At 43.5% G+C, this 69,033-nt stretch overlaps 1 non-coding gene across 1 annotated transcript; it reads left to right on the top strand.

Moving 5' to 3' along the window:
• Positions 1–17,748: 17,748 nt before the first annotated feature.
• Positions 17,749–17,886, top strand: LOC114816886. Its single transcript, XR_003764690.1, has one exon. It is a non-coding gene; the product is annotated as a small nucleolar RNA SNORA7 (small nucleolar RNA).
• Positions 17,887–69,033: the final 51,147 nt, after the last annotated feature.

Raw genomic sequence — 69,033 nt, 5'->3', positions numbered from 1 at the left:
GGGGGAGACGGACAGACAAGAACAATGGCACTAAACAACTTCCCAAGGCTAGTTGTGCTCTACTGCTCTCCGAGATGTTAGAGGCCATTTCAGAAGCCTAGAGCTGCCTGTTGGTTTGATGAACTTCACTTCTCTCTGCCTCAGTTGCCTCATCTGTAAAATGGGGATTAAAACTGTGAGCTCCATGTGGGACAGGGACTTTAACCAACCCTATTAGCTTGAATCTCCCCCAGTGCTTAGTACAGTGCCTGGTACATAAGAAGTGATGATGATGATGGTATTTGTTAAGTGCTTACTATGTGTCAAGCACTGTTCTAACTGCTGGGGTAGATACAAGGTCATAAGGTTGTCCCTTGTGGGACTCTCAGTCTTAATCCCCATTTTACAGATGAGGTAATTGAGGCCCAGAGAAGTTAAGTGACTTGCCCAAAGTCACATAGCTGACAAGCGGCAGAGCCGGGATTAGCACCTATGACCTCTGACTCCCAAGCCCGTGCTTAACAAATGCTATAATTGTTGTTGTTATTCTTCTTCAGATAAATTCTCTAACACCTGTCAAATCATTTCTACCTGTCTTTGAAATCGTCTGGTGTGGGTTAGCCAAGCTTAAAAATTCCCAGATATCATCTATCTGAAACTTTTCTGGACTGTAAATAGCTATTGTCAATGAGAAACACTGGGAATTGTCACTCTGACCCTGACCACATCCATCTCATGGTCACCGGGCTTTCTGCTGAGGCTGTGTGAATGCGCAGTGTCTGGACTGAGGGAATCCCCCCCCACACCTAAACCAATACCCATCTGCACTCGGGGCAAGTCTAGTAATAAGGTCCGGAAAGGCACATTTCCGTGTAATTTCCTCTGTCAAGGGTACTTAGACTTTCACCCCGTGCACACAAGAACTTATATCTTACTTGGTTTGCCATCGATACTAAATCTTGCCTCCCGTCATGTCATTCCAGGCAACGGCAGGAGTGAGGTGACCCACAGGACATCTAAACAGTTGCCCAGACTGTAATCTTGTGAGGGCAGGGAACATGTCTACCAACTCTATTGTATTGCACTCTCACAAGAGCTTAATACAGTGCTCTACACACAGTGAATGCTCAATAAGTACCACTGATTAAGGGCAAGATGTCATTTTTGTTCTTTCCTATTCTCCAGCCCCACGAAGATGTCTTGAAGTATGTAATAAGGTCATGGGAGCTTCTGCTTTGGAAATTTGCCAGGTGGCTTGACATCTCAGAAATTTCCCTGACTTGCAGGGTGAAGAAAGTCGGAATCTCATCGACAGTATTTATTGAACTTCCACATTGTAAAATATGTGACTAGATATTGGAGAGTTGGTAAAGTGCAATTTCTACTCCTTAAATAATAATAATAATTTTGGTATTTGTTAAGCACTTACTATGTGCAGAGCACTGTTCTAAGAGCTGGGGGAGATACAGGGTAATCAGGTCATCCCACGTGAGGCTCACAGTTAATCCCTATTTTACAGTTGAGGTAACTGAGGCACAGAGAAGTGAAGTGACTTGCCCACAGTCACACAGCTGACAAGTGGCAGAGCCAGGAGTCTAACTCATGACCTCTGACTCCGAAGCTCAAGCTCTTTCCACTGAGCCATGCTGCTTCCCCATGGCTAAATCAATCAATGGTATTTGTTCCATTAGTATTTATTGAGCAGTTACTGTGTGTGGAGCTCTATAGTAAACACTTGAGAGAGTACAATACAACAGAGTTGGTAGACACGATCCCTGCCCACATGTAACTTACAACTTAGAGTGGGAGACACGCGGAAATAAAATACACATAGGAGAAATGGCAGGGTATAAGGAGATGTATGTAAGTGCTGTGGGGCAGGAGGAAGGGTGAATATCAAGTGCTTAGAAGTGCTTTTCATAGGTGATTTTAATCTTGACTATATCACAGTTTAATCCTACTTTAATCTTATTAATTTAAGCTTTTAAATATGTTTTACACTATCATTTGTTAGGTCGAGTCGATCATATGGTAGAGGTGATATTTTTGGTAAACAGGCGAAATCCTAGTTTGCGGAGTTCCTTTTTCTCCCTTAATCTTTCCTTAAATGCACTCTTGTGTTGGGTTAACAGTTTATATAATAATGGTTCTTGTTTGTGTATATATAGTTAATTATTAGTGGATTTTCTGTTCTAACAAGCTGGTGCATGGAGAATTAATTCTGGTTACTTATTCTAGCATGATTTCTTGTATAATCTCTAAGTACAATCGGTATAAAACTGTGATTTGAACCACAAATTTCTGAACATTTCTGAACACAAGAGAGGGCAAATACTTGGGAAAAGTCTCTTGGAGGAGATGTGATTTTAGAATGGCTTTGAAGGTGCGGAGAGTTGATTTGTTGGATATGAAGCGGGATTTCCAGGCCAGAGGGAGGATGTGGGCAAGGGGTCAGCCATAACTAGAGATCTAGTGTGAGTGGGATGGATGAGAAAAGTGAAGGGTCTGGGCCGGATTGTAGGAGATCAGTGAGGTAATAGGATGGGGAGAGATTAATTGAGTGCCTAAAAACTGTTGGTTAAGAGTTGGATGGAGAGGTAAATGGCTAACCATTGGAATTCTAATCCCAGCTCTGCCATTTGTCAGCTGGGTGACTTTGGGTAAATCACTTAACTTCTCTGTGCCTCAGTTACCTCATCTGTAAAATGGGGATTAAGACTGTGAGCCCCACATGGGAAAACTTGATTAGCTTGTATCTACCGCTATGCTTAGAACAGTGTTTGGCACATAGTAAGTGCTTAAATACCATCATTACTATTAGATTTATGAGTGGGGAGAACTGGACTGAAAGTTTTTTTAGGAAAATGATGCAAGCAGCAGAACTAAGTATGGACTAGAGGAGGAAACTGTGAGCTCATTATGGGCAGGGATTGTCTCTCTTTATTGCTCTATTGTACTTTCCCTAGCACTTAGTACAGTGCTCTGCACACAGTAAGTGTTCATTAAATATGATTGAATGAATAAATGAGAGAGGAAAGAGATAGAGAGGTCAGAGAGGAGGCCAATGCAGTAATCAATGTGGGATAGATATGACAAGTACTTGGATTAGGCCCTCTCAGGCTAATGAGGCACCCAGAACAGAGACAAATAAAGAGCTGGGTAAACAGCATCCAAGTAACAGAGCAAAGAGCTATGAAACACAAGTCATGGGCAAGGGACAGTAAAGTCATGTGATAAGATAGGACCAAGAACACCTGCAGGAGAAATAATAATTGTGGTATTCGTTAAGCACTTACTATGGGTCAAGCACTGTACTAAGCACTGTGGTAGATACAAGCTAATTGGGTTGGACACGGTCCCTGTCCCACATAGGGCTCACAGTCTCAGTTCCCTCATCTGTAAAATGGGGACTGAGGCAAAGAGAAGTTGAGTGACTTGTCCAAGGTCACACAGCAGACAAATGGGGGAGCTGGGATTAGAACCCAGACCTTCAGACTTCCAGGCCCATGCTCTATCCACTAGGCCATGCTGCAGATTGGGAAGTGAGGTGTGAAGGGTACAGGGTCAGGATTAGTTATGATGGGAACAGTAATTGGGAGTTCCTGGGGGTTTAGAAGAAAGGGAATAACATGATTAGATCAATCCTTGAGGAGGGTGAATCTTTCTCCTGGATGCAAAATGGATTATTTATTTAGGACCTACTGTGCATAGAGCAGTATACCAAGTTAAGAACTTTGGGTGGTGCAATACAGTTAAAAGGAATGATCCCTGCCCTTGAGGAGTTTACAGTCTAGCTGTTGAAAGAGATACTAAAGTAATTTACATAGACAAGGAATGAAATTGGATATATGCTTTAATATTAGATCATGTACAAACATGTTGCAGGAGGCTATGAGAATATAGATGCACAACACAGAAAAACATAATAACACAACACAACAACAGAAATGCTAAAGAGGTATTTGGGGTACGAAAACCATGGGAGAAAAAGAAATGAATTCCTCCTGGAAAGAAGAAATGTGATTTCAGAAGGACTTTGAAGATGGGGGGAGCTACGGTCTAGCAAATTTGTACAGAAAGGGAGTTGCAAGTAGGAGGAGGAAGGGCTTATGCAAGGAGATGAAGGCCAGGGAGGAGAACCAGGCAGTGAATAGGTTCACTTGAAAGAAATGAAGAATCTGAGGAAGGGTGTAGAGGGAGAGAGCATGGTTGAGGACCTTGAAACTATTGATCAGAAGTTTCTGCCGGAAGCAAGACCAACCCTTGAAGATTTAAGAGGAGAGGGAGGAGGTTGCCGAATGACATTTTAGGAAAATGATCTGGGCAGCAAGGTAAAGCACGGACTGGAAAGGGGAGAAATCGGAGGCAGGGAGGCTAATGGAGCAAGAGACCAGGTGACAGAGGTCAATCAAGAACACAACTAACATTAATCCAGGTGGGGCATGGCCACGGCCTGGACTCTAGTAGGGAATGGAGAGAAAAGGGCAATCCCAAGATACATTTCTAAGGAACAATCAAGCAGACTTGGGGTGCCTCTAAATGGTAAATTCATTATGGGTAGGGAAGTATATGCTAATCTGTTGTATTGTACTCTCCCAAGAGCTTAGTACAGTGCTCTGAAAATACTAAGTGTTCAATAAATACTGACTGTTTTGGGCAGGGAATATGTTTACAAATTCCTGTACTCTCCCAACTGTAAAAGTTCTGTGTGCACAGTAAGCACTCAGTAAATACTGTTGACTGATTGCAGGTGGTGATACCGAGCAAAGCAAAGAATCAAATGTGTCTAAGGCAGAGTCAAGAAGGCTAGGAGTAGCAATTGGTGGCGATGTGGAGGCCAGAAGTAGAGGCTTGGTGCTGAAAGCTCAGTGTTCGGGGGGGGTTTTTTTGTGGGATTTGTTAAAAGTTTACTATGTGCCAGACACTGTACTAAGCACTGGGGTAGATACAAGTTAATCAGGTTGGACACAGTCCAAGTCCCACACGGAGCTCACAGTCTTAATCCCCATTTCACAGATGAGATAACTGAGGTACAGAGAAGTGAAGTGACTTGCTCAAGGTCACACAGCAGACAAGTGGCTTAGACCCCTGGTCCTCTGACTCCCAGGTCCATGCTTTATCCACTAAACCATGTTGCTTCTCATGTACTATCCAAGCTTTTTTTTTTCCCACCTCCCTGATCATTTCCCTTCTTAGACTGTAAGATCCGTGTGGAGCAGGGAATGTGCCTACCAATTCTGTTATATCTACCAACACTGTTGTATTGTACTCTCCCAAGCAGTTAGTACAGAGTTCTGCACACAGCGCTCAAATACAATTGATTTACTGATTGTAATTTATCATAAATCCTTCAGAACATTAATCCTCCCATCAGTAACAGCTTGGTCTTCGAAGTGAAGCAATGTTTTTAAAAAAAAAAATCAAGCCCAATTTAGGAAGCCTGTCTTTCTCCACTGAAATGTTTATGTTTTGCCCTGTCCGATTTAAAGTTTGCCCTCAGGGAAGTGGCCATGTCTACTTGGATTTTTGGAGCTGCAGAAGGGAGATTAAAGCTGCTTCCCAGGGCTCTGACTGGTTTACACTGAAGGACTCCCTTGCCTTGGAGTGCTCTGGCTGGTTCAGAAAAGGGGATGGCCAATGCCTCTGAAAGCACTGACTTGTTGGAAGGAGGTTCCCAAGACCTGATTAGACCCTAAAGCAATTTCTTTTCACTGCACCAGAGCTGTGCTGTGATGAAAGTGGAAGGGGTTGGAGGAGAAAGTGAAGGAAAAAGCATTATTTCCCTTCCCTACCCTACTTCAGCCTGGCACCCATTCCTTAGGAGAGGGCTGGGTAATGAAAAATCCTGCCAGATATGCTAGAGGCAGTCAGTGGCTGCAGAAGATGTCCTATGGAGCCATAGTGGAAAGTCTCTATTGGCACCAGGGACCTCCTCTGCCCAAATGTCTCTCTTAGTTTCTGCCCGTGTCACACTTCTGCAGAGATGCGGATGTTTTGGCTCAAACAATAGAACCACACTAAGGGCTAGCCTCCACAAAGCCGGTTAATGGGGATGGGATTGCACATTAAGGCAATGTGTGACTTTCATACTGAGGAGGCTGACTAAACCCCACCCAGTGTCTGTGGTCTGGGGATTCTCAGAGGACACTCTCAGTGTGGGGGGTGGCAATAGGCAATAGGCCAGAAGTATCATTCCCAAGGTTCATTACACGCCCCAGTCTGTGTGAAGATATTTGCTCCCATCTTCTGGGCTTCTCTCCAGCAAGGAGCCCCCCGTCATTCCCACGCTGACTCCCCAGAACCACTCTCCCACTCCAATAAGGGTTGATAGACTTCAGAGCAGGTGACCTCCACCATGATGCACCATAACCTAGTGGATAAAGCACTGGCCTGGGAGCCAGCGGACCCGAGTTCTAATCCCAGCTCTGCCACTTGCCTGCTGCATGACTTTGAACAAGTCACTTCACTGTACCTCAGTTTCCTCCACTGCAAATGGGGATTCAATACCTATTCTAATTCCTACTTAGATTGTGAGCCTCATGTGGTACCTGATGATCTTGTATCTACCCCAATGCTTAGTACAGTACTCAGCACACATTAAGCACCTAACAAAAACCACAGTAATTAATGTACACATTCACTAATCTCCCTTTTAGCAATCACTAATTAAGGCTAATAATAATAATGGTGTTAAGTACTTACTCTGTGCCAAGCACTGTTCTAAGCACTGGGGTAGGTACAAAGCAATTAGGTTGGACACAGTCCCTGTCCCAAATGGGGCTCACAGTCTCAATCCCCATTTTACCTATGAGGGAGAGAGAAGTTAAGTGACTTGCCCAAGATCACACAGCAGGCAAGTGGCAGAGCTGGGATTAGAACCCACAACCTCTGACTCCCAAGCCTGTGTTCTTGCCACTAAGCTATGCTGCTTCTCAGGCCATGCTGAGTTGAGGTTGTTATAGCTGGTGCGGCTCTGACAAGATTGGCCCCCTCACATCCAACAGCTTGAGGGAAGGAGAAGAGATGACAGGTGATGGGGTGATCCCCTGCCCCCCACTTCTCTCCCTGCGAGTCTTAGGCCTCTCTCTTCTCCATGACTTATAGAAACTGAGCCATGATCACCAGGCCAACAGCTCCTAGGCTTCTCAGTCAACAAATAGTATTTACTGAATGCTTACTGTGTGCAGAGCACTATACTGAGCCCTTGGGAAAGTAAAACACAACTGCAGACACATTTCCTGCCCACAATGAGCTTACAGCCTAGAAGATGACCTGGTTGCTGTCCCCAGCAAGAGATTAGAGCTGCAGAAAGGGGAGGGAGCAACTCTAGGGGGAAAGTGTGGTCCATTAGCCTGACCTTTAGGGTGGCCTTTTTCTGGAACTAGCCCCCCTGGAGGCTGCATTGTGGCTATTCGGGGCCCACCCTTAACCCACAATCCTAGGACTTCAACACTATAAACCTCTGCCAATCCAGTCCTAATCACTTGCATTGGCTGAGTGCTTACTGTGTGCAAGGCACTGTACTAAGCACTGGGAAAGTAAAATATAACAGACATTCCCTACTCACAATGAGCTTACAGCCTAGAGGATGAGCTTACCCCCAGCCCCACCAACAAATAAATCCTAATATGTGCCTCCCTCTGTAAGGTCACTGTAAGGCGGGGAATGTATCTGTTATATTGTACTCTCCCAAGTGCTGAGTATTCTTTCATTCAATCGTATTTATTGAGCACTTACTGGATGCAGACCACTGTACTAAGCACTTGGAAGAGTAAAATGCAACAAGAAACAAATTCCCTGCCCAGGAGTTTATAGTTTAGAGTGGGGGAGACAGACATTAATATAAACAAATTCTAGAAATGTACCTAAGTGCTATGGAGCCTGGAGGAGAAAAGAAGAAAGGGACCAAGTCAGAGCAAGTCACTGCTCTGCACAGAGTAAGCCCTCAATAAATAGGATTGATAGAAAGAATCTCAGTTATTGATTTGCACACAAAAATTACTGGGCACCACTTCTCCTGGTGTAACTCTGGCACACGATTAGAAAGAGGGTCAGGCCCATTTAGAGCAACAGTCAATGTTGTTTAATGATCATTAGGAAAATCATGTCTTTCTCCAAAAAAAAAATATAGGATTCTTCATGTAAGCAAATATAGAAGCTATTCAAATCTCTAGAAACACATTTTAATTTGCTTCCGTCAAGTTAGAGTAACAATAGAAGTGACGCAGTCAACTTTTGCATTCTGAATCCCTGAATACTCCATCTGATATCCTGGCAACTTGGTTCTTGAGAATAAAAATGATTACTGGACTAAAGGTGTAATAGATCAGACGATATCTGGTTGAGAAGATTTGTGCTTCTATGGAATCAGCCATATGAATCAGTGGCTTTTGAGTGCTTACTGTTCACAGAGCACTGTATAAGCAGTTGGGAGAATAAAATACAACAGAGTTGGTAGAAACATCCCTTGCCCAGAACAAGCTTACAGTTGATAGGGGCATATGAATATTGGCTCTAAGTCTTGGCAGAAACCTCTCAAGCAATGAGAGTATGGAACTTCAGGGAAGATATCTTGGGCCTCAGATCCAAAGTCTAGTTAGACTAACTGGACCCCAATGCACCTGTAAGCTCAGCTCTGGGCTGGGGCAAATTGGTTAAATTTAACTCCAGGAAACCCATGCCAGAGTCAGAAACCCTTGCACTGGCTTTATTTACATTTTATCCCAGGAAGCAGATAACAAACCAGTAGTTCTTGGAAACATGCAGAAGAGGAGCATCTTCCCAGATGAAGCAGGGTTTAAAGAATAAGCTAAAGCTCTAGTCTCTCGGGGTTTAAAAAAAAAATCGAGCAATTGAAGCATCGTCCAGGCATGTGGGGTGAAGAGGAAGGAAGTGGACTTTTTTGGCAGGGCAGGGGAAGGAAGTGGAACGGACTGAGCAAGGAGATTTTATTCTGTTGCTGAATTAAGAAATGTGCTTGGTAGTGAAAGTTCTGGTCGATTTAAGTTGGGCATTAAAGAATCATTTCCTGACAGAGAGGGTTGTGAGACATTAATGGGCCATTGAAAGGAATTTCATTTTCTGGAAGTTTTTAAATGCAAGAGACAGAGTCACACCTGCCAAGGAGAACTCCCAGAGGGAAAGAGCAGAAGCGTGTGGTTGGGGTATGCAAGTCATGCAGAGCATGACCACGCCAGAACTAAAATTAACACTGGACATCAAGTATTGTTTTATCATAACGTGCAGCCCCTGCGCCAAAGCACTAGTGCGATTTAATCTTATGACATGCAAGTTCAGCATGTCTTTTTGATGCTTCCAATACTATTTTGCGACCCATCAAAATCACACTTTACAAACACAGCTCAAGTTGTGCTGGGTGGCTTAGTGGAAATAGCACAGGCTTGGGGTCAGAGGACGTGTGTTCTAATCTCAGATCCACCACTTGTCTGCTGTGTGACCTTGGGTAAGTCACTTAACTTGTCCCAGCTCTGCCACTTGTCAGCTGTGTGACTGTGGGCAAGTCACTTAACTTCTCTGTGCCTCAGTTCCCTCATCTGTAAAATGGGGATTAAGACTGTGAGCCCCACGTGGGACAACCTGATTCCCCTGTGTCTACCCCAGCGCTTAGAACAGTGCTCTGCACATAGTAAGCGCTTAACAAATACCAACATTATTATTATTATTATTAACTTCTCTGTGCCTCAGTTACATCATCTGTAAAATGGGGATTAAGACTGTGAGCCCCACGTGGGATGACTTGTAACTAACCCAGCGCTTAGAACAGTGCTTGGCACTTAGTAAGAGGCTAAATACCAATATCATTATTATTATCATTATTATTATTATTATTATCATTAATAGCATGCACAGAAATTGGGTCAGTGTACTGGGGAGTCAGGGCAGGGTCCTGGGTGGAAGTTCACACTCTTGATGTCATCAAATCCTCTCTCATTCAGCTGTGATATTCAAAGCTTTCCTAATATCTCAAGTTCTCCAGTGTTAACTGTTTATTGTTATAATGTAGTCTTACAAGCACTTAGTACTGTGCTTTGCACACAGTAAACATTCAAATGACTGAAAGTCTTTTGATTGATTGACAACACACCAGTTACACTGGTCAAGCACCCACCCAAAGCCCTTATGTATTTTATGCCTACCATCAGTACTCATGTACATGTGTATTTTTATTTTTATATTCAGTTTGTTGCATCCTAATCTATGTATGCTTTATTGTATTGCACTCTCCAGCATGCTTAGTACAGTGCTCTGCACACAATAAACACTCAATAAAATCATTAATTGGTTGAATGCTACTTCCTAATGTGTTCGCTTTTTTGGGGGGGGGTGGGTTCTCTTGCTTCCACTATTTGTAAACAGCCTCCAACCACTAGATTGTAATCTTAAAGACAGGAAATATATCTTCTGCTCTGTTTGTTTTTATGATACCTCTTAAGCACTTGTTGTGTGAACAGCAATGTACTAGTGATGGGGTAGATAAAAGAAAATCAGGTTGTACACAGTCCCTGTACCACATTAGGTTCCCAATTTAAGTAGGAGGAGGTAAAATGTAATCCCCATTTTACATATGAAGAAAATGAGGCACAGAGAAGTTGTGACTTGCCAAAGGCAAGACAGCTGGCAGAGTTGGAATTAGAATCCAGGTCCTCTGACTCCCAAGCCTGTGCTTTTTCCTCTAGGCCATGCTGCTTCCCTACACTGGTGGTGGTAGTAATAGTGATATTAATAATAGTAAGTAGTAATTATAGAAGTACAAATGATAGAAGTGATGGCCTACTGGATAGCGCTTGGAAGTCAGAGGGACCTAGGTTCTAATCCCGGCTCTGCCAGTTGTCTGCTGTATGACCTTGGGCAGGTCGCTTAACTTCTCTATGACTAAGTTACCTCAACTATAAAATGGGGATTAAGACTGTGAGCTCCATGAGGCAAATGGACTGTGTCCGACTTGGTTAGTTTTTACCTATGCCAGCACTTAGAACAGTGCTTGACACATAGTAAGTGCTTTACATATATCGTCATTATTAGTAGTAGTAAAAGTAGTAATTAATACAATCACTCATCCTATCCTGCCCGGTTTACTGCATCAGCCTCCTTGCTGACCTTCCAGCCTCCTGTCCCTCCCCACTCCAGTCCATACTTCACTCTGCTGCCCGGATCATTTTTCTACAAAAATATACAGAGCACGCCACCATCCCCTCCTCAAAAATCTCCAGTGGTTGCCCATCCACCTCAGTATTAAACAAAAACTCCTCCCCATTGACTTTAAAGCACTCTCTCCTACCTCACCTTGCCCTCTCCTACTGTACCTCACTTCTCTCTTTTTACAGCCCAGGCTGCGCACTTTGCTCCTCTAGTGCTAACTTTCTCTCTGTGCCTCAACTCTTGCCTGTCTCTCCGCAGGCCCCTGGCTCACGACCTGCCTCTGGTCTAGAACGCCCTCCCTCCTCAAATCCTACAGATAATTACTCTCCCCTGCTTCAAAGCCTTATTGAAGGCGTGTCTCCTATAACAGGCCCTCCCAGGCTAGGATCCCCCTTTCCTCTTCTCCCGCTCCCTTCAGCGTCGCCACAACTTTCTCCCTTTGCTCTTCCCCCCGACCAGCCCCACGGCCCTTATGTCCATATCTAAAATTTATTTGTATTTATGTCTATCTCCCCACTCTAGATTGTAAGCTCCTTGTGGGCAGGGAATGTGTCTGTTTATTGTTGTATTGTACTTTCCCAAAAGCACTTTCAGTGCTCTGCAAACAGTAAGTGCCCATATTTATGAATCAATGACTGGGGGTAGCATATGAGTATCTATACGATGCAGGGCACTGTCCTAGGCATTAGAGAAGGGCAAAACAAACAAGTGGCACATTGCCTGCCTGTTCTCATAAGCAGCGTGGCTCAGTGGAAAGAGCACGGTCTTTGGAGTTAGGGCTCATGAGTTCGAATCCCAGCTCTGCCACTTGTCGGCTGTGTGACTGTGGGCAAGTCACTTAACTTCTCTGTGCCTCAGTTCCCTCATCTGTAAAATGGGGATTAAGACTGTGAGCCCCATGTGGGACAACCTTTCATTCATTCAATAGTATTTATTGAGCGCTTACTATGTGCAGAGCACTGTACTAAGCGCTTGGGATGAACAAGTCGGCAACAGATAGAGACAGTCCCTGCCGTTTGACGGGCTTACAGTCTAATCGGGGAGATGGACAGACAAGAACAATGGCAATAAATAGAGTCAAGGGGAAGAACATCTCGTAAAAACAATGGCAACTAAATAGAATTGAGGCGATGTACAATTCATTAACAAAATAAATAGGGTAACGAAAATATATACAGTTGAGCGGATGAGTACAGTGCTGTGGGGATGGGAAGGGAGAGGTGGAGGAGCAGAGGGAAAAGGGGAAAAAGAGGGTTAAGCTGCGGAGAGGTAAAGGGGGGATGGCAGAGGGAGTAGAGGGAGAAGAGGAGCTCAGTCTGGGAACGCCTCTTGGAGGAGGTGAGTTTTAAGTAGGGTTTTGAAGAGGGAAAGAGAATCAGTTTGGCGGAGGTGAGGAGGGAGGGCGTTCCGGGACCGCGGGAGGACGTGACCCAGGGGTCGACAGCGGGATAGGCGAGACCGAGGGACGGTGAGGAGGTGGGCGGCAGAGGAGCGGAGCGTGCGAGGTGGGTGGTAGAAAGAGAGAAGGGAGGAGAGGAGAGGAATCAGACAACCTGATTCCCCTATGTCTACCCCAGCGCGTAGAACAGTGCTTGGCACATAGTAAGCACTTAACAAATACCAACATCATTATAAGCATTTAGAGCTGTGCTTCAATCATTGCTTGACTGAATAGGATCAGTGTAGGAGTGGCAAGGTACGGAATGAATGCAAGGCAGCTTCAAGAAACCCATCACTCCCAGTTTGAACAACTAAGATGACGGCTGTGGCCAGCGGTGTCCTATTCTTACTCCCTTCAGATGGCACTGGCAAAAACCTGGAAACACCCTGGTGTGTGAGGCATTTGACATAAGGGGACACTGATCCTCCCATGTAATGTTCTCAAATTCACTCCAAGTCACTGGGCAGGAGGATGGCCTGAATGGTCTCTCCTGCTTCTATGGCCATGCTCCCATCCATAAATCTATTCCTTTCCTTGAGAAGGACATTGTTCAATTTTCACACAGTTTGCTCTTCCCAGGGGACTAAATGGAACTATTTATTTCCAGACGTTGGTGGTCTGAGAGTATACCTTTTAAAGCAATGTAATCGGACCCATCATCAAGGCCCTTCTCCAGTGCTGGGCTCCAAAGTGCTAATCAACTTTCCAGAGGAAATTAGGTGGAAGACCCCACTCCAGTGAGAAAACAATGTTAATTATAGTCCATATCATCTACCACCTTCCAGGGAGATGTACTTAAACCAGCGCATTCCTTAAAAAGCCAAAAAGTAGTATTTCAATTGGTCTCTGAAAATTCTTGAGATGGGTGCATGCTAGGAGGAGAGGGTACTGGGCTTTCAATGCAGAAGTAGCACGGCCTAGTGGCTACAGCTCGTGCTTTGGAGTCAGAGGATGTGGGTTCTAATCCGGGCTCTGTCACGTGTCTGTTGCGTGACTTTGGGTGAGTCACTTCACTTCTAGATGTCTCACTTCCCTCATCTGTAAAATGGGGTTGAGGACAGTGAGCCCCACACGGGACAACCTGATTATCTTGTATCTACCCCAGTGCTTAGAACAGTGCTTGGCACATAGTAAGGGCTTAACAAACACCATAATTATTATTATTACCCCCCAAGGCTTTCTAAAGTGATTTGCAATTAAGGAGAGAAGAACTCTTCTTGAGGAAGAAAAGGGTAGGTTTGATCACTACATTTTTGAAAGTATTAATATTTATCATGACATTTATTAAGCACTTACTATATGCTCATCACTAGGGTAAACACATGGTTATGCGATTATGGGACAGTCTCTGTTCCACATGGAAGTCACAGTCCAGTTGCTCTCCATTTGACAGATGAGGAAATGGGGGCCCAGAGCCATTAAGTGGCTTGCCTAAAGTCACACGGTAGGCTAATGAGACAGCTGAGGTACAAACTCAAGCCTCCTGACACCCAGCCCCACATACTCTGCACACCTCCCTTCCCCTCTACAGATGGAGAAAATTTGGCCCTGGTCCAGAGATCACGGGATTAGCAGGGTTTGGATGAGACCCCAGATAAACTAACCCCCTAGCCAGCACCATACTCTACCCAATCAATGGTATTTGTTGAACACTCACCATGTGCAGAGCACTGTACTAAGCACTTGGGAGAATACAGTACCACAGAGTTGGTAGGCACATTCATTCCCTGCCCACACTGAGCTTCTAGTCTCTACTTTGGCTTGGGTTTCATGCTCTTCCCAAGAGCTCACAAGCCTAGTGGCCCTCATGATACCTGATGGGATAGTGAGGATGTTGCTCCCCCATCCCCAACCCATGTTTCAAAAGGTAGAGTAACTTCTCCAACCCTAAGTCAGAGTTGAGACAAACTCAGATCACTTAATAAAAATAGTAATAACAATAATGATGGCATTTAAGTGCTTACTATGTGCTAAGCACTGTTCTAAGTGCTGGGATAGAAACAAGGTTATCAGGTTGTCTCACGTGGGGCTCACAGTCTTAATCCCCATTTTACAGATGAGGTAACTGAGGCATAGAGAAGTTAAGTGACTTGCCCAGTCACACAGCTGACAAGTGGCGGAGCTGAAATTAACTTAACTCCTAGTACGGTACACTTCCACTAATCCATGCTGCCCAATCCCACGTTCTGTGCTTCCCCATGCTTAGTCCAGTACTCTACACAGAGGTGAGTGCTCACTACTTGGGGAATTAGAGCAACAAAATTCACTCCAGAATACAGGCACACAAAGCTCAAAGCAGCAGTCACAAATTTTTACAAAGCAACAGAGTGTTCTAGGCATTTAACTTCTTGAGGGCAGAGAATGTGTCTACCAACTATGTTATCCTGTACCCTTCCAAGCACATAGCACAGTGTTCTGCACACAGTAAGCATTCAATAAATATGAGTGAGTGATTGATTTTTCCTCAAGGATCAAGAGAACTGCTCCCCCATTTATCTGCATCAGTCAAAAGGCTGGACCACCTGAGAAGCTTAGTTCAGCCATGTTGGGGGAGAGAACAATTGGATGCTTCCCAAGATTTATCTGTCTTCCCTTCTCAAGTTGCCCAACTTCAAAGGGAATCCCCTCTTTCTCCCTCCCCCATCCCACCTTGCTCTTGGACTTGACTGCTTTGCAGGTGGCTGACTGCAAAGCTTCTTATAGCTAAGCTGAGGACTGTTTCAAAGTATCTCACTGGATCTCTCACTTTTATTGTTTTATTGACAGAATGCCACTGCAGCATGGTGTAGCAAGAACTCTTTTGTTCTTCAGAAGAAGCAGTGTCAGGCAAGGAGTAACACACCAAAACAATGGTACCTCAACACCTGGAGGATCAGATGGAGATGAGCAGCTTTAGAAAGAGGCAACTAAAATGATCAAAGCAGCTTCTTTGTAAAGCAAGGCAGCGGTTTGTTTCCTGTCTGCCTCCTCTGCCAGACTGTAAGCTCCTTGAAGGCAAGGATAGTGTCTTTAACTATTTTATGTAGTTTCAAGTGCTTAGTTTGGTGTTCCTAAACACGGTAGGAACTCAACAAATACTAGTAATTGATTAGGACCAGCTGTAGTGGAGTGCAAAGCCCAGGCACTTATTGGAGAAGCAGAATGGCATAGTGGAAAGAACGTGAGCCTGAGTCCATGATTAGGTCATGGGTTCTAATCCCGGATTTGCCACTTTGCTGTGTGACCATGGGCCAGTCACTTTACTTCTCTGTATTTCAGTTTCCTCACCTGTAAAATGGGGATTGAGACTGTGAGCCCCTTTTGGGACAGGGACTATGTCCAACTTGAATTGCTTAGATCCACCCCAGCAGTTAGTACAATGCCTGGCATGTTAGTAAGTGCTTAAATACCACCATTATTGTCATTATTACTGCCAGGCAAGATTATTAGCTTGGACAAAATTCCTGTCCCACAGTCTAACTCAATGTATCCTAGGAATAGCCCCAATTTTCAGCCCCAGTTTTCAGTTAAGACAGAGAGAGGAGAGATCACTGAACTCTACCATACCATAGAGAGTGTGGCCAGATTAAATATAGAATGGTTCTTTATATTTTACAGTATAAAGTTACTGTATACAGTAACAGTAAGAAGGCAAAGCAGTGTGGTCTCGTGGAAGGAGCACAGGCCTGGGAGTCAGAGGACCTGGGTTCTAAACCTGGCTCCATACGTATCTGTTGTGTGACCCTAGGCAAGCCACTTAACTTTTCTGTGCTTCTGTTTTACCTCATCTTTAAAATGGGGATTAAAGCCGAGAGCCCCATGTGGAACACAGACTGTGTTCAACCCGATCATCTTGTATCTATCCCAGTGCTTAATAAATTGCCTGCCACGTAACCTAAATACCAATAAAACATAAAAAATAATAAGACTAAAAGGCAGGTAGTAAAGCTCAAAAGTAGCAGATTCAAGACAAACCAAAGGAAGTGGCAGGTAAATATGCAGTAGAAATGTGCAATTAGAGTGGGCAAATTCTTTACTGCAGTCACCCAGAGAACAATACATTGTGCAAACCCAGAAAGCAAACACTGAGACAATACCTGTTCTCCCTCCCACTTAGACTATGAGCCCCCATGGGACCAGGACTGGGTCCAATCAGAATAACTTAGAACAGCCCCTTGACATATGAAAAACACTTAAATACCATGATTATTATTATTGCAACAATATTCAAAAAATGACCATTTTAGTAAAATGTCATGCATTATGTCTGGTTTCTTAGGCCAAGGAGAAGTAATTTCTCTAGTCTCATATCACGCCAGGCAAGCTCAGCATATCTTCCCGTGTTTCCAATTCCTCATCGTGTTTTCTTGTGTTTCAATTAAGGCCGCTTTGTGCCTATGCACAAAGTGTGTAGCTGGTGAGGACCTGGGGCAGGGGAAGCCTGGTGGCCTGCAGTTTGGGCCTGTCACAGAGTTAGGGTGGGACCAAAGGAATGGTAGGGGCAGTCTGAAGAACTAAGGTGCAGGAATTGCAGCCAATCTCCCCCTGACCCTGGGAGCAGTCTCAGGACAGTTCCCCCTTCCTAAACCTGAACCAACATGGCCTGGTGTGGAGCAGTATGACCTAATGGATAGAGCATGGGTCTGGGAGTCAGAAGGACCTGGGTTCTAATCCAGGTTCCGCCACTTGTCTGTTGTGTGACCTTAGGCAACTCATTTCACTTCTCTGGGCCTCAGTGACCTCATCTGTAAAGTGGGGATTAAGCTGTTAGCTGTGTCCAACATGATTACCTTGTGCCTACCCTAATGCTTAGAATAGTGCCTGGAACATAGTAAGCACTTAAATATTATAAAAGGAAAAAAAAAAGGAAGGAAAGAAAAAAGGAATGATTTCTTTTCCAGCTCCAAGAGACCCTAGGGCAGTTGTTGAAAACCTCTGGAGTGCAGTCACAGCACAGGAGAATAGAGGAATTGATGCAGAAGAGGTGGAGATGCAGGGGGGGAAGACTTGGAGCCAGGTAACTTCATGCAGGTGTGCTGAGGCAAGCAGAGAGGAAGGGAAGGAGAGTTCAATGACTCACAAGGAAGATAAGTAGGAAAAGAAACTAAAACCCCACCACCAGCAGCAATTTCTAAAAATCAACCACAAAGCCCATGATAATGTTCTATTTTAATTCCCTACAAAGGAGTCCTCTCTCAGGATCACACCTGGAGAGTTTCCAGGACTCTACCAGTCTTGGCTATGGGAAGGAGAGTCAAGCAGAGGCCTACCCATTCCATTCCTAGCTTGCGCAGTGGCTAGCATGTGGAAGACAATCTGCTACAAGTCAAAACTCACTGGTGCTGGGCAGCAGGGCATGGGAGAGAGTTGAGGGTCAAGACTTTAGTTTACTGCATGGAAGACAATAATGGTAAACCACTTCTGTATTTTTACCAAGAAAACTCTATGGATACACTAACAGAATGATTGCAGGTGGAGGTGGGGCGTTCTGGGAGAGATGCATCCATGGAGTCGCTATGGGAGAGAGACAACTCTATAGGATAAAGCGAGACAAAGGAGTGCCACAGAGACCTTAGGAAAATCCCCAGATGGACTAGACTGTCATATCCTGCATGTCAGGCACTTCAAATAACACCCATTGCTCTTATTGCAGGACGTCAAAATCTGGTGAAAACCACTGGGGCATGGAATTCAATACTACAGCATGTTGTGCACAGGAGACTATCAATAGGGTCTAGGAAGATTTGGAATCTTTGTGGTGAAAGGTTCATATTGGGGAGGAAAAAGCTAAAGATAAAAGATAATATAAGGAGCGTGACCATTATGCTGTTTCTCCAAGCAAACACTGGATCACTGACTTGGGCCCAGTTTCAACCTGAATGGGCCAGTGATCTGACCCAATTTGCCTGCTGGGTAACTTTCGGCAAGCCATTTAACTTGTCTGTGCCTCAGTTTCTTCATCTGTACAAAGGGGGATAAGATGCTTGTTCTCCCTCTTAGATTGTGAGTTTCATGTAAAACAGGGACTATGACCAATCTTCTTATATCGTGTCTACTCTAGGGCTAAGTAGAATGCTTGGCACAACCAAGTGCTTTACAAATGTTACTATTATTAATCACTCAACATTGTCTTACTCCCATTCTGTTCTCCAACTGGGTTTGCCCAAATCTCCAATAGAGTAGCAAACAGTGTGGCCTAGTGGAAAGAGCACAGGCCTGAGCGTCAGAGGACATGAGTTCTAATCCCAGCTCCACCATTAGGTGACCATGGGCAAGTCAAGTGCCTTTTCTGGGGCCTCAGTTAACTCATTGATAAAATGAGAACTAAATCCTCCTCCCAACAGACTGTGAGCCTTATGTGGGACAGGGAGTGTGTCCTAGCTGACTCTCTTGCAGCCAACCCAAAGCTTAGAACAGTGCTTGACAAGGAGTTAACGACCATTAAAAAAAAATAGATTATTTGTAAAGTCATTCTGGTTCCATATCCCCAGACCTATCATATGTGGTGCCCTCAAATTCAAAAGCTGCTTCCATTGGACTCCTCCCACCCATTCTCTCCACCTGAAGCTTTGGTGATTAAGGAAATGAAAGGCTCTATCCATTTGCTTTCGTCTAGCTCTAGCAAACACAGCCTAAAATAATTTCATCTGTAAATCTCTTTTTTCTTTTGGGGTGAGCTAGCAAAGGGCTAGCAAACCAGGAGCCCTGCAAGAAGATAGAGTACAGCTTGTGACCAGCTCAGCAAAGTCTCAGGCAATCTTCCCCCATTCAGGCATTCCAGTGTCAGTCCTGGCTGCTTCCAGCGCTCAATACAATGCCTGGTACATAGTAAGTGCTGAACAAATAAAAAATTATTATCTCCATGAGCCCAAGGAATGCTACCTGGAGGTCCACCAGTCATTTATTCATTGATTCATTCAGTCGTTCTATCCTGTAGAATCCAGAGTCCTTGAGAACAGTGCAACATAAGTCCATCATTAACCTGCACTTCCTTCAGGAAGTGCCCTTGCCCCTTAATACATGTATAACTTTTAAATGAAAATACAAAGCAATATTCTACTCTCACAGGCTTGACAACCCTTCATAAGGTAATATTCCACAAATCCCTGAGAGAGATGTCACTGCCCTGAATAAAAGGAAAGTTTATGGCTGTGTGGGTTTGAGAACAAAGGGTCTGAAAACAAGCCTTTTGCTCCAATAGGCCTTGGTAAAATTAATTGCTCTTTGGGGCTAAGGGTCGTTTGCCAGGGATTTCTGCAATCCAGGAATCTTTCCTTGGGGATTTCTGTTAGACCACAGCTGTGGCAATAACTGCTGGACTCTGGGCTGCAAGAAGTTCGAAAGTACTGTCCTGGCCATAGTACCCATTCAAAAATATATAGCATTCAAAAATGTGCTGTTGTGAATACCCTACTTTTTAAAATGTTATTTTCATATTTATCCCTGTCCCTATCTTTGCTGTTTTCGAGCTATTACTGTTTTATTTTCTGGATCGGTCACCAGCCCTCTCTCCCCACTTTAGTTTTAGATTGTAAACCCCTTGTGGGGCAAGGACTTTTTTTTTATTCTCTTTGATATGCTCTGTCTGCCTTGTGTTTAGTAAATATTTAATAAATACTATTATGATCACCACTATCTTCTGTCCAACTCTGCGATCCAATCTGGATGCCCAGGCTGGCAGCAGTCTCTTCCCCATTATACTTTCTCCTCACAGTTAGCCCAGGGGCCTGAGGAATTATGAAGCCCTTCTGGCTGGTGGTGGTAGAAAGTCGGAAAAACACTGATGGAGTGAGTTCCAGAAAGGAGTCAAACATCCCTCAGTGGGTGAGTTATGCCTCATATTTTTGGATTTTTGACAGGTGAACTAAATGCAACATATTGTCACTTAAGCTAATTCTTCCAAGTCTCCAAAATGAGTCCTATTCCGTGCTTCAGATAGAGGAACTGGGGGAGAGGGATCCAGTTTTCTTGCCTCTTCCTCAACCTAAGGTCATTCATTTCTCAGTTACCCTCAAGGTGTCTCCCTGAAAAGAGAGGAGCCCCTTCCCAAAGAGTTATAGCATGGGAGACCTGGGGTTGGGGATCTTTTTTGAGGGGGGTTTTTGTTGTTGTTGGTTTTTTTTTTTTTAGAACAGGGCATGAAGATGAACAATAATAATAATGGAGGTATTTGTTAAGCATTACAAAGTGCCAAGGACTGTTCATAGCGCTGGGATAGAAACAAGATAATCATGCTGGTTGCAGTCCCTGTCCACCGTGGGCTCACAGTTGAAGTAGGAGGGAGAAATGGAGAGTTTTTTCATTTTACAGATGAGGAAACTGAGGCACAGAGAAATTAAGTGGCTTGCCCAAGGGCACACAGCAGGCAAGTGGCAGAGCCAAGGCTAGAATCCTGATCCTTCCAAGCCTATGGTCTTTCCACTAGACCATACTGCTTTTCACCCTGTCTGAGGTGAGCATTCAAACACAGTCTGATTTTGGCAGTGGGAAAAGTGACTGTAGTACAGCAGGGAGAGGGGATGGATCATCATTCTAGAATGCAAGCCTGTTGTGGGCAAGGAACAGGTCTACCAATTCTGTTGTGTTGTACTCTCCCAAGTGCCTGGTAATGCTTTGCACACAAATGTGTGCAATAAATACCACTGATTGATCAATTGATCATCAGGACAACTTTGAACTGGCAGACATGGTGTCAGTGTAAATGTACCGTATCATTTTTCTAGCTTGGGTCAGTGATATTTGAGGAAATAATCCATTTTGTTTTTTACAAAAACCCAAACAGAGACATTACCTTCCAAGACTCAATTGGAAGTTGTTTTGTTTAATTTTATCAGATAAGAACTATAAACTTTTTTGCAAGTAGACTAGAAACAATAAACCCTCGATGTTGTTGAACTGTAGAGTTGAAACAGTTGCCATCTAGTCCATTTAAAATTGATTTTTGTTATTTTTAAATCTTCAGAATTACCAAATTGAAAACACTGCACATTTGGTATATCTCCTGACTGATTTGGTATTTTAAACTGTTTTCATTTAGTTTGATGAGGAAAAGATTTTAGGTTCTGCCTCAGAGATTCCTTCATGATTTAAAAGCAACACAGAAAAAAGACTCAGAATAGAATTCACATTTAGGAAATAAAAAGTTTATAATTTGAGATTCCAGGCATTACCTGAAAAGTGACCCAGGAGCCAAAGTGAGGGAAGGAGACACCAACTTATTTTTAATTCTTATTTTTCCACAATCCACTGTCTGGAATAATAATAATAATGTTGGTACTTGTTAAGCGCTTACTATGTGCAGAGCACTGTTCTAAGCGCTAGGGTAGATACAAGGTAATTAGGCTGTCCCTCGTGAGGCTCACAGTCTTAATCCCCATTTTACAGATGAGTTCACTGAGGCACAGAGAAGTTAAGTGACTTGCCCACAGTCACACAGCTGACAAGTGCAGAGCCGGGATTCGAACCCATGACCTCTGCCTCCCAAGCCCGGGCTCTTTCCACCGACCCATGCTGCGTCCTTCAGCAATACTCATTGAGCATGGGACAGGGAGACAGAGGACCTGGGTTATAAATCCAGCTCACCCATTTGCCTGCTGTGTGACCTTGGTCAAGTCACTTACCTTCTCTATGCCTTAGTTTCCTCATCTGTGAAAGGGGGAATTGAAGCAATCAATGGTATTTATTGAGCACTTACTGTGTACAGAACACTGTACTAAGTGCTTGGGAGATAATGCTCTTCCTCCTAACAGACTGTGCGCCCCATGTGGGACAGGGACTGTGTCCGTTCTAGGTTGTATCTATCCTAGTGCCTGGAGATGCAGTGCTCAAAGAATATTAAGTGCTTAAACACCACAATTTTATTGTTGGACTAGGTATAATAATGTTGGCATTTGTTAAGCGCTACGTGCAGAGCACTGTTGTAAGTGCTGGGGTAGACACAGGGGAATCAGGTTGTCCCACGTGGGGCTCACAGTCTTAATCCCCATTTTACAGATGAAGTAACTGAGGCACAGAGAAGTTAAGTGACTTGCCCACAGTCACACAGCTGACAAGTGGCAGAGCCAGGATTCGGACTTGATATTGAGGCGAGTACAGTGAAAATAAGGCAAATTAGGCCCCTACCCTAGAAGGTCTTATAGTCTAAAGAAAAAGGCAGGGAGACATAGATAATACATATGCTAACAGTAGGAAAAATAGATCCCAATTGGCAACAAGCATATGCAGTAAGGAAAACATAACAGTCCACAACTTGATATATACATACAAATTAAGGAAAGCTGTTAATAATGATGATGAAGGTATTTGTTAAGCATTTACTATGTGTCAAGCACTGTTTTCAGTGCTGGGGTAGATACAAGGTAATTAGGTTGGATACAGTCCCTATCCCACATGGGACTCAAAATCTTAACCCCATGTTACAGATTAGATAACTGAGGCACAGAGAAGTGACTCGTCCAAGGTCACACAGCAGACAAGTAGTGGAGGCTGGATTAGAACCCAGGTCCTTCTGGCTCCCAACCCTGTGCTCCATCCACTAGGACATGCTCTAGTGGGATAGATTCTCCCTTTCTTCGAGCAGTGTCTCTCAAACCAGGCACCTTCTAGCAGTCCCTTCTCCAGTATGGCAGAGGAGGGCAGGGAGCGGGCAGTGTAAAACCTGTCACTCAATAGTATTTATTGAATACTTATTCTGAGTGGAGAACTGTATGAAGCAACTGGGACACAATCTCTATCCTCAAGGAGCTTCCAATCAAGCTGGGGAGCCAAACAGTGAAAGTTAGAGGTGAGAGGAATATGTATATAAATTTATATATACATATATTTATAAATATTATAAATGTATAATATATGTATATTTACACACATGGGTGGTGAAACTACCCAGTGCTTAGTGATGGGGAAGCACTGAAGTGCAATAGAGGAGAGAAATAGGGTAGGGAGAAGAGTGATTGACCAGCATAAGCTCCCTGGAAGAGACTTTTTATGGTATTTCTTAAACTCTTACTATGTGCCAGGCACTGTTTCAAGCTCTGGGTTAGATCCAAACTAATCAGGTTGGACACAGTCCATGTCCCACGTGGGGCTCACAATCTTAATCCCCATTATACAGATAAGGTCACTAAGAAACAGAGAAGTGAAGCAACTTGCTTAAGGTCACACAGCAGATGTGACAGAGCCAGAATTGGAACCCAGGTCCTTCTGATTCCCAGACCCTGGCTTTTTCCACTAGGCAACACTGCTTCTCTTGATTTCAGAAAGGCCTCTCTCTCTTTTGGGAGCCTTGGGAAGCAGGTGATTGTGGCTTTAACCTCTCCTGTGTTGGGTGCCTGATGCTCTGCATGGCAGGGGTGCACAAGGACGGAATTTATGCCCGCTCAGAGCTCCTTTAAGGCAGGCTCTGGGAGCAGAGGCAATGCCCTCCTCAGAGCCTGGCCCAGCCCCATAGGACATCGTGCAACCAGAAGATGGTCCTGATAAATTTTAGAACCCTGAGCAGGCCACAATGACTCCCATTTCCAAAATCCATTGTTTCTCTTCTCTTGACCGTCACTTTTGCACACTGATTCTGTTGCCATCTATTACCAGGACCTTGGCATACTCCCTTGTAAGACAGGGACTGTTCCTGATCTTTTACATTTGTATCTCAGTGCTTAGCATGTAAGTGAAGCATTTAATAAACACCATAACTAAGCCTGCTACTACCCAAGGTCTCAGGAGATCACGGAAACCAAAGCTATGCGGTTTACATTTTCCACCCATGACCCCAGTATCAATAAATTGGAGACCTATGGATGAGATAAGAAAAAATGGTGCTAATTCATGATAGTAATTTTTAAAAAATGGTATTTATTAAGCACTCTGTGCAAAGCACTGTGCTAAGCACAGGTTGGACACCGTCAATGTCCCACGTGGGGCTCACAGCCTTAATCCCGCTTTACAGATGAGGCAACTGAGGCAGAGAGAAGCAAAGTGACTTGCCCAAGTTCACACAGCAGACAAGTGGCAGAGTCAGAAATAAAACCCTAGGGCACTAGGCCTGTGCCGTATCTACTAGACTGTGCTGTTTCCTTGCAAAAGGGTAAGTTTCTGATACACCTCCATCTTGGGGGAAAGCTGCACCCACAGGCCTGGAGATTCTTTGGAAATCTCTACCCGCCTTTGTGCTCCTGACATCTCCCAATCCAGCCTTCTGATTGTCTCTTGCTTTCAACTGTCCCACCAGATCCACTGCCTGAAATTTCCTCCCACTCCAATACTATAACTCTTTCCATTTTCAAAGCCCTTCCCCATTTACAAGTCCTGTCAGCTCAACCTCTAGTCTTAGAACTATAATGATAAAGTTTTCTGTTAGGTATTTACTATGCACCAAGCACTGAAATAAGCACTGGGGTAGAGACAAGACAATCAGGTTGGACATAGTCCCCAACCTAAATTGGGTTCACAGTTAGAGTAGGAGGGAGAATAGGTATTGAATTCCTAGAGAAGTGACTGGCCCAAGGTCACACAGCAAGTGCACGTCAAATGCAGGATTGGAACTCAAGTCCTCTGTTTCCCAGGTCCATGCTCTTTCCACCAGGCCCTAGCATTTACATATTATAATGTATATGACTATGAAATAGGTATGAAAAATAAACAGATCAGTGATATGTATACAAATATATATCAGTGATAAAATCTACATATGCTACTTTTTATGTTTTCATTTCATCTCTCCCTAACTCCTATTATCAGATACATCCACACCCTTCCTTCTGCTTCTGCTCTTCGTAAAAATTTGTCTGTGCCTCCCCAGTTAGACTGTGAGTTCCTTGCGGGCCGTGATTCATGATTCCATCTTTAACTAAGTGGTTAGGTATTTACCATGGAGGTAATGTGCTCTGCACATAATAGGGACCCAATTATGACTGATAGAAAAGGCTAGTATAGTCTTATTTGATACTTGAGACCAGTGAGGAGGTTGCTTTGATAGCCAATTCAGGATAGGGCCATGCTCCTGGACCAGGGTGGTGGCCATTTGGATGGAGAGAAAGGAGTGCATTCTGGAATTTTTGCCCCTTTATGTACACAATCTTATCTGTTTCTGCTACACGTAATTTATTTTAAAATCCTACCCCCTCAAGATTGGGGAAGTAGCTTGGCCTAGTCAGTAGTGCACAGGCCTGGGAGTGAGAAGGACCTGGGTTTCAATCGCCGTTCCATCGCTTGTCTGCTATGTGACTTTGGGTCAGTCACTTCAGTTCTCTCTTTCTCAGTTACCTCATCTGTGAAATGGGGATTAAGACTAGGAGCCCCATTTGGGACATGAGCTGTGTCCAACCTAATTAGCTTTTATCTACCCCAGCACTTATGCTTGGCCCCTAGAAAGCACTTAAATAACATTTTTTTAAAAAAATCAAAAAGGACTGTAGGCTCTTTGTGGACAGGGATTATGCCTACCAATTCTGTTATATTGGACTCTCCCAAATACTTAGTAATAATAATAATGTTGGTATTTGTTAAGCGCTTACTATGTGTAGAGCACTGTTCTAAGCGCTGGGGTAAACACAGGGGAATCAGGTTGTCCCACGTGGGGCTCACAGTCTTAATTCCCATTTTACAGATGAGGGAACTGAGGCACAGAGAAGTTAAGTGACTTGCCCACAGTCACACAGCTGACAAGTGGCAGAGCTGGGATTCGAACTCATGAGCCCTGACTCCAAAGCCCATGCTCTTTCCACTGCACCACGCTGCTTCTCGTCTTAGTACCGTCTTCTGCCCACAGTAAGTCCTCAATAAATGTCATTGATTGAGGGATCTGAGCAATTTGGATCAAGCTTTCAGATGAGTTTTTGCCAGCATACTTCATAAATGATTTCATAGATGAGAAGCGTTGTTCCCTGGTGGGTGGAGCATGGGCCTGGGAGTCATTAGGACCTGGGTTCTTGTCCCAGCTCCACCATCCGTTGTGTGACCTTGGGCACCTTGCTTAACTTCTCTGTGCCTCAATTACCTTATTTGTAAAATAAGGATTACGACTGTGAGCCCCATGTGGGACATGGACTGTGTCCAGCCTGCTTGCCTTTTATGATTTCAGACAAATGGAATAATTCCAATTGGATGGTGGCCACTACCTAAGTGCTCCTGCATCCCCATGCCCCATCCTTGCCATTCTCTCTTCTGGGCTAGTAGGTTAACTGCCTCCCTGAATCAACTCTTCCACCATTATTACCTTATTCTCTCTCTCTGTTTGCCTGCTCAGGAAAGGAAAAATTAAGTAAGTGCCTGAGTTTTTCCCTTCCCATATCAGCATGGTGACCCTACAACAACTGGAGGGAGATGGAGAATGAAGGAATGTGGAAAAGAAAGAAAAAATGGTTTCAAGTTAATTTTCCATTGTTTGGTATGAAGTACAAAAGACATTCAAAAAAACCCCCAAAAAAGCCCCAAACATTTTGATGAAGTGAGACCATCTAAGTAGGCAACAATGTGGTCACAATAATACAAGTTATCATTTAATTATTGGTATTTAGGATGCAGTTACCTTATACTTACCACATAGTTTCCATGCAGCAATTTACATTACACATGTAAATAACTTTTAGGGTGCTTTTGGAAAAAAATAATTGCCCTCACTAGCATCTCAATTGAATAGAGATGGAATTTACCATGAGATCACGCAAACTGCACTGAACTGGTGAAGGTTTAAATCTCAACAGATATACTTTGCAGTGGTAAAGTTGAAAAGAGTGTAGAAATAGAAGGAAAAAATTTGAAACCCTCTTTTCCAAGCAGTATCCCAGCACCCCCATAATCTGGACCATTGTCTTTTTCTGATGTGTTTTCCAACTGCCTTTTCTGGAAAATCATCAAAGAATCAGCCACAGCCACCCATTTCCAGATTAGGCCACTGAAACATGAACAGTCTGTGCTGCCATTTCTTTCCCTTCCCAGGTCTAGAAGGAGCAGAGGTAATTATCCACCCACACCCATTCCAGTCCCTCTGTATTTATGCATTCAATCACTTGTATTTCATTCATTCACTCAATTCAATCATATTTATTGAGCACTTAATGTGTGCAGAACATGGTACTAATTACGGTACATATTAAGTATTTACTATATTGCCAAACACTGTTCTAAGCACTGAGGTAGATTCAAGTTAGTCCCTGTCCCACATCGGGCTCACAGTCTTAATCTCCATTTAACAGTTGAGGTGACTGGGGCCCAAAGAAGTGAAGTGACTTGCCCGAGGTCACAAAGCAGACATGTGGCAGATCCCGGATTAGAACTCATGACCTTCTGACTCCCAGGGCCAAGTTCTTTTCACCACATCCAGCTTGGGAGAGTGCTATATAACAATAAACAGACATTCCCTGTCCACAATGACCTTACAGTCTAAAGGCATTTGAGAGTTCAGTATTTGCACAGCACTGTTCTTAGTGCTTGAGAGAATACAATATGTAATGGACCCATTCTCTACCCACTATAAATTTACAATCAAGCACCACTGCCAGATTGGGGGCTACAAGAAGTTTGGGGAGGGGCTGTTGGCAGGTGATCCCTCCCACTCTCTTGGGGTCCAGCCCCATTCCAAGCAGTAGGCTGTGGCCATATTTTTCCTTTTAGACTAGTTTTTGGTTTTTTATGGTATTTGTTAAGCACTTAGTATGGGCCAAGCACTGTTCTAAGTGCTGGGGTAGATTCAAAGTAATCAGGTTGGAGTTAGTCCTTGTTCCTTGGGATTCAAGGTCTTATTCCTCATTTTACAGATGAGGGAACTGATGCACAGAGAGGTGAAATGACTTCCCTAAGGTCACACAGCAGACACATGGTGGAGCTGGGATTAGAACCCAGCTCCTAAGGGCTCCCAGCCCCAGGTTTTAATCAGTAGGCTATGCTGCTTCTGCATTAGAGCCATCCTTTGTATTCAAAGGCAACACGACCGAGAGTAGAGCAAACAGAGCTCTCAGCTAACTTCCCTGCCCTCTCTTTCCTTCTGGAAAGAAGGTGGTCCATCATTTTAATCTTTGTCCTGTCCCCATTAGCTGGGGGGATGGGGACAAGCAGCGTCACAAAGTGTGTTTTCCTGAGATGAATAAGTGGGTTTGGCGAAGCATGTCCATCAGGCAGGTCTGGCAGGTGATTCCTCATTCCACCCAAACAACTGCCAAATGAAAACTCAGTTTCCTTTTTTACTTGGAACATGTCAAAAAAGAAAAAAAAAAGTGCTGAGCACTGACGTCACAGGTGCATTCAAGTACTACAGAATATATGAATTTGATTATCTTGAAAAATGATTGTGATAATTCATTTTGGCAGCTGTCATTCATTCAAAAGAAGCCTTATGACAGGTACAACAAAATGAATCCATTGCCATGGAAACTCATGGATATAATGCTCCATTCTTTCAAAGCAAGAGGGGGAGGAACAGTGAAATGTTGTCAGGTGTAAGGGATACATCTTCATTGTTAAGATGAAAAGCTATTGAAAGTGGCTCTTCCCAACCATATACAAAAATGATAATTTCAAACATCCCTGAAAGTGTGTGAGAGGAGCATAAAAACAGCTCTCATGTCAAGGAAATCCAGCTTTAAGAACAGGTCCCAGAGCCAAATGCTATTACCAGATTTGAGTAATATTAATATCTTGAACTGATATAGTGATTTTGTTTTCCAAATAAGTTCTCATCTCATTTCTGAAGTCACATGTTCCCTATGAGGTAATTAATAATAATTATGGTACTTGTTAGGCCCTTACTATGTGCCAAACTGACATCCAGAGAAGCCCACCAGGTGGTCTTGGCTGTCATGAGGGTGCAGAAGTGGAAAGGAGTAGGTAGCAAAGGTCAACAGGCCTTAAGGACTAGAAGACACAAATAAGTCCCCCCTCCAAAAAAATTGGAAAAATAACTCCCCAAATACCTGCATAGTGCATGGGCCTGGGAGTCAGAAGTTCATGTATTCTAATTTGGAGATTGAAACTGTGAGCCCAACGAGGGACAGGGACTGTTTCCAACCTGATTTACTTGTATTCAGCCCAGTGCTTAGTGTAGTGCTTGGCACACAGTAAGTGCTTAAATACCACAATTATTACCACCTGCCACTTGGCCCCAGTAAGCTTGCCTTTCAATAATAATAATGGCATTTGTTCAGTGCTTTTTATGTACAAAGCACTGTTCTAAAAGCTGAGGAGAGTACAAGGTGATCAGGTTGTCCCACGTGGGGCTCACAGTCAATCCCCATTTTACAGATGAGGGAACTGAGGCACAGAGAAGTTAAGTGGCTTGCCCAAAGTCACACAGTTGACAAGTAGCAGAGCTGAGATTTGAACCGACAACCTCTGACCGCTCAGCCTGTGCTATTTCCACTGAGCCATGCTGCTTCTCTAATACAGACCTAACCTGATTACAATTACTATTTAGGGGATACCTTATGCCATGTACACATCTCACTGGTCCTGTTGTTCTGGCAAAATATTATGGAACAGTAAATCCCTCTTCCTTAACCTGGGCTGAGCTTTAAGTAATCAGAGGGGAGTAGATTTTGGGGGGTGTTCTGCCAAGTTTGGGCAGAATTTTCAGGTTCTGAAGAGACCATCAAAGATTCATTCATTCATTCAATCACATTACTGAGGGCTGTGTGCAGAGCACTGTACTAAGCACTTGGAATGTACAATTTGGCAACAGATAGACAACCCCTGCCCAACAATGGGCTCACAGTCTAAAAGGGGGAGACAGCTGTTGAGTTGGGACCACAATTCAGTGAAGCAGATTAGGCAGATATTAATGAGTTTCATCTCATTTTGAAGATTTGTCAAACAGCATCGTTTCACTATCACAAAACAGATGAGGTGGTATTGTTTCTCCATGAAATCTTGGAATTAAAATGTCTTGCATTAGTTTGCATGAAAAAAGCTTGGTTTAACAGATAGAGCAAGGGCCTGGGAATCAGAAGGTCCTGGGTTATAATGCCGGCTCCGCCACTTCTCCGCTGTGTAACCTTGGGCAAGTCACTTCACTTATCTGTACCTCAATTACCTCATCTGTAAAATGGGGACTAAGATTAAGCCCCACATGGGACAGGGACTGTGCCCAACCCGATTTGCTTGTACCAACCCCAGTGCTTAAACACAGTAAGCTCTTAACAAATACCATTATTATTATAAAAGCTACCAAAAAATATGACCCAGGTGGAGAGAGGAGTCCAAAGTTGAGCAGAAGGAAGTGACCTAATACAAGGTACTTTAAAGACCTTCATAGTCAAAGACACCACACAGATGGTGGGAAAACCCTTCTGGAGTGCATGTGTGACTGAAAAGGACCTGTTGCTTGCACAAAAAGGCTGTCATTTGTGTTATATACATTTAAGGTTGGCAGCACCTGGCACTGCTCTTTTGTCTGCTGCCTTCCCATTCATTCTTTATGAAGCTTTCTCTCGAAAAGAGGCACTCCTTTCTTGGTAGAATCCCATGTGGATCTAGCCTCAAGATTCAACTCCCAATTTTCAGATGCAGCATTGTCTGTCGACTTACTTTATTGTGTCCTTAACATGTTTCCTCCATCCTCCTTGTTTTCATTTCCCAATTTCAAGCTAACCATGCAGTACTTATGGCCTGATGTTGCTCGTTTGCCTCAAGTGTCCCACACAGTGAAACTGCTTTGATGGGAATAGAGCTTCAAAGCCAGGAGATTAGCTTCATTCCACAACTTCAGTGCATAGAACGATGTTTGACAGCTACCATTATTGTTCAGATGGAGGCTGTGACATACTAAATTGGACAAATTCTTCATTGAAGTTAAGAAAAAGCTACACAGCCAGCAGAAAAAAACTTCTACTTATGCAGCCTCCTGCAACCAGTATCAGTTGAGTGCCTACTATATGCAGAACACTGTCCTAAGTGCTTGGGAGAGTAAAACACAATTAGTAAACAAGACCTGACCTCACTGACCTCAGACCCTAAAAATAATTTATAGATTGGGGAAGAAGTCTAAGTGGCAATGTAAATGAGGAAGAGGGAAACAAGTCACTGAGTAAATTAGTGGAACAGAATAGAGATTGCAAGCTGCAGAAGACAGTTTAGCAACAGCAGGGTGAGAGTTGATTAAGTCCCATACAGCCAAAGGTCAGGAGTTTCTGCTTCATGCAGGGAGAAGTGGTGAGATACGTGCAGAACTAAGTTCTCGGAAAAGTAATCAGGCCAGTAGAGGGACATATGGCTAGGAGAAGGAAGAGTCTAGAGGCAGGAGAACCAGAGAGGGAGCTGAAGCAGTATTCAAACCAGGATGGGACAATTACACGGATGAGTGTGGTGGCCTTTAAGACGGAGAGGAAGGGGCAAATTCTGGACTGCCAGAATTTGAGAACAGACTACATGGGTTGAAAGAGTCCTCGTCAAATCAAGGGTGCGGACTTCAGAGATGCGAGATATTGACAACCGTGACAGGGAAGCTAGGTGCAAATAACAACGTTTCCTCATTTTATACAATAGTTGAATAGTGTTTGTCACTGAAGTATGTAAAGTTAGTTTATATTTCTTTCAGAGAATATGGAGCAGACTAATTTAGCAGCAAATATATCTATGAGGGTGGCAGGGAGGAAATACCCCACAATACACCATGACAACTACATTTTCGTGGTTATTATGATGGTATTTGTTAAGTACTTACTAATATGCCAAGCACTGTGTTAAGTACGGGATAGATGCAGGGTAATCAGGTCCCACATGGGGTTCACAAAATATAGGAGGGAGAAGAGGTATTGAATCCCCAATTTGTGGATGAGGGAACTGAGGCACAGAGAAGTGAAGTGACTTGCCCAAGATCACACAATGGGGGTAAGTGGCAGAGCAGGGATTAGAACCCAAGGCCTCTGAATCCCAGGCCAGGACTCTATCCTCTAGGCCATGCTGCTTCATTGAGTGTGTCTGCCCCTCTTTCTCAAGGACACTTAGAATTCTTGGACATGAAATGTAGGATGTTCACTTCAAGTCTCCTCCACCCACATTTGTATGCTCAATTCTTTCAAAGAAAAAGAAGGGGGTGGGGACGAGAGCCCTCCAAATGCTTTAGAATACAGTTTGGAGGCAGGTGTGATTTTGCAAGTCTCCTTAGCCACCGGCATAGACTGTGATTTCAGCTCCGGCAGTGTGGTGTTTTAACCATCAAGGCTGCAGCATCTGATTCTCCCACAAACAATTGGTCACAGTTTCATCTCAAAGATGGGAGATAGCCTGCTTCCCAGATGTTGGAATTTTCTGCCTTTGTCAATTCCTCTCCCTGGTCCAGCTGGAAATTCATTTGAACGGCTGTCATTCACCTACCAGAATTTCCTGTCCGCTCATCCAAGAGCAAGAAGCCAACCAGGTTGTGGATTCTTCCCGAGACATCACCCTTGTCAGAATGTATTACTACTCACAGGAAGTTAAAGAGGTTGCACAGCTTTTTTTTTTTTTACAGTAGCATTTTTTGGATGGAGCCTAGAATCATGAATAACAAAAAGATTTTACTACCAGATGCAGATTCTGGCAGCAAACCTTAATGATGTTATAATAGGGCTTGGAAAATATCGACAATTCTTCATGCTGCTATTCACTTGTCCAGCTGTGTTTGGGGGTCTCAAGGTGCTCACGATATGTCTTTATAGGTATACATATTTTAAATGATAGTGACATTCATCTAGTTGAGGCCACGCAATAGAGATTAAGCACATCTGTAGGCTTCATCCCATCTAACAAAGGCATTTGGGGAAATTTTCATCAAGCATATGGCTGGCAATCCCCTTGTCTTTCCCTAGCAGCAGAAACAGTCATCTAATACCTAGAGTTAAAAATGTGGGCATCCTACAGAGACAAAAGCCAATATGGAAAAACTTCTAAACAGGGAGGAGTAGACAGGACACATTCATGACCAAGGGGAGGAAAAAAAAATAAAGTACCATGGAGGGGAATTTGAGAGAGAGAAAGAGAGAGAGAGAGAGAGAGAGAGACGGACACAGACAAAGAGATCCAGAACACACTCAAGGGGAGGGTGAAAGAAAAACAGATTCAGTCCTACTGGGAAATTTGCTTCCTTGAGTCATAAAACCTTCTTGGTTTCCCCTTGTCTGGAAAAGTCCACAAGATTAGAAACAATGTGTTTTTATTTTTAGTCATTTGCAGACAACCACCACAAAAACCACCTTGTGGCTCTTTATAGAGGAAAGAGAAAATGTTCCTTTTGGCATCAGAATGAGTCAGTTAAAGGTAGAGTGGAAAAAGCTAACCAGGAAGAAAGTTGGGAGATATGTTTAATATCTTCCAAGAGGAAGAACATTCCCCCACTCTTGCTTAGCTATTCAACTAAGTGTCATTTTTTCAATGGCCTTATTTTCCTTCATAGGGGTTAAAACACAGCGTTCTTTCCAAATCAGAGTATTTCCCAAAAGCTGGGTTTCATCTTCTGAGACTGCTGTCATCTGAAGAAATCAATGTAGCTTCATCTGCAACAGCTAAGGAATCAGCAGGACATACGGATGAATTCTTGCCCTTCCCATGCTTCTGGACAAGGCAGCTGAGAGCCCAGGGAAATTATGATTTGCCCAGGGTCGGAGCCTTTGTTCCATAATCCCCTCTCAAGTTGGGAATGCTAGACCATATGGCTAAAGAGAGATGAATAAAGAGGGTCAAAAAAAATTCATAAAAGGTTATTGGAATAAAGGCAATCTTAGAGGGCCCTCTAAGATTAAGTGTCCTATGGATCTCAGTAATGGCTCATCCATCAGTCCAGTAACCTGGGTCCAATAGGAACACCAAAAAGAGCCTTGAAGGAACAGTGAGGGGATTATCATCATCACGGTTAGGGACATAGCCTCTAATACTCAAATTCAGGAACTTGTTTGATCCTTGCTTGAATCTATCTGTGGGTATTTGAAACATCCTCTGATTCCTCTGATCTGACTACCCAGTTTATTGCTAGGTTCCTTGGGAGCAAAGAATGAAAGCAGAATGAAAAAGAATGAAAGTAGAAGACAGTCCCCATCCTCAACATTTGCTTCACAGACTAGAAGAGAACTTTTGTTGAGGTGGGGTGTCTATCCTAGCCATTCTGTGTCCTGCAAGCAGATTATTGGAATATCCTCACTGCCCAACCCCTATCCAACTATCACAATGTATACAACATGTTTGGATAAGCAACATGGCTTAGTGGAAAGAGCATGGGCTTGGGAGACAGAGGACATGAGTTCTAATCCTGGCTCTGCCAATTGTCTGCTATGTGACTTTGGGCAAGTCATTTAACTTCTCTGGGCCTCAGTTATCTCATCTGTAAAATGGGGATTAAAACTGCAATCACCCCGTGGGTAGATTACGTTGTATCTACCCCACCGCTTACAACAGTGCCCGGCACATAGTAAGCACTTAATGTCATAATAATTATTATTATTATTGAATCTGGAGAATATACTCCTTATCATGGCCCTTAAATGCCCATCTGAAATTACAACCAATCACTGCCCAAACACCCAAATTCTCTCCTTGTACCCTGCAGCTTCTGTTCTGAGCAGTTCTCCCCACTTCCACCACCCCCCGATTCAGAATCCTAATTAGCCCATCACCCACTTTGTTCATTCAATTGCATTTGAGTGAAGAGTACTGTACTCACTTGGTGAAGCAACATGGCTTAGTAGAAAAAGCACAGGCCTGGGAGTCAGAAGACTTGAGTTCTAATTCCAGCTCTGCCACTTGCCTTCTGTATGACCTAGGGCAAGTCACTTCTCTGTGCCTCCATTTACTCAACTGTGAAATGAGCATTAGACACCTATACCTCCTCCTACGTAGACTGGGAGCCCCAGGTAGGGCAGAAACCACATCTCACTTGATGAACTAGTATCTAATCTAGCACTTAGTACTGTGCTCTGCACATAGAACAGTGTTTGACATAGTAAGCACTTAATACCATAATTATAATTACTAATCAATCACATTTGAGCACTTACTAAGACCTTGGCAGGGGATAATGCAACAAAATTAGCAGACATTCCCCACCCATAATGAGTTCCAGTTTAGAGGGGAAGACAGACAATATCAATTAATAAGAAATGTTTGTTGAGTGCTTGCTGTATATGTCAAGGGGTGGGGTAGAGACAAGATATTCAGGTCAAACCCAATCTCTATTCCACATGGGGATTAAATACCTGTTCTCCCTTCTCCCTAGTCCATGAGTTCCACATTACAGATGAGGAAACTGAGGTACAGACTAATTATGTCACTTGTCTAAGGTCACAAGCTCATTGTGTGCAGGGAATGTATCTGTCATATAGTGCTCTCCCAAGCACATAGTACAGCATGCTCTGCACACAGAAAGTGTTCAATAAGATTGAATGAATGAGTGAGCTGGAGTTAGAACCCAAATCCTCCATCTCTCAGCCCCATGCTCTTTCCCCTACATCACACTGCTTCCTAAGCACTTGAAGTACAAAAATTTGATTGATAATCCCTACCCTCAAGGAGTTTATAGTGTGGTGGGATTTAAAAAAAAAACTTCTCCCAATAAACAATGCCAATAATCTCTCATCTCCCTGTGTCAACTGGCAGCCAGTATGGTCACCATAAAGAGGATGCCGTGATTGCCTTCTATTGCCAGTGGAGGAAGAGAGCAGAGAGAAGGGAGAAGTCAAGGCATGTCAGCAGCAACCCTGGGGGATGGCTCCATAACCTGTGGAGTCCAGGCACCGAGAGGGAGAGGGATTGCGGCCAGATGGAGCTTCCTCCCCACTACTTGAGAGCCAGGACTGTTGTGTGAACCACCAGGTTGTGTTTCTGCCCCTCTCCTGCCAACAGTAACAGTGGCAACCAATTTGAGGGGAGCATCATGCAACTCACAATTTTATGAAAAAAATCCTGGGAAGCAAAGTTGGGGTACAGGGGTGGCAGAGTCCTTAGAAATAGTGGAGGGACAGAGAGGGGCCTAAAATATGTAGTTTTTTACTTATAGGGCCCAGTCATAATAATACTAATAATAATTATGGTACTTGTTAAGCACTTACTATGTGCCAAGCACTGTTCTAAATGCTGGGGGTATTTACATTAGGCTGAACACAGTCTCTGTTCCACATAGAGCTCACACTCTTAATCCTCCTTTTACAGATGAGGTAACATAGGCCCAGAGAAGTGAAGTGAGATGCCCAAGGTCACACAGCAGACAAGCTGCAGATCTGGGGTTAGAACCCTTGACTTTCTGACTCCCAGGGCCACACTCTGTTCACCATGCTGCTCCTGGACCAACTGTATTATGTTGGACTTTCCCCAGCGTTTAGTATAGTGCTCTGCATGCAATTAACAGTCAAGCACCACTGATTGTATCTTACAAATTGCATCTAAGCCTATGAGAAGATATGTCCCATAATACAACTGCTCACAATAATAATAGTAATATGAGCACTGTTCTAAGTACTGGGGTTAAAGAGGTTCCACATGGGGCTCAAAGATTAAGGGAAGACAGGTATGGAATCCCATTTTACAGTTGAGGAATCTGAGGAACAGAAAAGTTAGTGATTTGCCCAAGGTCACAGGAGAAAAGGGGCAGAGCTGGGAATTGAACCGAGATACTTCCTTTCCACTAGGCCTCACTTATTCACGATACACCCACATTTAAGGACTACATAAATGTATCAATTTGATACACCTGTATTCTTAAACAATGACAAATTACGGATTAGTCAGAAAAAGAGGACAAACCCTCACCATTTTCATCTGTCATTCCTGTCAAATCCATATTCCTTATAGTGAAGCAAAAGCCCATTTTCTTAAAAATTAGTTTGTTCCTTGGCAAAGAACCATTTACATGCTTTGAATTTAGCTTAAAGGTAGAATGGCAAGGTGATAAAAGTGGAAAGAACAAAATAAGAACAAGCTACATGTTTTCTTGGAAAATGGATCAACTGAACCCACATTGTTGAGCCAAAGATTTTTGCCTGAAATGCTGCAGGCTGAATTTGCAGCATGTATTCAGTAGTTGATGATTTATCTACTAGACAGAATTAGCTAAATGTCAAGGGAAGTTTATAAAAGTTATTTTGATCTCGAGAGGGGGCCTACAATATTCCCAGAATACATGAGGAAAATAAGGATGGCAAGGACAGAAATAGAATGCAAGAGTGAGGTACAGACTTCAAACCTGTTCAAAAATCTATTTAGTTGCAGGGTTTCATCCAAAATCCTTTAAAAGTCGATGTTTGTGCCTCAAAAGGGGCTCAACAGTTTCAGAAATGATATTTAAATAAATAGATGCAAACTTAAAGTCCCTCAACTTCTCAGAACTCTACCCTGTAGTCCTCAGATTCACGGTAAAAGAGGATGAGATCTTGTTCAGGCATACTAATGGCAATCAGGAAGGTGGAACAAAGAGTCAAACAAGGAAAATTAAGTGGAAATAAAATGCCAGTGAAGGATATTGTGCTACAAAATTTTACTGGTTCATTTTGCCAAAGCTAGAAAGCTGCATTCATTTTTGAGACTGTTCAAAACTGCACATCCAGCTGGTGGCATTAAATAACTCCTAAATACAGCCTTGAACACCAGACTCCCTTTGGCTCTATAAATTGTAGTCAATTGTATTTATTGAGTGCTTACTGTGTGCAGAGCACTGTACTAAGTGCTTGGGGGAGTACAATATAACAGAGTTGGTAGACATGACATTCCCTGCCCACAATGAATTTATGGTCTAGAGGGGGAGACAGACATTAATATGCATAAATGATGGATATGTACATGAGTGCTCTTGGGTGGAAGGAAGGATAAATAGGGGGTGCAAATCCAAGTGCAATGTAGAAGGGAATAGGAGAAGAAGAAATGAGGGCCTAGTTGGGGAAGGCCTCTTGGAGATGTGCCAACAAAAAGGTTTGAAGGTGGGGAGAGTGATCGTCTGTCAGATGTGAAGAGGCAGGGCATTCCAAGCCAGAAACAGGATGTGGGGGAAAAAGCAGCAAGATGCATGAGATTAAGGGAGAGTGAATAGTTGGCCTTAGAGGAGTGAAGAGCATGTGCTGGATTGTAGTAAGAAAGTAGCGATGTAAATTTGGAGAGGGCAAAGTGATTGAATAACTTTCAGTTGCAACAAAGTTTCCATTAGACTGACAGAGAGAAGGATTTGGGAAGAATCCTTGAGTTTCTAGATTATTTGGGTCAGAATTGGTGAGGCCTGCACATACAGTACCCACCCCAGCACTCAGTACAGTGCCTGGCACACTGGAAACACCTAACAAGTACCATTAAGAACAAAAAAAAAAACCCCTCATAAATAGCTGTCTTGGAAGAAGCAAGTTTAGGTAGGAACAAAAAAGGGCCAGATAGGCGCAGGAAGACTAAGCTATCTCATATCCCTAATGTCATGGTTTCCTGGTAATAACTGCACTAGCCTTGAAGTTTGGAGAATTAGACCCTTTGGATAAAGGCTAAGTGGAAAGTTGGAAGGGACTAGTATTCAGCTGGAGGAGGGAAGACTGAGAGGACCCAGTAACTACCTTCTCATATCCAAGATTCCAACTGGTCGGGGTAGAAGCCTTCCCTGACTAAGCCTTCATTTCCTCTTCTCCCACTCTCTTCTACACTGCACTAATTGACTCCCTTTATTCACTAGCCCCCGTGTACGAATCCATAATGTTCATGCCTGTCTTTTATAGACGGTAAACTTGTTGTGGACAGGGAAAGTGTCTACCAAGACTGTTGTACTCTCCCAAGTGCTTAGTATAGTACTCTGCACACAGTAAGTGCTCAATAAATGATTGACTGAGGCCAAACCACTGGGAAGTGTTAGCTACAATAGAACTGTGTCAATCATGGAGGAAGAAACGGGGTAGCTCAACCCCAGAAGAAGTTCTCTGATAAGGGAATGTCATTGCACCTTTTTTGCTAGGTCTTTCGATAGGGCTCCTTTGGGGCAGAGATTAGGTCTATCCATTCTGCTGTGCTCTATTTTCCCAAGTCCTTAGTACAGTGCTCCCTAAATACCATTGACTGATAGGTCTGCCCAAAGTGGTGGAGGGGTAGTCTTGTCCAAAGAGGATTAGATATCTTCTCAAAGTACCTGGAGCCTCTGTTGCCTTCTCTTTTCTTCCCTCTCCCCAAGAATAAATCCTTCACCTGGAAAGTTACAGGCTTAGTGGATATAGAATGGGCCTGGGAGTCAGAAGGAACTGGGTCCAAATCTCCACTCTGCTACAGATTGCTGTGTGACCTTGGGCAAGTCACTTCACTTCTCTGTGCCTCAGTTCCCTCATCTGTAAAAATCAGAGCTCCCCATGGGGGACAAAGACTATGTCCAACCTGATTAACTTGTAGCTACCCCAGTGCTTAGAACAGTGCTTGGCAAATAGTAAGCACTTACCAAGTATCATCATCATCATCATCATCATCATCACTGCCTAGAAGCTTCCAACCACTCTCCACGCCCACTTGAAAACTGGATCCAACATTTATTTCCAAAGGTTCATCTGGCTCAACCTTTGTCAAAGACTATAGCTTCTGTGAGAAGGCTGAGGAACTGACTGATTCCTCTCCGATCATAAAACACACTGTCCAAGTTTGTACAACATTACTGTAAAGCTAAGGTTTGTGTGTTATGTTAAAAAATGTTCAGCAAATGGCTTACAACTCACAGAATTGAGGGAGGTTTTTCTTTAAACTGAATGCAGCATGGCCTAGTGGATAGAGGACAGGCATAGGAGTCAGGGACTGGGTTCTAGTTCTGGCTCTTCCACTTACCTGCTGAGATATTGGGCAAGTCACTTCACTTCTCTGAGCCTCAGTTATCTCATTTGTAATATGGGGATTGGGACTTTGAGCCTATGTGGGACAGAGTGTGTCCATAAGCTTGTATCTACCCCACCGCTTAATACAGTGCCTGGCAGAGAGTAAGTACTTAAATATCATAAGAGCAACTTTTTCTTCCCTCCAGAAGTCAAAAAAACCCAAAAAACCTGTCTTGTTACTTGGTGCTAATCACGACAACTAACATTCTTTGACGTTCCCAAAAATGACCCCTCAGCTTGGGTAGTTGGAGGATGGAAATCTAATTTCCTGCAATAATAATGCTTATGCAAGATAATCAGAGCTGTCAATTCCTCTCCCATTCAGGGCTCCAGTCAGATAGGGAGAGCAGATATCTTATTTCTATTTTGTAGATGAGGAAAGTGAGGCACAAAAACATTAATAGATTTACTCAAGGTCACAGAGCAGGCCACTAATAGAGTTGAGATTTCAGGGTTTTCTGGCTCCCAAACCCAATCTTTTTAACAGAAGGATGCTTGACCTAGTGGGAAAGATTGTACTTTTTGTAGAACTTAATTAAGCTGCCAGTCCACACTTAGCCCTGGGAGAGTTTCAGGGCAAAGCTAGCAAGTCAGTACCTCTACCATCACCAATTCAGTCTCTTCTCAGGAGACTTGAGAATGGGTTGGAGGAAGGGAAGGAGACAGAGAGGATCAAAGAGCTCTCTCTTCTTCTCTGCAGTCTCACATTTCCTTCTGCCTTCAAGTCATCTCTACTTGGATATCCCACCAACACCTCAAACGTAACATGTCCAAAACAGAATTCCTATCTTCCCACCCAAATTTTGTCCTCCCCCTGATTTTCCCCAGTGTAGTCAGCACCACCATCCTTTCGGTCTCGCAAGCTCGTAACATTGGCATTATCCTGACTCCTCACTTTCATTTGGTCTACATATTCAAGCAGTTCAGCCTTCATCACTAAAATCTACCCTTTCCTCTCCATTCAAACTGGTCCACATTAAGTCAAGAGCGTACCCTACCTTGCCTTGATTACAGTATCAGTCTCCTTGCTGACCTCCCTGCCTCTTGTCTCTCCCTGCTCCAGTCCATACTTCACTCTGCTGACCAGATCATTTATTCTAAAGTATTCAGTCCGTTTCCCCACTCCTGAAGAACCTACAGTGGTTGCCCATCCACCTCCGCATCAAACAGAAACACCACATCATCAGCTTTAAAGCACTCACTTTGCCCCCTCCTATCTCACCACCCTACTCTCCTACTCTCCAACCTGCACCCTTTGCTCCTCTAAAGCCAACCTCTCAATGTACCTTAATTCCATTTATCCCCCATCAACCTCTCACTCACATCCTGCCTGGCACATCCTCCCTCTTCATATCCAACAGACAGTGACCCTCCCCATCTTCAAAGCCTTATTGAAAGCACATCACTTCCAAGAGACCTTCCCTGACTAAGCTCCCATTTCCTCTTTTCCCACTCCCTTCTGCATCACCCTGATATGCTCCCTTTATTCACCACTCCCTCAGCCCCACAGCCTTTATGTACATATCTGTAATTTATTTTAATGTCTGCTTCCCCCTCTAAACTGTGGGCAGGAAATGTTTACCAACTCCATTTTATTGTACTCTCCCAAGCCCTTAGTACAGTGCTCTGCACACAGTAAGCACTCAAATACAAATACAATTGAAAAGCAAGAGTCTCAACTTTACTGGCCACTTTTATTCTGACACCAGGCCATGACCAGTAACCATTTAGGGCAGTGTGACTCTGTGGAAAGAGCATATAACCGGAGATCCGGGTTCTAATCCTGGCTGTTATTGGCCTTCCCTGAGATCTTGCCCAAGTCATAACATTACTGGTGTCATTTTCTTCAAACAGGGATAAGCAAGGCTGTGAATCCTGTGTGAGACAGGGATTGTCTAATCTGAGAGCCTTGAAATTACCCCAGTGTTTAACATAGAGTAAGTGCCTAAAATGCCATAGATGTCATTAGTATTAAAAGATAGTTCGACTCTAACCAAAAAGGTGCCAACTTTCCAAAACAGGCCCCAGGGAATACAGCACAGGCACCAGCATAGGTTAGGCACTGCTTCTAGATTCCTGCTTCTTGTTTTGGTTGTCTCAGAAACCTCCATCCCTGGAGTGAATCGCTTCTTCCTGTATAGACTTGAAGTTTCACTTCCTTGATGTAATGGGAAAATCAACATTGCTAGATCCAAGCAAACCTGTTGCTTTCTGAGACAGTTAACTAGCATATTCTCTCTCTAAAAAGTATCTCATACTCAAATTTAGATCTTTTCCCTCCCTCTAGTCACACACACACACACAAAATGCATTCTAAATTAAGACAAGCTGGCCGAAGCAGTGGGGCCAAGTGGAAAGAGCACAGGCCTGGGAGTCAGATGACCTGGGTTCTAATCCTAGCTCTACCATATGTCTGCTGTGTGACTTTAGACAAGTCTCAGTTTCTGTGCTTCAGTTACCTCATTTTTAAAATGGGGGTTAAAGGTGTGAGCCCCATGTGGGACATGGACTGTATTGGTTTGTATTCATTCATTTAACTGTACTTATTGAGCACTTACTATGTACAGAGCACTGTCCTAAGTGTTTGGAAAAGTACAACACAACAAACAGTAACATTCCCTGTCCAATGATCTTACAGTCTAGAGAGGGGGAGATAGATACCAATGCACATAAAATTACAGATGTGCACATACGTGCTGGGGGACTGAAAAGGGGGAAGAGCAAAGGGAGCAAGTCAGGGTGACACAGAAGGGACTAGGAGATGAGGAAAACTGGGGCTTAGTCTGGGAAAGCCTCTTGGGGGAGATGGGCTTTCAATAAGGCTTTGAATGGGGGGGGAAGAGTAATTGTCTGTTGGATCTGAGGAGGGAGGGCGTTCCAGGCTAGAGGTAGGACGAGGGCTAGGGTTTGGCAACGAGACAGGTGAGATTGAGGCAGAGTGAAAAAGTTAGCACTAGAGGAGTGAAGTGTGCTGACTGGATTGTAGAAGAAGAAAAGCAAGATGAAGTAAGAGAGGGCAAGGTGAGGTAGGATAAAGTCAGTGGTGAGGAGCTTTTGTTTGAATTGGAGGTGGATGGGCAACCACTGGAGTTTGAGGAGATGGGTGACATGTCCTGAACATTTTTGTAGAAAAATGATCCAGGCTGCTGAGTGAAGTATGGATTAGGCTGTGAGCCCGTTACTGGGCAGGGATTGCCTCTATCTGTACTAAGTGCTTGGAATGTACAGTTCAGCAGCAGTGCTCTGCACATAGTAAACGTTCAATAAATACAATTGATTGAATGAATGAATGGAAGGGGGAAAGATAGGAGGCTGGGAGGTCAGCAAGAAGGCTGAAGCAGTAATCCAGGCAGGAGAAAATGAGTGATTGTATTAACATGGTAGAAGATTGGATGGAGAGGGAAGGGTTTTAATGATGTTGTGAAGGTGGGACCAACAGGATTTAATGATTTAATGATGGATTGAATATGTGGGTTGAATATGAGAGAGAAAGAGAGAGGGAGAGAGAGAGAAGTCAAGGATAACACCAAGGTTAAGGGTTTGTGAGGCAGGAAGGATGGTGGTGCTGTCTCTACCCCAGCAGTTAGTACTTTGTATGGAATATAGTAAGTGTTTAACAAATACCATAAACAAACGAACAGTAGTATAAGACTCTGAGAACATCACTGTTGGCTGATTTCTGCAATGCAGTCCCCCCATTTGGAAGCATATACAGTACGGGCCTGGGAATCAGAAGGATGTGGGTTCTAATCCTGCCTCTGCCATTTGTCTGCTAGAGTAAGTCATTTCCCTTCTCTGTGCCTGTTACCTCATCTGTAAAATGGAGATTAATACCTGATTGGCTTGTATCTACCCCAGTGTTTACTATAGTGCCGGGACATATTAAGTGCTTAACATATACCATTAAGAAAAAAAGGGATCTATCAACCAAGAAGGGAATTCCCCTTCCCTTCCTTATGGGAGAAAACTGTTGCCTTTTGAAGGGATAGTCCCTCTGACCTGGAGTTCCCTAAGACAGTAGAATGTGGCAACCAGATGCACGCCTCCCGAAAGACAGCTGGAGGGTTATCAGTTTCAGTTCACAGGGTAAACCATTAGAGAAAGGCATGGGGAAAAGGTTCATGGGAAAAAGGTTCCAGGTGAAAAATCAAGGGTCCTGGAAACTGGAGACAAGGCTGAAGTGAAGAGGAACAGATGCCTTTCCTGAAGAGGAAACCTGACAGAGTAAGGCAGGAATGGAATAATAATAATAATTTCTTAAGCACTTACTATGTGCCAGGCCCTACAGTGAATATAAGCAAATCAAAAATTGGACACAGTCCAAGTCTTATGTGAGGCTCATAGTCTCAATCCCTATTTTGCAGATGAGGGAACAGGCCCAGAGAAGTGAAGTGACTTGCCCGAGGTCAGACAAATGGTGGAGCCAGGATTAGAACCCACAACCTACTATCTCCCAGGCCTGTGCTCTATCCACTACACCATGCTGTGGGTCACTGCCCGCTTCAGTTTCACTCCCTTGCACATCAGAGCAAGCGGCTTCATTTCCCCAGACTCCTGAAACTTGAGTCTTCATCAAGAAGATGCGAGCAGCCTTGCATCTCTCAGAAGGTATCTAAGGGTGAAATTCAGGTAAAGATACTGGGGAAGAAGGAAATGGAGAGGGGAAAGACAAGCAGAGAAACAGGATAAACATGCACCAGTTCTCCAACAATGAAGGGACTGCCTTCTTACAAAACCCCATATTGAGGACACACACCATAGGATTCGCCTCACGTCCATTGCTATGTCTGTGCCCAGCTGCCTCTTCTGTCACCTTGCTGTCAGAAGAGCAGTGTGGCCTAGCGGAAAGAACACAGGCTTCAAAGTCAGAGAACCCAAGTTCTAATCTGGGCTCCGCCATTTACCTATATGACCTTGAATAAGTCACTTCACTTCTCTGTACCTCAGTTCCCTCATCTGAAACATGGGGATTCAATACCTGTTTTTTCTACTAGACTCTGAGCCCCATGTGGGACCTGGTTATCATGTATCTAACCCATGCTTAGAACAGTGCTTGGCCCCTAATGTCAATCAATTGTATTTGAGTGCTTACTTTCTGCAGAGACCTGTATTAAGCATTTGGGAGAGTACAAATATAACAGACAGTCCCCTCTACAACAAGCTTACAATCTAGAGGGGAAGATAGACATTAATAGAAGTTACAGAGCACTTAAATACCAAAATTGTTATTAGTTGTCATTGCATTCTATCCAAAATGCATAGTAAGAACAGTCATATTTATTGAGGGCTTTCAGGGTTTGAAAGAACAACAACAACAATATTAATAATTGTGGTATTAGTTAAGCATTTACTATGTGCCAAGCACTGTACTAAGCTCTGGAGTAGATACAACCAAACTGGGTTGGACATAGTCCCTGTCCCATGTGGGGCTAACAGTCTCCATCCCCATTTTACTGATACGATAACGGGCCCAGAGAAGTAAAGTGACTCACCCAAGGTCACGCAGCAGACATGTGGCAGATCTGGGATTAGAACTCATGACCTTCTGACTCCAAGGCCCATGCTTTATCCACTACGCCATGCTGATTCTCCTACAACAGATGGTAGATACTCTCCCTGCCCAAGCCACCTCACAGAGAATGGAGCAAAAACAAGTCAGCAATCGGTGGTATTTACTGAGCACTTCCTATGTGCAGAGCACTGTACTAAGTGCTTGGGAGAGTACAAAGCAACAGAATTAGTAGACATGTTCTCTGTCCAAAAGGAGTTTACAGCAATGAGTGTTGCTGCCCATTACTGCTAAAGGAACCATTTCCTAGGACCCTTGTTGTGTCACCAGGACCATCTTTGGTCCAAGTTACAACCCGGCCCAGGTACAAATAGATCACACAGCAGACAAGCAACAGATCCTGGATTAGAACCCAGGTCCTCTGACTCCCAGGCCAGTGTTCTTTCTGCTAGCCCATGCTGGTTCTCACCAACAGAATGAACGAAGGGACAGACACCGATCACTGATATGCACAGGACATATCCCTTTAGTGATTTCTAACTTGTTTTTTAAAGGCATCTCAAAGCCACACTTGAATAGGAAGAATATTCTGGTCTCACATGTAAAATTGAAGGTTGAAAGCAACAAGTACCCCCACAAGACATTTATGAAGACCAGCTGCTTTTAAATATCCTGAACTTCTCAGGGTCCCAGGGATGTGTCCGGAAAAAAAAATTGCAATTCTCTCTCTTTCCCCACTACATCCTTCCAATCTGGAGAAGAGCCACACTAGCATGTATCTGGGAATTCAAGGGATAGAACTGGAGCTTCAGAGAGGTTAGTGGAATGCAGAAATGGAAAAGATTAACAACTGAGCTGTCATTCACCAACATTCCCTACCGACACAAGCAGTTTGCCTATTAGCAATACCTGATTCAAGGATTTCATCACTTCCTGTTCAGCAGAAGTTCACTCTATACTAAGACCTTTGGGTTGGGATTTGGCCTGCCTTCCTTTCTCGCCTCAGTGGCATTATCATAGCTTCTCTTTGTACTTCCCTAATCTATTTCTCCATCTTTCAAGAGGAGCAGCATGGCCTAGTAGATAGAGCACGGGCTTGGGAGTCAGAAGAACCTGGGTTCTAAACCCTGTTCTGCCACTTGTCTGCTATATAACCTTGGACAAGGCACTTCACTTTGCTGTGCCTCTTACATCATCTGCAAAATGGGGAATAAGACTGAGTCCCATGTGTCCCAGTTAGCTTGTATCTACCCCAGCTCTTAGCTCAGTGCCTGCCAAATAGAAAGTGCTTAAATGCCATTTGAAAAACAAAACAAAACTCTCACACAGAGTGGTCCAGTGGAAAGAGCATGAGCCTGGGAACCAGAGAACCAGGGTTGTAATCCTGTCTCTGCCACTGGCTTACTAGGTGATCTTGGCCAAGTCACAACTTTTGTCCCTCTGTTTTCTCATTTATAAAATAAAGATTCAATACTTGTTGTCCCCCATTCTTAGACTGTGAGCCTCATGTGTGGTAAGGATTCTGTCTAATCTGATTATTTTACAACTACCCCAGCACTTAGAACAATGCTTGACACATAGTAAGTGCTTAAATGTCATTACAAGTATTACCCTGGAGCCACTTAAAAGATGGTCACCCTAAGCAATCAGCTGTCTTTCAGGAAAGCTATTTTTTTAAGTGGTATATGTTGAGTCATTGCAGTGTCCCAGACACTGTACTAAGTGTTGTGGTAGATAATCAGGTTGGATGAAGTCCATGTCCCACACAGGGCTCACAGTCTAAATTCCCACTGTAGAGATGGAGGTAACAGACACAGAGAAGCTATGTGATTTGCCCAAGGTCACATATAATGGGAGAGCTGACTTCCTTTTGACTTCCAGACCTTGCTCTATCCACTAGACTGCACTGCTTCCCTTTTTTTTTTTTGGTATTTAAATAGTGAGTGACTATAAGCAGAGGGAATACACCTGAAAGCAGATCTAGTTCTTTTTCAGCATTCCTTATGAGTAATTGAGAAAAATATCTTTCTCTCCAAAATGGGGCATCTGAGATCAAGTAAAATGCTTGAATAGATATATTATAAGTATACACTGATTCCACTTTTCAATCCATTTTGCATCCTAGAGTATACTTGCCATTTCAAAGGGGTGTCACCAGCTGCCATCCCAGCTAATGGATAACAGCAAAAGCCTCAAAATTAGGGAGGTGAACAAGAAGAGGGAAATAAAAGGCAAGACAGCTGTCTATTATAAGGCTCTATGCTATCAAAAGACAACCCTTCCAGCCACATAACCCTCTAGTGTGATGGATAAGTACGCTGGAGAAGCAGCGTGGCTCAGTGGAAAGACCCCGGGCTTTGGAGTCAAAGGTCATGGGTTCAAATTCCGGCTCTGCCATTTGTCAGCTGTGTGACTGTGGGCAAGTCACTTAGCTTCTCTGTGCCTCAGTTACCTCATCTGTAAAATGGGATTAAGACTGTGAACCCCACGTGGGACAACCTGATTCCCCTGTGTCTACCCCAGAGCTTAGAACAGTGCTCTGCACATAGTAAGCGCTTAACAAAAATGCCAACATTACATAACCAATTATCCCTCAAACATGAAAGCAATCCAGGCATAACCTGGACATCCAGAGAGTTCTACAATACTGGGTGGCTTTAAAAAAAAAAGAGGCATGCTGTCTACTTCAGAAGGACCTGTGTTTTAATCCCAATTCCACCACTTGTCTGCTCTGTGACACTGGGCAAATAATTTCACTTCTCTTTGCCTGTTTCCTCATCATTGAAGTGGGGATTAGGACTGAGACCCATGTGGGACAGGGAGGATATCCAACCTGATTAGCTTGTCTACCCCAGTGCTTAGAATAGTGCCAGGCACAAAGTATATGCTTAACAAATACCATTTTAAAAAAATGTTGTCATTGTCTAAAATACAGCCTCCTGAACTTCTTGGATTCATGGTGATACTTGTTGGGTCAGTTTGTAGCAGTAGGAAGCAGTGTAAACATACAAGAGCTTCAATTTGCAGCTCAGGTACTTATCCATCACACTAGAGGGTTACTGTTGGCTTGAAGGCACACTTGGTCGATCAATGGCATATACTGAGTGCATACTGTGTGCAGAGCACTGTACTAAGCGCTTGGGAGAATACAGTACAGAGTTGGTAGATGTAAAGGGCCCACAAACAGTTTATCGTCTAGAGGAGAACACCCAGATAGTCTTTGGGGCCAGGCCACTGGATGGCTTGTGATTAATTACCTGGTTTCAGACTCTGCACTTGTCCCATCTGGTAGGTGCCCTGCCACAGATTTTATTTAAAATAACCGCTTTTGGCAATTAGGTGCTGAGTATTTGAAGAATCCAGGTGTCCTCAATCATGTCCATTCCCCTAGGTTGGTTTTTCTAGCTCATAATCATCCAAACCCACCCACCCCAAGAATTCAATCATATTTATTGAGCACATGCTGTGGGAAAGCACTGTACTAAGCACTTGGGAGAGCACAGTAAACACGTTCCCTGCCCACAACTAGCTTACAGTCTAGAGTGGTGGGAGATGTACATTAATAAGTTACAGATATGTACATAAGTGTTGTGGGGCTGGGAGTGGCAGAAAGAACAAAGGGAGCCAGTCAGGGGGATGCAGAAGGGAATGGGAGAAGAGGAAAAGGGCGGGGGGTGGGGAGCAGCTTAGTCAGGAAAGGCCATTCCTAAAGATATGCTGTCCAATTGTGCCTACAGCTGGCCAATTAAGGGCCAAAAGAGTCTTGATACTTAAAATCCCACATGAAATTGGGTAGTGCACAGTAACTACCACGGGGCAGAGTGAGGTCAGGCTTTTGGTAAACATAATCCTTGCAACTGAACAGTAAAACCTTGAGTCGGTAAATTTACCTAGAAAAAGTTCAAACACACAGTTCAGGAAGTCAAGTGGCTTCTGTAAAACTCCTGTGCTAGTTGCCTGGCTCTCTCCTAAAGCACCTTCACCTTTGACCTCAGGTAAAAGAGATTTTATTCTTTTTGGTGGTTAACAAAGGTCTGCATCAATATGATACCTTCCCCGTTATGCAAAGAACCAGGAATTGTGGTAAAGAACCTGGAAGCAAGATATTATGAGGGCAAGTCAAAATTTCCATGTTTCTTCTCAAACCAAAATTCAGAGAAGAAAAGCCAACAATGACAACTGGAAGTGACCACACATGCAACTTCCCTCCAGTGGACGTGAAAAGCTAACCAAAAGCACAGATATATGGATTTTATTGTTGATACCTTAAATGGCTATAGAATGAGATCTCAAGAACCTAACCCCCAATTCCTGTTGACAAAGTCATTAGTGAACAAACCCAGATGACGTTTTCCAAGACTACAACTTGGACATACATAGTTCTGCCCTTCCTGAGTTTCACTCAGGACAAAGTGAGTCTCCTATCTTTGAGCAGACAGGAGGATTCATTAAACTGCTGATTTTTGATGTGCTTAGAATTACACTTAATGAATGTTGAATATGAAATATACCTCATTACAATAGTCTCACAAATGCTAGAAGAATCATTTTACACACAAATCTATTTGATGTTACATTTACTAACTTCTGTTAAATAACTGTTCCTCTAATTTTGATCTAGCATAGTTTCTTGAGACATTTGAAGATCAGTGTGCCATGATAAAACTTTATGCACAGAATGAAACTAGAGTATGCCACTGGAATGTCAGAGGGATTTTGACAGTCTTGTCTACAAATAAGCAGTCCTTGCATACATTTAGACTTTAAACATGAAACTGGTTAGGTCATTGGAAAAATATTTATCTTGGTCGAACTGTGAAGAGCTAGTAGTAGATGTACATTTTTATAAACGTAAGATACATGAGTCATATTTGTTTGTGGGTCATTTTTCCTTCAAATCTATTATCAAATGCTGCATTAAATCCAAATAGCATGCTGGATGAGAGGGTGATGAAAGTGTACAGGAGCACCTACAAGATGGAGGTCCTGATCTAATATAAACTACTCTTCTAATGTGATTAAGGTAGATCCTGCACCCTATATCTCTGGATTAGCTGATAGCAGGAAGAAAAAGATTCTTTCATAACTTTTCACAAACTTGATCTCTGCTCCATTATAAAATTAAGTTACAGAACATAATTGTTCTTAATAGAAAAGTTTGAATGTTGAAGGTATTTGTACAGAAAAGCTAAGCTTCGCAATGAATATTTACCACACTTAATTACTGCCTAAGCTAGTTTACAAGGATCGCAAATCACCCAAACGAATACCAGATGAACTGCGAATTCCAAGGTTGCGTATGCTTCGAGAGTTCAGAGTAGCAAAAATACTTGTAATCCCTGCACCTCGGTGGCCAAAAACAGGATTTCTGATTGGACCTTCTGAGCTATCTGGTGCTGTATAGGCAAATGGGAGGGCAGGGGAAAGGAAAGGAGGGATAGAGAATGGGGCTGAGCCTCAGGGCTAGAGGTGGGAGGTCTCCTTACGCCAAGATCAGGTGACAGGCCTGAATGCTCCATTTCTACCCCAGAAGCCACTGAACAAAATGGCACCTTAGCAGGTTTGAGCCATTTGCTCCCTTTCACTGAAGTCCACTCATTTCCCAGGATGCCAGGACAGTATGCTCTGCCTTCTTTAGGACCCGGTTATGGACACAGAACCCAAAGTTTCCACTAAAACAAAAACCATCCATGCAATAGAGTTTGAAGCACCAGACATCCTCACCCTTTGACCCACATTGTTCATTGGCTTCATTCTCTTGGGCCAATACTAGCAAGAAAGTTCTCCATACATTACAAAGTGGTCAAGCCTTATGAACGTAAGGAGGCCGGCATTTTCTTATACAGAGACACTTGAACAGAAAGGATGCTTTCAGCTGAAAGCATGTTTCCTAGCATTTACTGAATAATACATAAATAGGCCCACTTAGCCATAAACCCCCACTGAGCCATTCATCTATTTGTAGCTACAATGAGTGCCAAAGTGCTTGTGGGTGGCCTTCTTACCCTTCATTCAGTTTTATTCACTCACTTTACTTGATTACGTTCAAAAGAACAAAAACAAATAAGGCATCTTAATTACTTCGGAGTTTTGAGGCTTTGGGAAGAAAAAAAACAACATTCTAAATAACCCCCAAGAATTACAATGATGTATTGAGGCTTTGGGAAGGAAAAAAAAAATTCAAAATAACCCCCAAGAATTACAATGATGTATTTTCTCCCTTCTCACACACTTTACCTTTCCATTCTGAGAGGAAAAAGTATTCTTCAATAAATGGTGAAATTTCCCTTTAAAAATGAAATTGTTTTGGGGGAAAAAAAAGAAAATAAAAATGTGTTGGCCTGATCGGGCTTCTTGGCAAAGTCAAAATGAGACTCCGTTGGAGGTCAGGAGCTGCGTTCACTTATAGATCATGCTCAGTTTCAGATTGGAATGCCTTCAAAAGCTTTCATTTCTATTCCCCAGAGAACTGCTGCAAATATTCCCATGTGAATCACATTTTTTTTCTTTCCCGGCTTCCTGCAACTGCTCTCCCTATCTTTCTTTCCCCTTCCAAGATCCCTATGGACTTTGCAAGGCTCCAAGGAGATTATTGGAACGTTTCCTTCCTGACCACAAGAGAGAGATTCCTTCTTTCCCTCAGAAACACTTGATCCAGGAAGGGTACTTTCCCCAGCAGATTCATGGGTTTGATGTACAGACATGAAGTGTGACAGAGAGAACATGTACAAGAGAGAAAGAAAACCCTCTTCAGGATTTCACATCTCAGACCACCTCTAAAACTCGGTCCAAGGCCGTTTCGGAGGGTCAGGCCATCCAAGGATTTAGACAGCAAAATACTAGCTCTCCAAATAACTTAACCAAAAACCTGTGCCAAGCAGAGTAAACAGTTCAGAAAGCAAGCAAGCCTGTCACACTGTACACTCATGATTCCACATCTTTCATCACCCTTTGCTGTAAGCCAAAATATGCTTAAATCATTCTGGTGAGTCACAGCAGTGATAAACACAATCATCTGTTATTCACAATATTCCTAGTTTCATGGCTATTTGACTCGCATGACTAGTCTCACAAAGGTGGCAGTATTAATTACTACCACCTTGTAGTTGAGGCTCCGTTAACTGCTATCGGAGACGATCTGGCAAAACTCTGCTAGAGGACAGAAATGTCTTAAAACCCCCTAATAATCAGGTGATCATTTGTGCTCCAGATGTGGTGGAGAGGATTTAGAGTGTCAGTGCATTAAACTTTCCTTTATTGATTGTTTCAATAGTATAATGTGGTCTATTTTTATTTAGAAATTTTTTTTAGCATTCTAATAGTATTCTAGACTAAGTTTCTTGTGAGCAGGAAAGGTGGCTACCAACTCTTGCATTGCATCTTCCAAGAGTGTAATGGTGATCTGCACACAATAGGTGCTCAGATACCCTTGAATAACTAGTCACTTAAGGAACCCACTAAAGAAAGTATGATTTTATTTGTTCCATTTGGAAGTACGTGACTATTTAAGAAAAGAATCTAGAAACTGAGGCCTGTGATGAAGTTGGAGACTAGATCAGCACACGCAAAGCTATTTTGGTAAGCATTGTGGACAAACGAGACATTCTTCCACACTAAATTACAGTTGCCTCTAGCAAAATGCATTTTTCCTGTAGGGGGATAATCTCTACATAGTTTCTACACGTTCTAGGAATGAAGGAAAGTGTTTGCTCTTAAAAAAAAAAAAATCAGCTGATGTGCCCTAAAAGTGCAAGCTTACTACTCAGAGTGAGAATTTGAACTTCACTGGGCTTCTATCAGTGTTGGAAGTTAGGTAGGAACTACTTTGTAGTGTGGGCTGTAGTTTTCTGGCCAGTAATACAAACTGCCTGCCACTCAATCCATCCCACACCACTTAGAGAAGAGGCATGAGACTCCTTTCGTGGACTGCCTTTTTTTATGGCATTTGTCGAGTGCTGTGTAAAGGACTGTTCTAAGAACTAGGGTAGGCATGACTTAACTAGGTTTGACAGTCCCTGTCCTCCATGGGGCTCCCAGTCTAGGGAGGATGGAGAACATTTTACAGTTGAGGAAGCTGAGGGACAGAGAAGATAAGTGACTTCCCCAAGGTCACAAAGCAAGCAATTGGCAGAACAGGAATTAGAACCCAGGTCCTTCTGACTCCCAAGCCCATGCTCTCTCCATTAATAATAATGTTGGGATTTGTTAAGCGCTTACTATGTGCAGAGCACTGTTCTAAGCATTGGGGGAGATACAGGGTCATCAGGTTGTCCCATGTGAGGCTCACAGTTAATCTCCATTTTACAGATGAGGTAACTGAGGCACAGAGAAGTGAAGTGACTTGCCCACAGTCACACAGCTGACAAGTGACAGAGCATAGGATCCGAACTCATGACCTCTGACTCCCAAGTCCAGGCTCTTTCGACTGAGCCATGCTGCTTCTCCACTAGGCCATGCTGCCATTGGATCCTGAGCTAACCCTGTCTCCATGTGCATATCATATTAGGGCATTTCTGCTCATCATTTATTCCTACTGATGATGGCATATGCTCACTAAAATCCATTGTGCACCATTTTCCAATAAAAAAAAAATCATGTTAAGTCATACTTGTTTACTTTGAAATACTCCCTTACAGGCTTAGTGAGGGCTCCAGTTACCGTGGCTAAGTCATATAATGCTGTACAAGTATTTTGTTAAGCATTAAGCATCTGTTTCCAAAAATGCAACAGTAAATGGATTCAAGAAAGCTAATAAGGTGATCCAGGACATTTTATTATAATGATCTGTCACTTGGAAAATGTAGGTTTGCTTTGCCATGGAAATATCTGACTGTGTCAAATAAAAAAACAACTAATCAGAATTTCTCTCTGACATAGCCTCAGTTTACAAATAGTATATGTTGAAAGCTTAGGCTTCTTTTCCACATACGTTATTTATTTGACCAGAAATGACTCCCAGCTGTTCCCTCCTAAATGGCCTTGTGACCACTGGTGTTAAAGCCATTTTACAGGTGATGAAGACCTGAAACGATTAAGTTTACAAGATGCATATAAAACACATCAGCTGGCCTCCAGTGAATGGCGAGTTTAAACACCCAAAACAAGAGAGTAATCTGTTTTCCGATTCCACCCTTGTAGACCTTTCGATTGAGTAATGCAACCTAAATTGCTTCACAGAAACCATCACCTATCTTGAGGATGAGAAATAGTTCCACTCCCTACTATAAGAAATTGAACACACCTACCTTAAAAATAATTCTCTCTCAGAATTTGTGCACTATTATGGTCCAAGTGAATATTTTTCCCCAGTGTGCTGTCTGGGGTCAAATGCCACCTCTCCTTCTCTGAAATGTCATTTTCAGGGCATCAGATTTGCTCCTAAAACCATTGCCAAATAACCCTTGGCCCCAGTGTTCTTTGGTGATAAAAGAAAAAAAAAAAGGAGTTATTCTACAAGTCCAGAGTACACATCAACTAGTGTATCTGGGAGATCCATTGAAAAAGTCTTGATGCTGCTTAATACTTAGTCCTGTATGGCAAGAGATCATTCATTACATTGTAGATACCACTTTCTATAAGATAATGAACGCTAAATGTGTTCAAGGAAGGGCAACTCTCACACAGGTTTATGAACAGATTGATGGGGGCTATTCTAATTATTTGTTGGTTTGGATGATTGAGATAAAAATGGGTCATGGAAGTGAGAGGTTAAAGGAATTGGGGTTATTGAACCTGAGAGAGAAAAGTCTGAGAAGTAACTTTATACCTGGAGGCAGGTTATATGAAGGGTTGTTTTTCCTTAATAATAATAGTATTTAAACCCTCGGAGCCAAACACTCAGATTCAGTCACTTGCATTTGGGCACTTACTGTGTGCAGAGCACTGTACTACTTAGGAGAGTACGACAGACACTCCCTGCCCACAACAAGCTTATAGTCTAGAGGACTCAATCTTTGGCCAAGATCTTAGAAGGGAGAGCAAAATAATAACCCCCCATTTTACAGTTTAAGCAAGAGGGAGATTGACATTTAAATCCCTTTTTATAGAAGAGAAAACTGAAGCATAGGAGTGACTGCCTAAGGTCACACAGCTGACATTCCCGCATCTTCCTCCTTGCCGACCTTCCAGCCTCTTGTCTTTCCCCCCTCCAGTCCATACTTCACTCTACTGCCCAGATTTATTTTATTTTATTTTATTTTTTTACAAAACTGTTCAATTCATGCTCCCCACTCCTCCAGGACCTCCAATGGTTTCCCAGCCACCTCTGCAGACAAAGACTCCTTACCATTGGCTTTAAAGCATTCAATTTCTTTGCCCCGTCCTACCTCCCCACCCTGATTTATTACTGCAACCCATTGGTTCACTTAACTCCTCTAACGCCAACCTACTCACTGTGTCGATCTCATCTATCTCATTACCCACCCCTCGCCCAAATCCAGCAATGCCCTTCCACTTTCAATGTATCCAACAGACCATCATTCGCCCCACCTTCAAAGCCTAATTAAAAATCACATCTCCTCAAGAATCCTTCCTCTACTCCCTCTAGCCTCACCCTTGCACCTTATGTTCACCCCACAACACTCACGCACATATCTGTAGTTTATATTAATGTCTGTCTCCCCCTTTTGACTATAGCTCATCTTGGGCAGGAACCTGTCTACCGACTCCATTATAGCATATCAATCCAAATTTATTGAGTGCTTACTGTGTGCAGAGTGCTGGGAAGAGCACAATGTAACAAAGTCGGTAGACACTTTCCCTGCCCAAGAGAAGCTTACAGTCTAGAGGAGGTATGTACTCTCCCCAAGCACTTAGTACAATGCTCTGCATAGAGTATATGCTCAATAAATGATTCATCCATAAGTGAGAGAGAAGGGATCAGCGTCCACGTTCTGACTCAGAGAAGTGCTCTTCTAACCTAGAAGAGCATAAGAAGAAAAATAACTTCAATCTCAGTTAGATGAAAGGATAAATTTATTTGCAGTCAGGGCAATACCTACCCTGGGAAAGACTGCTTAAGAATATTGTGGCAATTTAGTTATTCACCTGCCTGGAGACAAGTGGCATGACCAGAAAGAGAATGAGCCTGGGAGTTGGGAGACCTGGGTTCTAATTCTGCCTTCATCACTTGCCTTCTTTGCGACCCTCATAACTTGTGTGTCTCAGTTTTCCCCTTTTTATGGATGAGGAATACCTATTTTCCCAATGGTTTGGACTGTGAACCAATATGGGACAGGTACTCTGTCCAACCTAATTAACTTGTATCCACTCCAGTCATTAGAACAGTGTTTGACAGTATTAAGTGCTTAATAAATACCAGAGTTATTCAAGCTCTCTCCAGGTTCCGTCAAGCACAGACGTGGGCTATCGATTCTGTTCTATTAGTTCTGGGGTCAGGGAACTCCTAGAAACAGTTCCCTATCCAGCCATTATCTGGTAGTAAGTGATGCCTGCTATGCATATGGAATGGAATTAACTGGCGGGGTCCCTGCAGACCATTTATTCCCCCGAGAGCCCCTCTCTGCCAAAGATCCTCCCCAAACCAAAGAGAGATCCTTGAGTGCAGTGCCCAGACTTTGGTGCACAAACTCCAGCAGCAAAAGCAACAAGGAGTGGGAACCCAGGAGCCAGAACCTCTGAACTGCTCACTCTAATCTCGGCTCTGCCACGTGCCTGCTGTGTGACCTTGGGCAAGTCATTTAACTTCTCTGGGCCTCAGTTATCTCATATGTAAAATGGGGATTAAGACTGTGAGCCCCCTAAGGGACAGGGACTGTGTCCAACCTCATTAACTTGTATCTACCCCAGCAACTAGAATAGTGCGTAGCACATTTTAAGTGCTTAACGAGTACCATAATTATCATCATCATCATCTTGGGCTCACATATGATCTCCTGAGCTTGACCTGAGAGCTGTCCAGGGGGTGCAGTGGGGTTGGTCATTTCCTTCTCTGTCCACACAGTCCCTGACTGAACCCTCCTTTCCTCTTCTCCCACTCCCTTCTGCATTGCTCTAACTTGCTCCTTTTGTTCAACCCCCTCTCAGCCCCACAGCGCTTATGTACATGCCTGAAATTTATTTGTATTTTTGTCAGTTTCACCCTCTAGTCCGTAAACTCATTGTGGACAGGGAATGTGTCTGTTGTATTCTCCCAAGTGCTTAATGCAGCACTCTGCACACAGTAAGCCTGCAATAAATATGATTGACTAATCTGCAGGCATGTTCCATATACTTGGCAGGACAATTCAAATGAGTTTCTCATTATGTAAAAATTGTTATCTTTGTCTACTGTGCATGTCTGGTTGCTATACAAAGGGTACAGGTTAGCTAAGTGGGCAACTCCTCCCTTACCCTGGGCTTCTTAGCAATTTCACTTTGGTTTCAGCAAATCTCTATTGTCTGGAAGAAATCCCATCTCTTAACATCCATTACTAATGCTACTTTAGGGAGGAGGTTCTCTTTTCTCCCCCTCCCCTCAAAACCAGAGGCTTCTCAACATTAACCCTTACCTTCCAACAGAATCCCAAAGGAGCTGCTGCCTCCAGGGCTTTAAACTCATTTATTTAATCCCCGAAATTTGTTAGTGAAAAGTGTCTCTTTCGTGAGGATAAAAAGGAAAGGAAAAAAAAGGCAGTAGAGATCTTTTTCCTTTTATAAATTTGGAGTCTGAATCTGTCATCACAATCTCTCCTCATCACATGAGTTGGCTAAGGGAACAGATTTCATTAGAACCAATGAAAAGTTGTTGCTACTGCTTGGTTATTTTTTTTTCCATGGTAATTCAGCCCAAAAGGACAGAAAACTACTAGGCTGAGTTCAGAGTTTTTATAAGATACAGTAGTCATACCTTCTGATTGGCCAGAATATAGTCCTCTCCAGTCCCACAAAGCCCCAGTAACCATGGTTTAGTGGATAAAGCCCCAGCCTGGGAGTCAAGAGGTCACTGGTTATAATCCCAGCTCTGCCACTTTGTGTGATCCTGGGCGAGTCACTTCACTAGGCCTCAGTTCCCTCATCTGTAAAATGGAGATTGAGACGATGAGCCCCATGTGGGACAGGGGTTTTGTCCAGCCCGATCTGCTTCTATCCACCCCAGTGCTTAACACAGTGTTTGACATATAGTAAGTACTTAGAAAGTACCAGTTATTACTATTTATAACAGCTACCAACATCAGCCCTTGCCTGCACAGAGCAACCCCCATGAATGGGAGCTTGGCACTTGAATGTGGTCTTCCCGAAAGGATGTGAGTCACAACTGGAAGCTTCTACGGCAAACTTAAGCACCAGGTCAGCAAGTCCACAAGTGAGTGGAAGGAAAACCCAGATGTGTTTGTCCCTTGGTTAACTGTGGTATTTGTTTAGTGTTTACTCTGGGCCATGCACTGTATTAAGCAATGGAATGGATACAAGCACATCGGGTTGAACACAGTCCGTGTCCCACATGGGACTCAGTCTCAATCCCCATTTTACAGATGAGGTAACAGGCACAGAGAAGTGAAACGACTTGCCCAGGTTCACACAGCGGACAAGTGGCAGAGCCAGGATCATGTTTTGACCACTTGATTGACCTGTCCATGAACCATTCATATTCCAAAGCTACAGTCCACTAATGCGTTCCACCAACTTTTAAATGGGGGACTTAAAGACTTGCGTAGAAAGGCCACTGCTGCATTAAAGAGCAACGGTGCAAATGAGAGGGAATTCAGGTCCCGCTGGCTCCAGCAACATGGGACTCATTTAACAATACACAAAATCGATGCAGCCCAGGTTCCCAGAATAAGTCACTTCCGCTCCCATCCCTGTCAAACTGCTCTACTTTATGGTGTGCTCTCTGCCAGAAATACCATGTGCTTGTCAGAGAGGCTTTTGTCATTGAGCACACTCTCAGGTTGTGTGGAGAGGACGTAAAGGGAGGTACGCTCTCCGGCGGGTCTACAAAAAAGGAAATGCAAGCTCAGAACTGGTTTAAGTGTCCTCCATCTCTCTCTACACTAGATTCCTCTACCTCTTCATCTTCTGAAAAACAAAGGAGGTGTGAATCTTTCCCTGTGTTATCTGTTTGTAAAATGGCCATAATAGTAATGAGTATTTGTTATGCACTTTACTGTGTGCCAGGCACTGTACTAAGCGCTGAGGTGTAAACAAGCAAATCGGGTTGGACACAGTCCCCGTCCCACATTCAGCTCACAGTCTCAATCCCCACTTTATAGATGACATGATGCTTCTCTGTTGGCTTGCCTTTGCAGGGTACACTTATTCCTTCAAACAGAGAGCTTCCAGGGGAGCATGGAGTAGTGGTTAGTGCCCAGGCCTGTGAGTCAGAAGGGTGGTGATTCTAGTCCCAGCTCCACCACTTGTTTGCTGTGTGACCTTCGGCAAGTCTCTTCACTTCTCTGTGCCTCAGTTACTTCATCTGTAAAATGGGATTGAGACTGTGAGCCCCACATGGGAGAGACTGCATCCAACCTTGATGACCTATCTACCCCAAATCCCACAATCATTTTTATTGTTATTCCCAGGCTTAGGTGTAATTTTTTTTGAGCTCAACTTACTTTTTTAAAATTAACATTATTGTTTAGCACTTAATACACTGCATGGCACATAGTACAAGTGCTGGGGCAGCTGCAAAAGAATCCAGTTGGACACAGTGTATGTCTCATACAGAGTTTACCATCTTAATCCCCATTTTACAGAGGAGGTCACAGACACAGAGAAGCAAAGTGACTCATTCAAGGTCACACAGCAGACAACTAACAGCGTAAAAGTAGGAAAACACACACACCCCTCAATCAAAAAGGTTAGCACATCCTTTGGAAACCGGTGGTGTTAGGGTCTAAACTAAATGAAGATCTTGAAAGTTGTAGTGCTGTCCAACCTTCTCTGGGGCTGGATCCACTGTACAATCTCCACATCCAACTGGTTGAGAGTTTCCTTCAGAGTCCCTTATAAAGGCTAGGCTCAACATCAAGAGGCAAGACAGGATCACAAACCATTTACGTCTGGAAATAATTCAGTTTCCTCACCTTAAATCTATGTTCACCTCAATGCTTGATAAGCAGCCTTGCCTAGTGGATAGAGCATGGACCTGGGAATCAGAAGGGTCTGGGTTCTAATCCCGACTCTGCAACTTGTCTGCTGTGTGACCTTGGGCAAGTTACTTAACTTCTTTGTGTCTCAGTTATCTCATCTGTAAAATGGGGATTAAGATGGTGTCCACAGCTGGGACATGGACCACAATATCCAACCTTGTATCTACCCCAGCATTTAGTACAGTGCCTGGAGTACAGTGAATGCTTAATAAATACCGCAAAAAAGACAAAAAGAGGACATAAAAGCAGCTACGTTGGGTAGGACAACTGAAGTGAACGACTGATAGCATGAAGCAGGATAAACAGCCGCTGAAGAATGAGTTGAAGATGGCAAACTAAGAGCAACTAGAGAAGCAGCGTGGCTCAGTGGAAAGAGCACGGGCTTTGGAGTCAGAGTTCATGGGTTCGAATCCCGGCTCGGCCACTTGTCTGCTGTGTGACTTTGGGCAAGTCACTTAACTTCTCTGTGCCTCAGTTCCCTCATCTGTAAAATGGGGATTAAGACTGTGAGCCCCACGTGGGACAACCTGATTCCCCTGTGTCTACCCCAGCGCTTAGAACAGTGCTCGGCACCTAGTAAGCGCTTAACAAATACCAACATTATTATTATTAGCAAGGAGGATGGAGGCCGTGATGTAAGGACATAGTGAAACAAGTCCTTCACCAGTGCTGCCTCCAAGCTAAAAAAAAATAAAAAAAAAAAATCAGCTCTCAGGGGCCAAGACCAAGAAGATTTATAACAGTTGAAAAGTGCTGTTCTTTTTGAGCAAAAAACTCTTTAGAATTGAGACAAGGAGACAAAAAGTGAAACTAACACCCAGCACTGGAGACAGCAAACATGACAGAATGTGTGTGTGTACAATGTCGTCAGAACTGTGGGTCCTGCAATGGCTTTTCTGTCACTCGTGCACTCATATGTGGAGGGGTCTTCCAGTACAAAGGGACAAATGTGCACCCACCCATTGCATCTGCCTCCTAAGGGGCAGGGTCCATGTTTAGGTGCCAGCTGGGTATTCTTTCCCAGCACTTAGTACAATGCTCTGCAGACAATATACACTTAATACCAATTCTACTACCCACCTTCCAAGAGCAAAATGGGAAAACAAGTCCCCCGCCCTCAAGGAGTTTACAGTCTACTTCCTGCCAGCCAGCGGCTCTGCTTCCCCAGAGAGAGCAGGGAAAAGGGAGACCTAGACACCTCTGTCTGGAGAGAGAAATGGAAGGTTCAAGTGGGTTCAATGCTCTTTAAATCATCTAGAGTGGTACCAAGTTGGGGCAGCAAAAACTGTAGAGGAGAAGAATGGAGGCCTTATATGCAAATGGAAAGCCATTCCAGTGCAATGGCAAACTGAAATTGAAGGGATCTGACAAAAAAATAATAATAAACCACATTTGGAAATGTGGAGCTGGTCAGTGGACATTCAGAATAAGCACTGGTGATCTATGTGGAAGTGGTTGGAGGGGATTTAGTTTTTCTTTGATTCATATTGGCCTAGTTTGGCTTGGTCAGTGTTTAGCAGCATGGCTTAGTGGATAGAGCACAGGTCTAGGAGTCAAAAGAACCTGGGTTCTAATCCCAGGTCCACCATCCACCACTTGTCTGCTGTGTGACCTTGGACAAGTCACTTCACTTCTCTGTGCCTCAATTACCTCACCTACAAAATGGGGATTAAGACTTTGAGCCCCACATGGGACAGAGACTGCTTCCAACCTTGATAACCTATCAACCCCAGTGCTTAGAACAGTGCTTGGAACCATAGTGAATGCTTAAATACCATTATCATCAGAAATCAGAAATTGAGCCAGTGCTCCCTTTTCAAGCAATGCTTGCCTTCTCAGAAATGCCCCGAGCAAGGAGGTTCTTAGTCCCCTTGGTTCAGAGAGGAATAGGAGAGCATTTCCCTTATTTGCAACTCAAATGAGCTTCAGGGTGAAATATTAAAACAAAGGATGGGCTTCTGTCCTTTCTCAAGTCTGGTGCAGGCCCAAGAACTGATGCCTGGTCTCACACACACCCCTTCTCCTCCCTTACCTCCACAGCAGCCGGAGGAACACAGGACTTTCCCAGAGGCTTGCACTCAGAGCTGCTAGAGACTCAAGGTCGTCATCATTATCATCATCATAATAAGGTATTTGTTAAGCATTTGCCATGTGCCAGGCACTGTACTAAGCACTGGGGTAGATACAAGGTAATTGGGTTGGACACAGTCACTCCCCCACATGGGACTCAATCTTAATCCTCCTTTTACAGATGAGGGAATTGAGGACCAGAGAAGCGAAGTGACTTGCCCAAGGCCACACAGCAGACATGTGGTTGAGCCAGGATTAGAACCTAGATCCTTCTGATTCCCAGGCCTGTGCTCTATTCACTAGGTCACGCAGAATCTAAAATCTGCTATCAGGCGTGAGGTAACCAGGTAAAAGTGAGTCAAATAGGGGATCCCAGTTTAAAATGTCCCTTTTTCCAAAGAGGTGCAGTGCTAGAACTCCTACCTGCCAATGCCATTCTGCCGCATGGATAATTTATCAACAAAAACAAACATTCAGGCCATGACTCCCCACTCCTCAAGAACCTCCGATGGCTGCTCATCCACCTCCACAACACTTCTTAACATTATCTTTAAAGCCATCAGCTTACCCTAGCCTACCTCACCTCACTACTCTCGTTCCTCCACCCAGTCGGCACACTCTGCTTCTCTATCGCACGCTTACAAACTGTGCCCCAATCTTAACTTTCTCGCTACTGACACTTTTCCCACACCTTCCCCTGGAACTACCGCTCCCTCCATATATATGATACCACTACTCTCTACACCTTCAAAGTATTAAGGTGTCATCTTCTGCAAGAGGCCTTCCCCGGCGAAGCCCTCTATTCACCGGTTCACTCTCCCCTCTGCATCATCTATGCACTCGAATCTGTGACTTTGAGACTTTTGATCTTCACCCCACCCTCTGTACATAATTACAAATTACGTGTTCATATTGTGTCTCTCCCTCTAGATCGTAAGCTTGTCAGAGGCAGGGAACACACCTGCTAATTCTGCTTTATTATACCCTCCCAAGCACTTAGTAAACAATGCTTTATACATAAGTGCTCAGTTATAATTGATTGAAAAATATAACTGCTTGATGAGGATGATGGAGTTGTTGGAAAGATAGAGGATGGAGGAAAGAGAGGTAACTCATTTTCTCCAACAGGTTTTCCTCCAATTAAGTCCTCTCTCCCCCTACCACCACCAACTATGCACATGGATCCACACCAATGGTTTCGCCCTATAACACTTTGATATATATCTAATTTATATTAATATCTGTCTCCCCATCTAGATTGTAAACTCAGTGTGGGCAGAGAATATGTCTACCAATTCTGTTGCTCTGCACAGAGTAAGTGCTCAATAAATACGAGAGAGAGAGAAGTGAGTTTAGGTAAGAGGAAATGTGAGGTTTTAGAGCAGGTGAGAAGTAGATTTGAGAGTCAACTGCTTCCAAGTGGTAGCTGAAACCATCTGGGCAGATGAGATCCTCAAGAGAAGAAATTTATAGTGAGAATGGTTGGGGGCACCAGACCAACATCTTTTGGGATACCCACAGTTAGAGGGATGCAATGCAAGAGGAGTCAGTGTTTGAATCGTGGTATTGTGGATAGGGCACAGGCCTGGGAGTCAGAAGGACCTAGGTTCTAATCATAGTTCCATCATGTGCCTGCTGTGTGAACTTGGTCAAGTTGATTCACTTCATTCCTCACTTACCTCATCTGTAAAATAGGGTTTGAAATGGAGAACCCCATATGGGACATGGACTGTGTCCAACCTGATAAGCTTGTATCTATCCCAGAATTTAGTACAGTGTCTGGCACATAAACCTTTAACAGATACCTTTAAAAAAAATCATTTTATGGAGTGTGTACTCATGAAAAAATCAATCCTATTTGAGTGCTTTACTTTGTGTAAGCACTGCATTAAGTTCTTGGGAGAGTATATTCATTCAATTGTGCTTGAGTGCTTACTGTGTGCAGAGCACTGTACTAAGTGCTTGGAATGTACAGTTTGGCAACAGAGACAGACAATCCTTGCCCAACAATGGGCTCACAGTCTAAAAGGGGCAGACAGATAAAACAAGTAGTCAGGCATCAATATCATCAAGAAATATAGTATCATAGATATATACACATCATTAATAGAGTAATAAATAATATATACAAATATGCACAAGTGCTGTGGGGGTGGTGAGGGGAGGAGGAGCAGAGGGGGGCTCAGTCTGGGAAGGCCTCCTGGAGGAGGTGAGCTCTCAGAAGGGCTTTGAAGAGGGGAAGAGAGACAGTTTGGTGGATGTAAGGATCCCTAACCTTCAAGGAGCTAACAGACTAGAAGGGGAAACTGAGAAGGACCAGAAGTTGATGAAATCAAGACCAAGAAGTACTTCACAGGAGGGAATGGTCCCCAGTTCAGTAGGGTGTGTGTATATAGGCAACCATCTAGACTGTAAACTCACTGTGGGCAGGGAACTTTTCTACCAACTCTTATATTGTACTCTCCAAGCATGTAGTACAGTGCTCTGCACACAGTATGTGCTCAATAAGTGATCTAGATAAAAGAGAAGTGCAAAATAGTTGCCAACAATTGCGACTAAAAATAGAGGTTGTTCTAAATAAACAAATAGGAGGAGCTATATTTTGAGACCTAAATTTTTCCAAGTATCCAGCATGACTGCTTGGGCTAAAGAATGATGGGAAAAGTCTCACAGTAGTGAAGCAGCATTCTCTTAAGGGAAAGTGATTAATGTAGGATAGGTTTCTCAGAGTGAGTTGAGTGATTGTACGGCTGAAGCCTAGCTGGTGGTGAAATACCAGGAGGGAAAAAATCCACAGCACAAGAAACCTAGAGAAAAAACCCATTTTGAGCAGAGCTGACATGCAGGCGGGGGGTGGCGTGGCAATGCTGACTTGTTCATTCCAAGCGCTTAGTACAGTGCTCTGCACATAGTAAGCGCTCAATAAATACTATTGAATGAAAGTCTGTGTGTAGGGGAGAGAAAGAGTGATACAAAGGATTGCACAATGAGGGAAGAGCAAGGGACAAGCAAGCTTAAATCCTCCTTATGGAGAAACCAGAGATTAGGTTGAAAGGAACCAAGTGAATCCAAATAAATCACATTCACCAGGTTAGAGAAAATTCAGTTGGCTGACACCTGCAGGGAGTGGTTCTGCTCCTCTCAGCCACCATTCAGTTTGTGCATCCCAACTCATGGATCAGTGTGGCCTCTTGCTTTACTGCAATTTTAAACTGCAGAAACACTGGTTTCCTGCATCAGTTTTCAAGCAAGACTCTACTTCTTGCACAAATCATATTGCTGTGCAAGTGTTTATCCACAGTCATATAATTCAATGCACACGACTCATTCATCTTCCATTCTTTTGCTGTTACCAGTTTTATCCTTATTCTTTTGTCTGCTTGTCTTCACTCTTCATTAAATTGGAATGTTGTTGAGGGTAGGGGCCTTGTCTTGTTCTTTGGGTACTCTTTCAAGTACCTAGTATAGTTTTTATAAACAGGAAGTGCTCATCATAGATCACTGATTAACAGTCATTCAACTTCTCTGTGCTTCTATTTCCTCATGTAATAATAACAGTAATAATAATGGTGGTATTTGTTAAGCACATACTTTGTGCAAAGCACTGTTCTAAGCGCTGGTGGGGATACAAGGTGATCAGGTTGTCCCACGTGGGGCTCACAGTCTTAATCCCCATTTTACAGATGAGGTAACTGAGGCCCAGAGAAGTGAAGTGACTTGTCCACAGTTACACAGCTGGCAAGCGGTAGAGTGGGGATTCGAACCCTTGACCTCTGACTTCTAAGCCCGGGCTCTTTCCACTGAGCCACACTGCTTCTCTAATTTGTAAAATGGGTATTCATTGCCCTCCTTTTTGGACTGTATGCCGCACATGAGACAGGGACTGTGTCTGAACTGATTAACTTCTATTAACCCCTCCACTCAACCCCGGTTTATGAGGACAGTACGCAATCCTGAGCAGCTCCCTGCTACAACTCCCACAAAAAACAACAGATAAGAGGTGGAAAAGAAATGACCCGTTTTGTCTGGCATGGGACCTCCTAAACCATACACTAAGACACCTAAGGCTGCCATGGCCAAGCACCTAAGACTTGAACCAGGATGATGACGAGCTCCTGGCAGTTGGACTGCTTGAAACTCCTCCAACGTGGGATCGTCTTCAAAGACTTGGGGAAAACCAGTTGGTTTGGTAGCTATAAGCATTGGACTGTGTGTGTGTGTGTGTGTGTGTGTGTGTGTAGGTGTGCATGTGTGTGCATGTGTGTGCACATGCGTTTACTCCTAACCCATTTTAGTATAAAATAAAGCTTTGTTTGGTTTTACTTTTGGAACATGTCATTTGAGCACCCGAATTAAAAAGAGAGACAAATTCCTGGTTAAGGGCTGGTCGGTCGAGTGCCTGATATTAGCGGGGAGCAATCCTGGGGTGGGGCTCATGACAGGTTCTAATCCCAACTCGACAACTTGCCTGCTGTGTGACCTCGAACAAGTCATTTCACTGTATCTCAGTTTCCTCTGTGGAAGAGATTTCTTCCCCTCATTCCTCCGCCCCCCACCTTCCCCCCGCCCCCGTGCCCTTAGACTATGAAGCCCACGACGGGCAGGGACTGCATCCAACCTGATTATCTTGTATGTACACCAGTGCTTAGTACATAAATCCTTAATGCCATTATTATTATAATCCTATATCCACTTAGCAAGTTCTTTAAAAATGCCATAAATAATGTCCTGTGTGTTGGGGAGAGCTTAATAGAAGGAAGAGAACATTCAAAGCAGCATTAGCTCAAAAGAGAAATATCTGATCAACTGCAAAGAACTGCTGGAGAAAGCCAACCTCCCGGGGCCCACCAGAGCACTAGCCCCAGATACTACATGGTCAGCCTACCCTTCGTGTGAACACAATATTAGTGGCCATTCCCCAAAATAGTAATGCACCTTTAAGCCAAAAGAGATTTTAAAATAACAAGCCTACCCTTTCCAAATAAGAGATTTAAACAGCCTAACCATTTTAAGAGTGTTTGTGAAATTAATCACTTTGGGTTTTGCGACAGAAACTGAAGAAACCCAACTAACACAGGAGGGAATATCAGTCACTGACCCATTTGAGCTGGTTTTCTTTCACCGTTGTTTGGGGGCTAGATTGGATTACCAAACTAAAGGTGTTACTGGGAGTTCTGCAAGATATGAGACCCAAAGGGCAAAATGAGCTAAGAGATTTGGGTAAGAGAGCCCTACAGTTCTCAAGCTATCATTTCGGGAGTTTCCGGGCTAATTCATAGCAGGCTCAGAACAGCATTTCTTTGATAAGGAAGGAATCTCAATAGCTGGTGATAACAAAAGAGGCACACTAGCTGCCTGCAAGGTCAAAGGAAGAGTTTTAAGAAGCAATTCTCTTCCTCTAGATAGAAAGATGTCAATCTTCAACTACAAAGGAGGCAAAGTGTATTCTAAAACAAGCTCCAACATTCTGTTCAAGTTCTGAGTTGCCGGGAGAATACCTGACTGAAGGGTATTGATGTCCACTGAGCAGAATAAAAAGGAAAAAAAAAGGAGCGGGGAGGGAGATAAGTGGATTGTCCCCTCTAGACAGTAAGCTCTTTGGGAGCAGGAAATCTATCTGTTTATTGTTATATTGTACTCTCCTAAGCACTTAGTACAGTGCTCTGCACACAGTAAGTGCTCAATAAACACGACTGAATGAATTCTATCAAAGAGACTTTGGTAGAAAAGTGACACGCTAAGTAAAATGTTTATTTATAACCTTTCTTTACTAAGTTCATTTTAAAAGTCCTAAGATGTAGTTTTCTACTTGTGCTACCCGTTACAGTTCTAGATAAAAATAGGATGGTCATTGACGTGGTTAAAGACTGGACAGTCTGTTTTTCCACTGAAAAACTACATTTTAAGTTACACTGAGAGACTCTATTGCCCACAATTTCTGCACAAAGTAATGATCACAAGTGATGTATATTTGGAAAGCCAAGAGCCTTGATTTCCAACACACACGGTATGGTACTGGTTTATCACTGGGATGGGCTTCAAATG

This window comes from Ornithorhynchus anatinus, chromosome 1 (genome assembly GCF_004115215.2).
Source record: "Ornithorhynchus anatinus isolate Pmale09 chromosome 1, mOrnAna1.pri.v4, whole genome shotgun sequence".
Taxonomy (NCBI): Eukaryota; Metazoa; Chordata; class Mammalia; order Monotremata; family Ornithorhynchidae; genus Ornithorhynchus; species Ornithorhynchus anatinus.
The sequence above is the reverse complement of the archived record's forward strand: the minus strand, read 5'-3'. Positions and strand labels throughout refer to the sequence as shown.